General features: G+C 45.4%; 2 protein-coding genes and 1 long non-coding RNA gene across 7 annotated transcripts; 1 reads left to right on the top strand and 2 right to left on the bottom strand.

The window, feature by feature from the left end:
- Positions 1 to 22,152: 22,152 nt before the first annotated feature.
- On the bottom strand, positions 22,153 to 65,005 carry LOC111851177 (cyclin-dependent kinase 17-like). Of its 5 annotated transcripts, XM_072713103.1 has the most exons (18): positions 64,732 to 65,005; positions 64,631 to 64,679; positions 57,517 to 57,668; positions 38,065 to 38,198; positions 36,637 to 36,762; positions 31,566 to 31,622; positions 30,659 to 30,773; positions 30,431 to 30,525; positions 30,283 to 30,345; positions 29,998 to 30,121; positions 29,175 to 29,295; positions 27,463 to 27,560; positions 27,251 to 27,356; positions 26,286 to 26,328; positions 26,058 to 26,148; positions 25,453 to 25,530; positions 24,282 to 24,395; positions 22,153 to 23,638 (listed from the first exon to the last, which is right to left on the bottom strand). In XM_072713103.1, exons 3-17 carry the CDS (start codon positions 57,644 to 57,646, stop codon positions 24,301 to 24,303), a joined length of 1,476 nt encoding a protein of 491 aa, XP_072569204.1. In that variant the 5' UTR covers positions 57,647 to 57,668; positions 64,631 to 64,679; positions 64,732 to 65,005; the 3' UTR covers positions 22,153 to 23,638; positions 24,282 to 24,300. The 5 variants fall into 5 exon arrangements, with proteins under 5 accessions (XP_072569204.1, XP_023681622.1, XP_023681621.1 ...); XM_023825854.2 differs by having other exon boundaries at positions 64,407 to 65,005; XM_023825853.2 differs by having other exon boundaries at positions 64,631 to 65,004.
- On the top strand, positions 63,955 to 67,813 carry LOC140591704 (uncharacterized). Its single transcript, XR_011991997.1, has 2 exons — positions 63,955 to 64,023; positions 64,127 to 67,813. It is a non-coding gene; the product is annotated as an uncharacterized lncRNA (long non-coding RNA).
- On the bottom strand, positions 67,807 to 71,696 carry LOC111851178 (secreted frizzled-related protein 5). The gene is made up of 4 exons (XM_023825858.2): positions 71,110 to 71,696; positions 69,972 to 70,150; positions 69,336 to 69,425; positions 67,807 to 68,360 (listed from the first exon to the last, which is right to left on the bottom strand). Exons 1-4 carry the CDS (start codon positions 71,436 to 71,438, stop codon positions 68,041 to 68,043), a joined length of 918 nt encoding a protein of 305 aa, XP_023681626.1. The 5' UTR covers positions 71,439 to 71,696; the 3' UTR covers positions 67,807 to 68,040.
- Positions 71,697 to 72,089: the final 393 nt, after the last annotated feature.

Genomic DNA, 72,089 nt, shown 5'->3' with positions numbered 1-72,089 from the left:
AATACTAACCACTGGCAAAAATAACGCTCACAGCACAGCTTTCCTGCCCCAAGGGCAGCAGCATTACTGCATTACTAATACTAACCACTGGCAAAAATAATGCACACAGCACAGCTTTCCTGCCCCAAGGGCAGCAGCATTACTGCATTACTAATCCTAACCAGTAGGAATAATAATGCTGACAGTATAGCTTTCCTGCCCCAAGGGCAGCAGCATTGCTGCATTAATTATCCTAACCACTAGCAATAATAATGCTCACAGTAGAACTTTCCAGCCATGAAGAGCAGCAGCATTACTGTACTACTAATACTAACCACTAGCAATAATAATGCTCACAGCACAGCTTTCCTGCCCCAAGGGCAGCAGCATTACTGCATTACTAATCCTAACCAGTAGGTATAATAAGGCTGACAGCACTGCTTTCCTGCCCCAAGGGCAGCAGCATTACTGCATTACTAATCGTAACCATTAGGAATAATAATGTTGACACTACAGTTTTTCTGCCTCAAGGACAGCAACATTACTGCATTAAGAATCCTAACCAATAGCAATAATAATGCTCACAGCAGAACTTTCCTGCCTCAAGGGCAGCAGCATTACCGCACTACTAATACTAACCACTGGCAAAAATAATGCTCGTGTCGCAGCTTTCCTGCCCCAAGAGCAGCAGCATTACTGCATTACTAATCCTAACCAGTAGGAATAATAATGCTGACAGCACAGCTTTGCTGCCGCAAGGGTAGCACCATTACTGCATTATTAATCATAACCAGTATCAATAATAATGCTCACAGCAGAACTTTCCTGCCCCAAGGGCAGCAGCATTACTGCATTTCTAATGCGAAGCAGTATCAATAATAATGCTCATTGCACAGCTTTCCTGCCCCAAGGGCAGCAGCATTACTGCATTATTCAATTCAATTAAATTTTATTTATATAGCGCATTATCACAACATTACATTGTCTCAATGCGCTTTACATTTCTGCCTCGTAAGGACCCCCCATTGAGTAAGCCAAAGGCAACGGTGGCAAGGAAAAACTCCCTAAGAGGAAGAAACCTTGGGAGGAACCAGACCCAAAGGGGGAGCCCATGCTCCAGGGGCCGGCAGATGAGTCAAACAAACAAGATGATATGACTAAGCTAATACAGGGGTTGAAATATATGTCTCAATGCAGCGGCCGACCGGTGCAGGCACGGGGTGCTTGATGCACGATGGCAGGATTAATAGAGGCACAGCCACAGGGAAGGATGGTGAGGCATCGTGTTGAGCCAAGGGCAGGCAGGTTGGAGGGTAGTAGCCGGAGGTGGAGGTAGTTGTCTTGCAGGCAGCAGAGGCATAAATTCTTCAATGACATTGTGCTCCAGGGAGCACACCCCAGAAGGAATAATAATGCTGACACCACAGCTTTACTGCCCCAAGGGCAGCAGCATTATTGCATTTCTAATGTGAAGCAGTATCAATAATAATGCTCATTGCACAGCTTTCCTGCCCCAAGGGCAGCAGCATTACTGCATTACTAATACTAACCACTGGCAAAAATAACGCTCACAGCACAGCTTTCCTGCCCCAAGGGCAGCAGCATTACTGCATTACTAATACTAACCACTGGCAAAAATAATGCACACAGCACAGCTTTCCTGCCCCAAGGGCAGCAGCATTACTGCATTACTAATCCTAACCAGTAGGAATAATAATGCTGACAGTATAGCTTTCCTGCCCCAAGGGCAGCAGCATTGCTGCATTAATTATCCTAACCACTAGCAATAATAATGCTCACAGTAGAACTTTCCAGCCATGAAGAGCAGCAGCATTACTGTACTAATACTAACCACTAGCAATAATAATGCTCACAGCACAGCTTTCCTGCCCCAAGGGCAGCAGCATTACTGCATTACTAATACTAACCACTGGCAAAAATAATGCACACAGCACAGCTTTCCTGCCCCAAGGGCAGCAGCATTACTGCATTACTAATCCTAACCAGTAGGAATAATAATGCTGACAGTAGAGCTTTCCTGCCCCAAGGGCAGCAGCATTGCTGCATTAATTATCCTAACCACTAGCAATAATAATGCTCACAGTAGAACTTTCCAGCTATGAAAAGCAGCAGCATTACTGTACTACTAATACTAACCACTAGCAATAATAATGCTCACAGCACAGCTTTCCTACCCCAAGGGCAGCAGCATTACTGCATTACTAATCCTAACCAGTAGGTATAATAATGCTGACAGCACTGCTTTCCTGCCCCAAGGGCAGCAGCATTACTGCATTACTAATCGTAACCATTAGGAATAATAATGTTGAGACTACAGTTTTCCTGCCTCAAGGACAGCAACATTACTGCATTAAGAATCCTAACCAATAGCAATAATAATGCTCACAGCAGAACTTTCCTGCCTCAAGGGCAGCAGCATTACTGCATTTCTAATGCGAAGCAGTATCAATAATAATGCTCATTGTACAGCTTTCCTGCCCCAAGGGCAGCAGCATTACCGCACTACAAATACTAACCACTGGCAAAAATAATGCTCGTGTCGCAGCTTTCCTGCCCCAAGAGCAGCAGCATTACTGCATTACTAATCCTAACCAGTAGGTATAATAATGCTGACAGCACTGCTTTCCTGCCCCAAGGGCAGCAGCATTACTGCATTACTAATCGTAACCATTAGGAATAATAATGTTGAGACTACAGTTTTCCTGCCTCAAGGACAGCAACATTACTGCATTAAGAATCCTAACCAATAGCAATAATAATGCTCACAGCAGAACTTTCCTGCCTCAAGGGCAGCAGCATTACTGCATTTCTAATGCGAAGCAGTATCAATAATAATGCTCATTGCACAGCTTTCCTGCCCCAAGGGCAGCAGCATTACCGCACTACTAATACTAACCACTGGCAAAAATAATGCTCGTGTCGCAGCTTTCCTGCCCCAAGAGCAGCAGCATTACTGCATTACTAATCCTAACCAGTAGGAATAATAATGCTGACAGCACAGCTTTGCTGCCGCAAGGGTAGCACCATTACTGCATTACTAATCATAACCAGTAGGAATAATAATGCTGACACTATAGCTTTCCTGCCTCAAGGGCAGCAACATTACTGCATTATTAATCATAACCAGTAGCAATAATAATGCTCACAGCAGAACTTTCCTGCCCCAAGGGCAGCAGCATTACTGCATTACTAATACTAACCACTGGCAAAAATAACGCTCACAGCACAGCTTTCCTGCCCCAAGGGCAGCAGCATTACTGCATTACTAATACTAACCACTGGCAAAAATAATGCACACAGCACAGCTTTCCTGCCCCAAGGGCAGCAGCATTACTGCATTACTAATCCTAACCAGTAGGAATAATAATGCTGACAGTATAGCTTTCCTGCCCCAAGGGCAGCAGCATTGCTGCATTAATTATCCTAACCACTAGCAATAATAATGCTCACAGTAGAACTTTCCAGCCATGAAGAGCAGCAGCATTACTGTACTACTAATACTAACCACTAGCAATAATAATGCTCACAGCACAGCTTTCCTGCCCCAAGGGCAGCAGCATTACTGCATTACTAATCCTAACCAGTAGGTATAATAATGCTGACAGCACTGCTTTCCTGCCCCAAGGGCAGCAGCATTACTGCATTACTAATCGTAACCATTAGGAATAATAATGTTGACACTACAGTTTTTCTGCCTCAAGGACAGCAACATTACTGCATTAAGAATCCTAACCAATAGCAATAATAATGCTCACAGCAGAACTTTCCTGCCTCAAGGGCAGCAGCATTACCGCACTACTAATACTAACTTTCCAGCCATGAAGAGCAGCAGCATTACTGTACTACGAATACTAACCACTAGCAATAATAATGCTCACAGCACAGCTTTCCTGCCCCAAGGGCAGCAGCATTACTGCATTACTAATCCTAACCAGTAGGCATAATAATGCTGACAGCACTGCTTTCCTGCCCCAAGGGCAGCAGCATTACTGCATTACTAATCCTAACCAGTAGGAATAATAATGCTGACACTATAGCTTTCCTGCCTCAAGGGCAGCAACATTACTGCATTATTAATCATAACCAGTAGCAATAATAATGCTCACAGCAGAACTTTCCTGCCCCAAGGGCAGCAGCATTACTGCATTACTAATACTAACCACTGGCAAAAAATAATGCACACAGCTTTCCTGCCCCAAGGGCAGCAGCATTACTGCATTACTAATCCTAACCAGTAGGAATAATAATGCTGACAGTAGAGCTTTCCTGCCCCAAGGGCAGCAGCATTGCTGCATTAATTATCCTAACCACTAGCAATAATAATGCTCACAGTAGAACTTTCCAGCCATGAAGAGCAGCAGCATTACTGTACTACTAATACTAACCACTAGCAATAATAATGCTCACAGCACAGCTTTCCTGCCCCAAGGGCAGCAGCATTACTGCATTACTAATCCTAACCAGTAGGTATAATAATGCTGACAGCACTGCTTTCCTGCCCCAAGGGCAGCAGCATTACTGCATTACTAATCGTAACCATTAGGAATAATAATGTTGACACTACAGTTTTCCTGCCTCAAGGACAGCAACATTACTGCATTAAGAATCCTAACCAATAGCAATAATAATGCTCACAGCAGAACTTTCCTGCCTCAAGGGCAGCAGCATTACTGCATTTCTAATGCGAAGCAGTATCAATAATAATGCTCATTGCACAGCTTTCCTGCCCCAAGGGCAGCAGCATTACCGCACTACTAATACTAACCACTGGCAAAAATAATGCTCGTGTCGCAGCTTTCCTGCCCCAAGAGCAGCAGCATTACTGCATTACTAATCCTAACCAGTAGGAATAATAATGCTGACAGCACAGCTTTGCTGCCGCAAGGGTAGCACCATTACTGCATTACTAATCGTAACCAGTAGGAATAATAATGCTGACACTATAGCTTTCCTGCCTCAAGGGCAGCAACATTACTGCATTATTAATCATAACCAGTAGCAATAATAATGCTCACAGCAGAACTTTCCTGCCCCAAGGGCAGCAGCATTACTGCATTACTAATACTAACCACTGGCAAAAATAACGCTCACAGCACAGCTTTCCTGCCCCAAGGGCAGCAGCATTACTGCATTACTAATACTAACCACTGGCAAAAATAATGCACACAGCACAGCTTTCCTGCCCCAAGGGCAGCAGCATTACTGCATTACTAATCCTAACCAGTAGGAATAATAATGCTGACAGTATAGCTTTCCTGCCCCAAGGGCAGCAGCATTGCTGCATTAATTATCCTAACCACTAGCAATAATAATGCTCACAGTAGAACTTTCCAGCCATGAAGAGCAGCAGCATTACTGTACTACTAATACTAACCACTAGCAATAATAATGCTCACAGCACAGCTTTCCTGCCCCAAGGGCAGCAGCATTACTGCATTACTAATCCTAACCAGTAGGTATAATAATGCTGACAGCACTGCTTTCCTGCCCCAAGGGCAGCAGCATTACTGCATTACTAATCGTAACCATTAGGAATAATAATGTTGACACTACAGTTTTTCTGCCTCAAGGACAGCAACATTACTGCATTAAGAATCCTAACCAATAGCAATAATAATGCTCACAGCAGAACTTTCCTGCCTCAAGGGCAGCAGCATTACCGCACTACTAATACTAACCACTGGCAAAAATAATGCTCGTGTCGCAGCTTTCCTGCCCCAAGAGCAGCAGCATTACTGCATTACTAATCCTAACCAGTAGGAATAATAATGCTGACAGCACAGCTTTGCTGCCGCAAGGGTAGCACCATTACTGCATTATTAATCATAACCAGTATCAATAATAATGCTCACAGCAGAACTTTCCTGCCCCAAGGGCAGCAGCATTACTGCATTTCTAATGCGAAGCAGTATCAATAATAATGCTCATTGCACAGCTTTCCTGCCCCAAGGGCAGCAGCATTACTGCATTATTCAATTCAATTAAATTTTATTTATATAGCGCATTATCACAACATTACATTGTCTCAATGCGCTTTACATTTCTGCCTCGTAAGGACCCCCCATTGAGTAAGCCAAAGGCAACGGTGGCAAGGAAAAACTCCCTAAGAGGAAGAAACCTTGGGAGGAACCAGACCCAAAGGGGGAGCCCATGCTCCAGGGGCCGGCAGATGAGTCAAACAAACAAGATGATATGACTAAGCTAATACAGGGGTTGAAATATATGTCTCAATGCAGCGGCCGACCGGTGCAGGCACGGGGTGCTTGATGCACGATGGCAGGATTAATAGAGGCACAGCCACAGGGAAGGATGGTGAGGCATCGTGTTGAGCCAAGGGCAGGCAGGTTGGAGGGTAGTAGCCGGAGGTGGAGGTAGTTGTCTTGCAGGCAGCAGAGGCATAAATTCTTCAATGACATTGTGCTCCAGGGAGCACACCCCAGAAGGAATAATAATGCTGACACCACAGCTTTCCTGCCCCAAGGGCAGCAGCATTATTGCATTTCTAATGTGAAGCAGTATCAATAATAATGCTCATTGCACAGCTTTCCTGCCCCAAGGGCAGCAGCATTACTGCATTACTAATACTAACCACTGGCAAAAATAACGCTCACAGCACAGCTTTCCTGCCCCAAGGGCAGCAGCATTACTGCATTACTAATACTAACCACTGGCAAAAATAATGCACACAGCACAGCTTTCCTGCCCCAAGGGCAGCAGCATTACTGCATTACTAATCCTAACCAGTAGGAATAATAATGCTGACAGTATAGCTTTCCTGCCCCAAGGGCAGCAGCATTGCTGCATTAATTATCCTAACCACTAGCAATAATAATGCTCACAGTAGAACTTTCCAGCCATGAAGAGCAGCAGCATTACTGTACTAATACTAACCACTAGCAATAATAATGCTCACAGCACAGCTTTCCTGCCCCAAGGGCAGCAGCATTACTGCATTACTAATCGTAACCATTAGGAATAATAATGTTGACAGTACAGTTTTCCTGCCTCAAGGACAGCAACATTACTGCATTAAGAATCGTAACCAATAGCAATAATAATGCTCACAGCAGAACTTTCCTGCCTTAAGGGCAGCAGCATTACTGCATTTCTAATGCGAAGCAGTATCAATAATAATGCTCATTGCACAGCTTTCCTGCCCCAAGGGCAGCAGCATTACAGCATTACGAATCCTAACCACTAGCAATAATAATGCTCACAGCACAGCTTTCCTTCCCCAAGGGCAGCAGCATTACTGCATTACTAATCGTAACCATTAGGAATAATAATGTTGACAGTACAGTTTTCCTGCCTCAAGGACAGCAACATTACTGCATTAAGAATCGTAACCAATAGCAATAATAATGCTCACAGCAGAACTTTCCTGCCTTAAGGGCAGCAGCATTACTGCATTTCTAATGCGAAGCAGTATCAATAATAATGCTCATTGCACAGCTTTCCTGCCCCAAGGGCAGCAGCATTACAGCATTACGAATCCTAACCACTAGCAATAATAATGCTCACAGCACAGCTTTCCTTCCCCAAGGGCAGCAGCATTACTGCATTACTAATCGTAACCATTAGGAATAATAATGTTGACAGTACAGTTTTCCTGCCTCAAGGACAGCAACATTACTGCATTAAGAATCGTAACCAATAGCAATAATAATGCTCACAGCAGAACTTTCCTGCCTTAAGGGCAGCAGCATTACTGCATTTCTAATGCGAAGCAGTATCAATAATAATGCTCATTGCACAGCTTTCCTGCCCCAAGGGCAGCAGCATTACAGCATTACGAATCCTAACCACTAGCAATAATAATGCTCACAGCACAGCTTTCCTGCCCCTAGGGCAGCAGCATTACTGCATTACTAATAATAACCACTAGCAAAAATAACGCTCACAGCAGAGCTTTCCTGCCCCAAGGGCAGCAGCATTACTGCATTACTAATCTTAACCAGTAGGAATAATAATGCTGACAGTAGAGCTTTCCTGCCCCAAGGGCAGCAGCCTTACTGCATTAATTATCCTAACCACTAGCAATAATAATGCTCACAGTAGAACTTTCCAGCCACGAAGAGCAGCAGCATTACTGTACTACTAATACTAACCACTAGCAAAAATAACGCTCACAGCACAGCTTTCCTGCCCCAAGGGCAGCAGCATTACTGCATTACTAATCGTAACCATTAGGAATAATAATGTTGACAGTACAGTTTTCCTGCCTCAAGGACAGCAACATTACTGCATTAAGAATCGTAACCAATAGCAATAATAATGCTCACAGCAGAACTTTCCTGCCTCAAGGGCATCAGCATTACAGCATTACGAATCCTAACCACTAGCAATAATAATGCTCACAGCACAGCTTTCCTGCCCCTAGGGCAGCAGCATTACTGCATTACTAATACTAACCACTAGCATAAATAACGCTCACAGCACAGCTTTCCTGCCCCAAAGGCAGCAGCATTACTGCATAACTAATCACAACCAGTAGTAATAATAATGCTAACAATAGAGCTTTCCAACCATATGGGCAGCAGCATTACTGCATTACTAATCCTAACCAGTAGGAATAATAATGCTGACTGCACAGCTCTCCTGCCCCAAGGGTAGCAACATTACTGCATTACGAATCCTAACAACTAGCAATAATAATGCTCACAACAGAACTTTCCTGCCACAAGGGCAGCAGCATTACTGCATTACTAATACTAACCACTAGCAAAAATAACGCTCACAGCACAGCTTTCCTGCCCCAAGGGCAGCAGCATTACTGCATTACTAATCACAACCAGTAGTAATAATAATGCTGACAGCTCAGCTTTCCTGCCCCAAGGGCAGCAGCATTACTGCATTACTAATCCTAACCACTAGCAATAATAATGCTCACAGCACAGCTTTCCTGCCCCAAGGGCAGCAGTATTACTGCATTACTAATCGTAACCAGTAGGAAAAATAATGCTGACAGCACAGCTTTCATGCCCCAAGGGTAGCAGCATTACTGCATTACTAATCCTAACCAGTAGTAATAACAATGCTGACAGCACAGATTTGCTGCCCCAAGGGTAGCACCATTACTGCATTACTAATCATAACCAGTAGGAATAATAATGCTGACACTATAGCTTTCCTGCCTCAAGGGCAGCAACATTACTGCATTATGAATCCTAACCAGTAGCAATAATAATGCTCACAGCAGAACTTTCCTGCCCCAAGGGCAGCAGCATTACTGCATTACTAATACTAAACACTGGCAAAAATATCGCTCACAGCACAGCTTTCCTGCCCCAAGGGCAGCAGCATTACTGCATTACTAATACTAACCACTGGAAAAATAATGCAGAAAGCACAGCTTTCCTGCCCCAAGGGCAGCAGCATTACTGCATTACTAATCTTAACCAGTAGGAATAATAATGCTGACAATAAAGCTTTCCAGCCCTAAGGGCAGCAGCATTACGGCATTACTAACCATAAACAGTAGGAATAATAATGCTGACTGCACAGCTCTCCTGCCCCAATGGTAGCAGCATTACTGCATTGCTAAACATGACCAGTAGGAATAATAATGTTGACAGTATAGCTTTCCGGCCCCAAGGGCAGCAACATTACTGCATTACGAATCCTAACAATCCTAACTACAAAGATAACTAAAAGGTTAACTGATAACATTACAGACTATTATAACAGACACTCCGATGTGAGCAGAAAAAGTCCCAGATGTCGTGGGCGGCAGTCATGCTTCAGCGTTTCCAGCACGCAGTATTCACGGGCGGCACGGCCGGACTTCAGCTATGGGCAGGACCGCATCCAAGGTGTCCATGTTGCCATCCGTTTCTGTGTTGGTCCAGGAGGATGTCGCTCCAAACGGTCCTCCCACCACTCTAGACCTTGCAGCTATAGTCGCCTGCCGGGAGCGAACAAGAGGAACTACACAAGAAAAGATTAGTAGCAGAGCAAAAATGAGCACAGCACCCACACAGAGCGCTTTCATAAGGGCTTGCTGCCAATTACCCTACATATTATACCATCAGTCAAACAACCCGTCATGTTGTCCTGCATTGCTTGCCATCGAAACCTGTAACCCCTGCGATTTAACACTTTGAGGTGTTACTCTGTCTCCTGGGGAGATGACTGGTTTGTCCTCATCTGTCTTCTCTTGCCATCTTGCTTTCCCCTTTTCCTGCTTGAAAATAACTTTGCATATTTGAGTTAGACACCCCATGTACAACTTCAACTGATAAACCTTTTTTTTGTTTTGTTTTTTTTTTGTTTTGTTTTCCGTAGCACTCCCCCCTTGCGCAATGGTTAAGACCATGCGCATTCAGTATCAAGGTGTCAGACACCGACAAAGACACAACCAAAAATCCATCACGGTTGTGAAACAGACCATCAGAGACCTTAGCATCCCCCTTTGTTTCCACACAGAGGCCTCATAAGGGCCCCTCCCGTGGCTGAAATCACACCCCAAGTATGCAGCCTGCTCTTATCAGTATTGCAGCTTACTGTAGCTTTGGGCACCTCAAGCCCCCCTTTCGCTAAGACCTTCAGCGACGGCAGCTTCAGTGCCTGTGCATATAACACAGAGCAGATCATCCACATACTGTAGTGCTATGCTTTTTCAATCCAACCAAATTTGCCCTAAGCACGTATTCACATCCCTGCAGTATCCTCAGGTAGATGAACTGCTGACCCCTATAGGTGATCGCAAACAAAAACTGTGACTAGTATGTTAGGGACACACTGAAAAATGCCATCTACAAATCCACAACTGTGAACCACTTTGCACTGGGTGGCACATTTGTTGGCAGGGTGTGAGGACTGGGATCGTCCGCTTATTGATCCTCCACTAACTATTTCGCTGCACACAAATCATAAACTAACCTCCACATTTTGCCTCCTGCCTTTGCAACAGGCAGACGGGAGGTGTCACAGGTTCTGGTGATAAGCACCACCACCCTCTACCTGCAGTAACCCTTCCATCATCTTCCTTATACCCGGATTACCTGTCTTTACTAGGCCTACATCCATATCACGGTGGTCCACACCTCCTCAGGCACTTCCCTTTCCATCTCCTGTCGACATTCCCCTGTACTTTATTTCCCTTCACACTGCCCTCCTCTCATGCTCCACAGCAACAAACCTCTGAAATCTCCTACACTCTCTGCACTCCACTGACTCCACTCTCCTACTGCTGCCTGCACTCTATCGCACTGAAATCTCTCCATCGCAACAAACAAGTATGTTTGTCCTGTGTCCAATTAAGCTTATTGCTATATTAAGAACATAAGAACATAAGAACATAAGAAATTTACAAACGAGAGGAGGCCATTCGGCCCATCAAGCTCGTTTGGGGAGAACTTAGCTAATAGCTCAGAGTTGTTCAAATCTTATCTAGCTCTGATTTAAAGGAACCCATGGTTTTAGCTTCCACTACAATAGCAGGAAGACTATTCCATACTCTGACTACACGCTGTGTAAAGAAGTGCTTCCTCAAATTTGTTTTAAAATGTTCTCCCGCTAATTTCCACTTATGGCCACGAGTTCTAGTATTTAGACTAATATTGAAATAGTCATTTGGCTGAACAGCATCCAGACCCGTTAGAATCTTAAGCACGTATTCACATCCCTGCAGTATCCTCAGGTAGATGAACTGCTGACCCCTATAGGTGATCGCAAACAAAAACTGTGACTAGTATGTTAGGGACACACTGAAAAATGCCATCTACAAATCCACAACTGTGAACCACTTTGCACTGGGTGGCACATTTGTTGGCAGGGTGTGAGGACTGGGATCTTCCGCTTATTGATCCTCCACTAACTATATTGTTCCTGTATAAATGCCCCACTGTTCTAGAATTTCCCAAACTTTTCCAGTAACATCTTCAATCCCGTATAAACTATACTGCCCCCTATTGAACAACAAATTTTGTCGCAGAAGGCTGTACTGTCCACTGAGCACCTTTACACCCCCCTCTGTACATTTTATGTCTATCTGCATAATCTGACACAAAGCATCTCTGCCTAACAAATTTACTGGGATATGCTCTGATATTAGTATGGGCATATTTACATTTTTGTCCCCTATCTGGACTTCTATTAAACAAGATTTTGGAACATACAGGTTGGACAGGTGTGTTCAGGCTGATCACAGCTACAGCACCCCAGCTGAAACAGCCTGCTCCCCAGTCTCGCCAAATTTGTGGGTAAATGGGTGCCCTCTGAGGAAACCCCCATCCATTGTACCTACTCACTCTGTTCCAATTAGGGACCTGAGGCCAATTAGTGTCCTGGGGAGCTGCAGCGACAGGAGACTGTCGGCTGTCCACAGGCTGCCCCCGGGGGATTGGGTCCGGAGAGACCACTGGTGCCTGGACTTTTTTCTTTTTAGTGGTCAGCTCCTCCAGCAGCATCTGATTCAATTTCTTTGTCAGTTCCCTCTCACGTCCTCCTCCTCTCTGTACAAGTCAATAGCATGGATCAGCTGCTAACGGTACTGCTCCTCAGGCATAGTAATTAGCCCCACAACTTGCCTTAGCCTGCTTTTCACTGACTTAGGGAGCACATCTTGCAGTGCCCTCCGGTACAGACCCCTGACCACCGAATCCTGCAGGTCCTGCTTCGTCTCAGTGCGCCACCGCTTTTCTTGAGCTTGCAAGTCAAGTCAAGTCAAGAGATTTATTTGTCACATACATACAACATGCAGTGAAATGCAATATATAGGCAGCTGGGCTCTCCCCCTCCTTTATGGGCTCCTCCTTCATTTCAGCCACACTCAGTCGCAGCTGGTGCCAGAGCTTAGCACGGTAACCGTCAAAGTGACATGCATCATTCACAGGAGTCCCTGTTGCTGCTGCCAGGCCACTGCTTCGCAGCAGTCTCTCCATTCCATCTACCCCCAAAATGTGAGCCAGAACCGCCTTTATGTCCCCTATCGCCAGGAGCCGACCCATAGTTTCCTTCTCAAATGCTTTTATCCATTTTCCGGCCCCTTCTGCCAGAACTGGGAGTCTGAGAAGCAGGCCTTCCAGATCCTGTCCTGCCCCCGGCACATACTGTGTCTGTGCTCCTTTCACCATCAACGGAAGCATCTGAGTGTACCTGGTGGGGGGCCTTACAGCCCTCCTGCTTCTCACTATTCTATGGTCTAGCTTGTCTTCTTCTACTCCTTCCTCACTCTCCGTTTCTGTCTCCTTTTCCTGAAACTGACTCCATCCTTTAGATGGAAAGTTAGGGGTGTCCAGCAGATGCACCAGCCCTTCTGCATTACTACCACTTGCTCCGTACCCCACCTTTATCTCACTCCCTTTTTTCTCAGACCCACATACCTGCCGCAGCAATGCGCTCACTTCCCTGTATCCATCTAAACTTTCTGCTCCCTACTTACTTCATCCTTCTGTGTCACCTCACCTCTGAATTCTACCTTCCCCTCTATTACTGGAAACTGACCCATGTATGAAGGGGGAGGGGGGGGGGGGGCTTCCACTAACGGACACTGACTTTGATAAGACGGTGGCCATAATACTTCCTGCCTCATCTCTTCTTTCTCACCCCCCTTCTTCTCATTTAGTGCCTTTCTCATGGCTTTCTGCTCCCTTCTCCAGGCCTCTCCCTTTACTTTAAATAACCTCAGTACCTCCAGTTCCTCACTCCTTTTCTTTTTACGCCTTTCTGTGTTCTTATTAACCTTATGATACTTTATCAGAGTCTCCATCTCCTCACACACTGCCACATCCCATGTGCCCCCTTTAGGCCACTTAGTTACCAGGGCCTTTGTTCTGTTTTCCCACTTTTTAGACATCTTTTCTATCCTTGTTTTAAGCAGAGGGTGCTCTCTCCCCAACTGCTGTACTGGTGTTTCTGTTGCCTTTACTGGGGCCTGCATTTTAATGTTTTCCTGCACTCTACTGTCACTTGAACTGTTTTCCTGTCTGGTATAAAAATTAACAGAGTTCCTCAGTCAGCCCGTGCTCTATTCTTTTCTTTTTTTTTTTTTTAATAAGAATTCTCTCCCTGACTGTACCTACTTCACCTTGATGTGTCACTGCCTCTAAATTATTTTCTACTTACTCCCTCTCCTAAATAAAACCTCTAACACTGCACCCAATTATCTATGGGCACACATATACCAAAACCTCTGGTCTATGAACGGTTATTCTCTCACAAAAATGTACTTTAATACCCTTTATCTCTAAACTTAATCTCTATAATCTAGAAAATCTACTAATGACAACATTTCATTCAAAAACATTATTTTAAGATTTGTCAAAGTTCTAAATTCACCAACCCGCACTTCCACTACTGTCAATGACTTTTTATGGAAATGCATAAATGCTCTATCCAGTTCCCTTACTAGCTTGATCTCTTCTAATTTTAGTTTAGTTTCTTACCTTCTTACTTATTTCTGCTTTATACACCTCTACATGCAACTTATTCCGTTAAACATATATGTGGCCTTCCCCTGATTCAGCCCAAAACTAAATACATAATTTTTTTTTCCCCACTTCTGCATAATATTTTCCCATTCAACTAAAGGCTCTCCAGGCCCTTTTCTCTCAGCGTTCCTTTCTTAACACACCAGTCTGATCCAGCAGACCTCTAAAATCCCCACAACTTTTAATACTTAGGCTCTCACTGGCCTTATCACTTTACCAATATTTTGTTTGCAATCCAACAGTACCTTCACTTAAAACATTTACTTTGCAACTTAACAATAGTTTTGCATCACAACATAACAGCACTTTTCCCATAACGTAAAACACACGGGCCCCTTCCTTTGGGCAACCCAACTTTTACTTTACCAGAACAAGGAGACTCCCCTCTCTTAGGGCGATGTCCCCGAGTCACACTGATCCAAGAACCTGCAGCACAAAGAATGGCCCTCTCTCAGGGCAGAACTTCTGAATCACTTTTACTACACAGGCTCTCTCTGGCTTTTTTCTACCGCAACTATGTCTTTACTTCAAAAACACAATATTTCTGCTCCACAAAAATGAACGAACCCCTAATTGCGTAACAGCAAATAGACCCCCTGTCTCTAGGGGAATGCAACTTTTACTTCACAAAACAGACCCCCTGTCTCTAGGGGAATACAACTTTTACTTCACAATACAGACCACCTGTCTCTAGGGGAATACAACTTTTACTTCACAATACAGACCACCTGTTTCTAGGGTAGTGTCTCTAAACAACTTATTGACGCACGGCCTCCTAGGCCCCACAACAGTAACTAAAAAACATTTAGATTAGACCGTTCCCTCTCTCAGGGAGTTACCTTTAAATCACTATTAAACCTTCAAGGCCTCTTTGCCCTTCCAGATTGTGTGGACAAGCTTTTGGCCCCAGCTGGGGTGGATCCAGTTGTCGTGGTGCATGTTGGCACCAATGACATAGGCAAGGGTAGGAGGGCTGTTCTGCAGGATAAATTTATAGAAGTCGCCAATAAGCTTAGAAGCAGAACGTCCATGGTGGTATTCTCTGGAATACTCCCCGTGCCACGTGCAAGTCAGGCTAAGTTAGCTGTGATAAGGAGATTAAATGCATGGCTACAAGGATGGTGTAGGAAAGAGGGGTTTAGGTTTATGGGGCACTGGAGGACATTCTGGAACAGGTGGCACCTGTTCAAGCCGGATGGGTTGCATCTGAACCAGAGGGAAACCAGTGTACTGGGAAGGCGTATGTGTAGAGTAGTTGAGGAATGTTTAAACTAGGGACTGGGGGGGCAGGGAGGTTAGTTAAGTATGTAAGTGGGGGGAAACGGAAAGCTCCAAAAAAATCATATTATAAGTGGGCACTGTAATAGTCCTACCCTTTGTTGTTTGTATTTAAACGCCATGAGTATTAGGAATAAAATTCATGATTTAGAGGCTTTTATCTCATCGGACTCTTATGATATTGTAGGAATAACTGAAACGTGGTTGAGAGAAAAGGATGGACAAGAATATAATATGGATGGTTACACGTTGTTCCGTAAAGACCGTATAGGTAAGAAGGGAGGTGGTGTTGCAGTATATGTAAAGGAAAACTTGCAGGCAAGGGAGCTTACTGATATAAGTAAAACTACGGAAGCTATATGGGTAAAATTAGATGCTAAAAACTCAAATAGCCTAGTTGTCGGTATTTGTTACAGAGCACCTAATGTAGCTGCTGAGGAAAGCAGATTGTTATATGATGATATCAGAATTGTGAGCAATAAAAATGATGTGGTGGTTATGGGTGATTTTAATTTACCTGGGATACAGTGGGACACAGTCTATGGCTCTTCTGTAAATGAACTTGAGATGGTGGAATTAGTACAGGATTGTTTTTTTACTCAGTTTGTTAATACCCCTACCAGAGGAGAAGCCCTTCTTGATCTTGTTTTCTCTACCAGGATAGGATTGGAAAATTAGAGATTTTAGAACCATTGGACGGTAGTGATCATAACATGGTAAAATTCTAGGTTAATTTTAGTGTTCGAAGAGCAAAGTCGAAATTTAAAGTATACAGTGTTAGGAAGGCTAACTTTAATGGTATGAGATGGAAACTAGAAACTGTAAACTGGATGGAGTTAAATAGCAAAACAGTTGAAGAGGCATGGGAATTTCTTAAAAGCACATTGTTGCAAGTGCAAGAGGACTTCATACCTGTTTCCAGCAAAATTAAATCTAGGAAACGACAACCAAGGTGGTTTACTAAGGAAATTAAGAATAAAGTCAGGAGGAAAAGGGCTCTGTTCCACAATTGGAAAATAACTAATGATTTCAAAATTAAGCAGGGGTATCTAAGTCTACAGGTAGAGTTAAAAAATAGCATTAGACTATCCAAGAGGGATGTAGAAAGAAAAATTGCATTGGAGGCTAAGGATGACAATAAAAGTTTCTTCCAATATTTTAACTCCAAAAGAGCTCTAAAAGCTGAAATGACTAATTTTCAGGATAGTAAGGGCCTTATAATTGAAAATGAAATTGATACAGTAAATGAGTTTAATGATTGTTTTTCACGGGTGTTCACAGTAGAGAACATGAGTAACTTATCACCATTTACTACGAATACAGCATCGTCTATGACCAATATATGTATAACTGAGGCTGATGTGGTACTAAGCCTAGCTAAACTCAAATAAATCACAGGGTTCTGATGGCATCTTACCTATAGTTTAAAAAGAGATGAGGGATATTATTAGTCAACCTTTAACTTTAAACTCAAATAAATCACAGGGTTCTGATGGCATCTTACCTATAGTTTAAAAAGAGATGAGGGATATTATTAGTCAACCTTTAACTTTAATATTCCAGAAATCGTTATCTGTGAATGGGTGCGGTACCTTCAGATTGGAAGCATGCTAATATAACACCCATATTCAAAAAAGGGGATAGAAGTAATCCAGCAAAGTATAAGCCAATCAGTTTAACTAGCATTAATGGAAAAATAATGGAAGCTATAATCCAAGTGAAAATGGCAGATTACCTGGATGCAAATAACATTCTGAGGGATAGCCAACATGGATTTAGGAGAGGTAGATCTTGTTTAACGAATCTACTTAAGTTCTTTGAGGAAGCTACAAGTGAAATTGATCACAAAAAGGCCTATGATGTGATCTACTTAGATTTCCAGAAGGTCTTTGATGTTGTCCCCCACAAACGGCTCTTGCTAAAGCTCAAAGCTGCAGGGATTTTAGGAACTGTAGCGACCTGGACTGATAACTGGTTAAGCAGCGAGTAGTTATTAGTGGCACAATGTCACAGTGGGCCTGCGTTCATAATGGGGTACTGCAGGGTTCAATTTTAGGACCAGTATTGTTCCTAATTTACATTAATGATATTGATACCAGTACATACAATAAACTGATTAAATTTGCAGACGACACCAAGGTGGGTGGTGTAGCAGATACTGATCTAGCAGCAGAGAGGTTACAACGGGATCTAGATTTAATTAGCAACTGGGCTGATACTTGGCAGATGAAATTTAACATAGATAAATGTAAAGTAATCCATGCAGGGAGCAGAAATATAAAGTACAGATATTTAATGGGTTCCACTGAAATAAAGGTAGCTGATTATGAGAAAGATCCCGGCGTGTAGGTTGATGCTTCCATGTCCCACTCTCGCCAGTGTGGGGAAACAATAAAAAAGGCCAATAAAATGTTGGGTTATATCTCTAGGTGTGTGGAGTTGAAGTCAAGGGAGGTGATGTTATATTTATATAATTCCTTGGTAAGACCCCACCTAGAATATTGTGTGCAGGTTTGGTCACCATACCTTAAGAAGGACATTGCTGCCTTAGAAAAGGTACAACGGAGGGCTACGAGAATGATTCCTGGTCTTAAAGGAATGTCTTATGAGGAGAGGTTAGCTGAGCTGAATGTTTAGCCTTGAGCAAAGGAGACTAAGGTGGGACATGATCCAGGTCTATAAGATTCTAATGGGTCTAGATGCTGTTCAGCCAAATGGCTACTTCAATATTAGTTTAAATACTAGAACTCATGGCCATAAGTGGAAATTAGCGGGAGAACATTTTAAAACAAATTTGAGGAAGTACTTCTTTACACAGCATGTAGTTAGAGTATGGAATAGTCTTCCTGCTAGTGTAGCGGAAGCTAAAACCCTGGGTTCCTTTAAATCCGAGCTAGATAAGATTTTAACAACTCTGAGCTATTAGTTAAGTTCTATCCAAACGAGCTTGATGGGCCGAATGGCCTCCTCTCGTTTGTAAATTTCTTATGTTCTTATTTCTTAAGCAAAACCATCACTAGTGTTTCTGTCTGCAGGGAGAATGTTGACTTTGACCTTGTCAAGAGATTTACCTACCTTGACAGTGACATTCATGTCTCTAGTGACACTTCCTATGGAGTCAGCAGACGGATTGGAAGAGCATAGGGGGTCATGAGGTCGATGGAAAGGGGTGTGTGGTGCTCCCAATATCTTTGCAAGGTCCAAGTCTTTAGAGTCCTGGTGCTCCCCGTTTTGCTGTTTGGCTGTGAGACATGGACACTATCCAGTGAGCTGAGATGAAGACTGGACTCCTTTGGTACGGTGTCTCTTCGGAGAATCCTTGTATTGGTTTGACTTTGTGTTGAATGAGCGGTTGCTAGAGGAGTCCCAAATGCCATGTACATTACCTGCATTGTGAGGGAGCGGCAAGCATAGCACTATGGCCGTGCGGTGTGTTTCCCTGAGGGTGATCTGGCTCACAGGATCCTCATTGTTGAGGACCCAAGTGGCTGGACCAGGCCAAGGGGACGCCCACGTAACACCTGGCTGTGGCAGATGGATGGTCATTTCCAGAGGGTGGGACTGGACCGTGTGGGTGCGGCAACGTGCTGCACCAGCACACGCTCCCCGACCTGACCTGACCTTGGTTGTTAAATAGGCTCAGCAAATCAACTTCTGGTTCTTATATGCTTGTCAAAAAGCTGGACGACAAGACTGTCTTTTACGAGCGAGGGGGGAGGTCTCTGGGAACAGGGACCTGGCCCTGGGGGACACCACCCTTGCCTAAGCCCGTGCCACTTGGGTTCTGGACGCCTCGGCCACGCTGTGAGGAGTCTGCGCGCATGCCCCCGTTGCTTGTACATTCTTTAATTTTTTGGGCAATCTATCTATCTGTCAGAGTTAACTCAGTTAACCCAATACACCAAGTAACTGCATACTTTTATTTTCTCTGCCACCTTATTAATAGGTTTAAATGTGTTCTCATCTCAGAAATGCCTAATGTGTTAAATCTGGTTCCTGTTGATGTAATTACTTTTTTTCTCATCAGTAAGTGTTACTGTTTTGCCTTTTGTGTTTTTTTCTCACTTTAAATAGAAGCTGGATGAGAAAAACATGTGCAGCATATCTCAGTTTAAAACACCTTCAACTTCAATTATTTTAGAAACCTTTTAATATATTTTGTAATAGAGACCGTTAAATGATGTCAGTCACGAATAATCAAGCACACAAGCCAAAAAGACGCATCTTTGGCAATTATAGAGGACAGGTATCCATCAGCCTATTAAACCAATGTTACTCTAATCACTGCCCTGTTATTTAAACAGATCTAATAATGCTTATTAAACTGATAAAGGCTTTTTTGCTACTGAAAGCAAGTGTCATGGGTAAATTTAACGTCTGTGCTAATGAATAACTTTTTTAATCTAAGTCTGACACCAAGTTCACAGGCATAGGAAATATCCCACTTGAACTTAAGTCTCATCCCAGTAATTTACAGCTAATAGTTCTCAAACCTTTTGACACAACATGACAGATAGTGTAACACAGCTGATCAATGGCAGAAGTGATGAATTTCAAATAATTCTGGCATGATATTTTATTCATTGCCATGCAGTTATATGGGTAGAAAACCTATTTTGAAATACAGTGCCTGCCAATCAGCTTTGAATAAGTACATTCTTTCTGCATTGGTTCCCTTTTGACATCCTCCCAGCAAAACGGAACGTTCAGGAAACATTCCCTAAAGGTTCTGACCTTTAGAGGACGTTCTTGGAACGTTCTAAAAAGGTTCCACAAAATGTGACCTTTTAGAAACGTTCCAAGAACATTCTTTAAAGGTCACATTTTGAGGAACCTTGGGAAAACCTTTAGGGAACGTTCCCTGAAGTTTCTACTAAGGTTACATTTTTGTATCCTTTTACGAACGTTCTGTGAATGTTCTCTTGATGCTGTAATTTCAGTGCTTGCACTTCAATAAAATTAAACAATAGTTTGTTTTGGTTGACAGTTGAGGAAAGACTGCAAGCCTCATCTGAATAAATACCTATTCCTGTTCTGAATGAGAAACTCCATACACAAGTGTATGTTTTCATTGTAACTGCACACATACCAGAAAATTCACCGAAAACACTGTTTTCAAACCAAAAAGGTGGCGGCGTTCAGTAAACTTGCTGTTATACACAAGTACAATTAAAATGTTAAAAGTGGTCTGAAATTTTTCATAAGGCATAATATTCAGTATCGTTCAGTATCATTAACGTGTCAGAGTCTTCATGTGCCAGGGCCCAGTGGGGGGAGAGGGCCCAGGAGGGAGGGGCTGCATGTCATTGGTGCCTGGGATTTGTGTGTGGCAGGCCTGATCCCCAGGCACACACACCAGGCTTGTACAAATGAGAATTGGGGTGGAATTCACATCTCTTTTTTTATATTGCTACATTTTAATATTTACCTAAGTAAAGTACTTTAGTACTTTGAATATTTTTCTACTGGGCAACAAATGTTACAAATTCCCATGCACATAATTTGTGAATGCACAGAAAAACAAGCATAATTTAAGGAAAATCAGAAACCTGATTTAGGCATTTAGTTGATAAACTTCACATATACCAGGAAGTAATCATTTTACTTCTATTTCTTATAGTGATTTCAAAGAGTATTGCCTCATGTGAGTAAACATGAGGCAAAACATGTCAGTATCGGCAGTTAAGTATACGTGTGACACATTAACTCTATGAGACAATCTACAGCCTCATGAATAAATCCTGTTTATTAACATAAATATTCTCAGCAACAGAACAGCACCCAATTCAATTAATTGATCATACCAACATTAGTAAGGTATATTCAAAGACTGACTTGATTGTATGCAAAAAAAAACTCGTCATTAAATTTAGGATTAGATTTAAGAGCAAACTCTAGACTAGCAAACACCTTCTGATTACAGGCACAGTGGGTTTAGCCTTTGTGCCTGTGACCCAAAGGTTGCTGGTTTGAGCCCCAGCCTTGGCAAACCAATCACGTGTCCATGGACCCTTGAGCAAGGTCCTTATCCCCCAGCTCTAGCGGTGCTGTGACCCCCCCCAAGCTTGCTCTCACCTGTGTCTCTCTCTCATTGAGAAGATGATGGGGTAGGTGAAAAGAGAATTTTCTCACAGACATGAATAACGTATCTCTATTCTAAATGACAATTAATTTAATTAATCTAAAATATGTTGGCAATCACTTTCAAGAACAGTTCTAAATTTCTCTGACCTTGAATGACCATGTCTCTGTCACCTATAGACACTGAAAAAGTGAGGTGCTGTTTAAAGGCAAAAGATGATCGTTCCATACACAGGGAGACAGGATCACTGCACAGTCAGTCAAACCCCAATCTGACACATCAGTCTTGTTACTCCAGTCAAAGTGGCTAGAGATTGCCCTCTACCTGCCGCTTAAAGCAAACAAACAAATGTAAAAAAGATAATGATTTAAACTTTTAATCTGTTATCGGTCACTCGCAGAAACATTTCCCTGTATACAATATTTTCTGGTTCATGATTGGCTTATAAAGCCCATTGTGGACTAGTCCAGCTTCCAGCATCCACTGTTTTCACAGACAAATTAAGTAACTCAAAGGAGACAATGCTGGGATTTGAGCAAAAATATTACATTTTATGTAATGACTAAATTATAACAGCAATTATGTAGTACGTTTTAAAAACAACTAGTAAAACAACACTTTTGGAGTTTAATTGTTGTTTGAATTCCACAAGCCTGTCCAATGGTGACTGAGTCAGTGTTACTGTTCCTGGTACTGAAGCTCTGGTTCACAGGTCACTGAGGGAGCATGCAAAGGCCTTACGGACGGGTTTACTGTGTGTTTTTCAGACTCACGCTCCAAGTAGCGTGTCTCACAAGAGATATTAACTGCCACAGACAGCTGCATTTCCAGAACATAGGGGAAAGGGAATGAAATCCAGAAATACAATATTGTAGCAAAAAACGTCAAAAAGAAACAGTATAATTTTATAACAAATTATAAAAGTTTGTGTGCAATGACGTATAGACGAAGATGAACAGTCAGCAAACCTGAGTCAGAAGTAAAATATTCTCTGCTGCAGTAATTGCTTTAGGTTAATGAGAGAATTCATTAAGTCTGAGTGAAGGTATAATGTTCAAAGGTCTTTGAGGTTTGGGATAAATTTACTTTATAGGATGCTGGAGCCCTATCTGATGCAAAGGATGTAGCCTCTTAGGTTAGGCAAAGCTTTGCACTGCTGGGCCCTGTTACATGGCTGCTGTCAGGGAGCATGCAGAGATTATCTGCCCTGAGCTGTGCAGCTGCACTGCTTATATACTGACCTTGGTGGGTAGTGTGTGGTTTATATGCAAGACCAGCTGTCTGCCTGCAGTGCAAGACACTTCAGACGAGACAGAATTTGTACCCTTAAAGGTTAATATTGTATGTGATTAAACTGTTCACCCCGGCTGCATATTGCTAGTGACATGCTGAAACAAAACATCACTCTGCACTGTCTGCCTGTCGCCGTACGTCCCAGTGGTCGTTATCAGAGATGGCAGGATGTCAGGATGCAAAATGAAAAAGAAACTCTGCAGATCGCCCTAAGTGGAGGGTGGTATCTCAACCGAGAACTGCAGCCACCTTCCTTTGCTACTTTAAATTACTTGGACAGCCCCTTAAGACAAATGTACAAGGCTAGTCTTAGGAAAAAGGAAAAAGTTAAATTATTTGAAACTATAAAATATTCCCAGTTCCAGCACGGCAGCAGCATCATTTTTGCCTTATTCTTATTTTAGTTTCCATGTGCTTGATTTTCTTCACAATTTCACAATTCTTTTTTTTTTCTTCCTCTGTATGTTCTGGGGCAGCAAGTCGGAGATCCATTACGACAGTCCAGCCACAGGGGGCTAAAACAGCATGCTCTGCCTGCGATTCTTTGCCCGGCCTGAAAGAGGGATGGGGGGGGGGGGGGGGATAAGCGTGATATGACTGAACACAGACCAAGAAGGGCCAAAACTTGTCATGCACCTACAGCATGGGGCCATTGTCTGTGCTTGTAGTAGAGAGAGTCCCAGGGCTCAGTGTATGTATAGCCTCCATTCAGAGCTTGTGTTGTGTTGCTATGAGGGATGGACACCCCAACACAACACAGCGATGCGCATTGATGAACAAGTGACTGGTCTTGATACAGAGCCTGAAAACACTAAGAGGTGTTTCAACTGTATTTTACACATATATTGTATGTCATTAAAAACAAACCCATTTCATTCAGGTTCAAAATGTCACTTCTAGGGAGTCATTACAAGACAGACTAACTGCACATAGAAATGCATTCCAGCCTGTATCATTCTGTGGTCTACATAGTCAGCAGAAAGATGGCACACATTAACCAGAGTTACAAATTAAAAGCAGAATGCTGATCCCCTCTTGCTCAGAAGCCACTAAAAGGTTTTAACAATGAACCAAAGACCTTTGCTCTCTGCATTTAAAAACAGCCCGTGAACTAATAATATTAAACGACAGTAAGATCACATGAAAGCGCGGACACACAGAGGTCTGCATGCAAAGGAAGCGTAAGCAGCATTTACCGAAGTGGGGGAGGGTCACTCAGCCTGTAGAGGGGGATGTGAAGGTGAGAGTCTCAGTTTTGGCATCGTCAGTCTGGAAAAAGTCTGAGGGTGCTGAGCTCAGCTTAAGGGATGCTAAGAGGTATTGGGGAGGGAACACAAAGGAGGAACAAAGGAAGGGTGGGGTGAGAAAAAAGAGGAAGTAGAAAGAAGAGACAGAACCACTGAACACCAGAAAGTATGTTACCAGGAAAGAGAATCGACAGAGAAATAGTAACTGGTGGAGGCACCTCCACCAAGGGCAGAGGTCAAACATGTTTTCTAAAGTGCGGACATACAGAAACCTGCTCCCCAGGGTTGCCAGGTTCATGGTTTTCCTGCTAAATTGGGCTAGTTCATTAAAAGGATTGTGAAGAATAATAAATAAAGAAGCAGGTAATATTTTTGAGCTCGTTAAACAAGTTACCAGTCATAAAAATGTGGTCAGTTCCTGCATAAACAAGGCCTAGCAAAGTGGCAGTATCTGCTAGTGATGAAGCTTCATGAACTGTTTTGCTGTATATTCTGACCCCACTACATAGTGCTCTCTATTCAGAAAAGGGCTCAAAGCATGACGCAAACCAAACCAAGAGTACTAGCTAAGGGGGTCTAAAAAATACAGCAAGTGGTTCATGAAGCATCATTTGGCCATCACTCGTATCTGCAGCAGGCCCATACACAAACATGGAGACATGCACATAGGAAGAAAACAGGAAGCATCATTTTCAGTTTGGAAACAAGCATCAACCTTACATTCCTACTAGATGCAGATTCTGTATTTAGAGAGACAGAGACTGATAGTCATAGAATATCTTGAAATTCAGTTCAGATAGTATCAGCTGCCTTGTAGCAGCAGCACACACTGTGCAGGTTTCAGGCCACACCATGTGGCATTAGGGACATGGCTGGATATTTTGCCAGAATGTGGCACCCCAGGCTGTCCAAGAGCCCACAAGGCACAGAATGAGTGGGGGACTCAGTCTGGACAGAGGGTATCTGAGGAGGAGACGCGAGACAGAGAGGGAGGCGGCGGGCAAGCAAGCGCACGGGGGTGCAGGCCTACAGGAAAGACTGTCAGGCTGTTCCATAATATCTTCATCCTCCTCTTGTTTTAGAGCACTCTTCTCCCTCCCCATCATTTACAGATGTTTACCTGTGTCAGAGAATGCTGTGGACCGCTTCCCTGGATCCTTCTGGAGCTGAATCCCCTTCACTGAAAATATGGACGCAGCTGAAAGAGTAAGCGGTTTGGTCACGTCAACATCTCCCCCTCAGGGACAAAACGGCCGGACCGAGAGCTGACAGACATTAGTTCTGGGAGTGTGTGTGTTTTCAAGCTGTATGTATAAAGTTACAAAAGGAAAGAAAGGGGAATAAAGGGAAGCTGGCAGCAGTTTTCATTGGGAAACCAGAGCCTTGGCCTTAGCTGAACCTCTTGAATGTTGGCGTGAGCGTAATGGTGAAATGTGCAGATGAGGAGTGGGACAACATTGGCTCAACACAGACTTTACTATCCACCCTGAATTACAAAAATTACACCCACAAATGGGGAACAGAAAAAAATTCAAGCCAGACCCCAAAATTGATTTTTCTAGTTTTGACAAAGACTGTAAACGATAGCACCAAAATGACCTAAGTTTGATTACATCTTTTATTGGCAGAAATGTACTTGTGTAATGAGCTAGAATGGGATGAACCGCAGCTGAGCATTATGGGAAGAAAGGGAAATAGTCGGTGCTGGTCTGCTAGGACACTCACTGTCAGGCAGCGTCTGCACCTGCTCCCCTAGACTGTGAAAGTAGGGGTGCCGGATTGCCTCCTCAGCCGAGATGCGCTTTTTTGCCTCAAACTAAAGAAAAAAGGGAGAACAGGGTAGAGCTAAAGGCTAAAAGGATATGCCATAATTTGCATGTAAACTGCATAACTATTCCAGTAGTTTAGGCCTCATGCAGCAGAGGGCGCAAAAGAGCAATTACAGCAGCCAACCTGAAGTAGCTGTGATAGCAAGTTGTGTCCATCGCTGTCTATCCTGTAAAACAAGGGTAATTTAAGTAGGATTCTACTTTTCAATATTGTCATACTGTCTGTATAAACAGTAACAATGGCATATTCTGACAGATATATATATATATTTATCCCATTGGACAATGTCCAGTGTTTTCTCTGACTTGTCAAAATGCATACTGGAACCTTTTCTGGGGACTTTTTATCCATCGTTAAATACATTTTTTAAAAGAAGCTATTTAGGATATTGACATTTACTGTATACTTAAGTGTTTTTAGGTGAAAGTGCTATTTTGCAAACACTCGGTAGTTTGTTACTGCTCTCGAAGACACTGGGCAAGAATTTTTTAGCATACTGGTACATTTCATTTTCCAAAAAAACCACAGCATACAGAGAACATTCACCTTCATTGTAATTCACAAAAAAGGAGTGGTACCACACTTTATGAAAACAAATGAAAATGTAATTATTGCTTTCAATGAGAATAAAAATAGAACAGAATAGAATAGTATTACTTTTATAATCTTCATGGGGAAATTCTCTTCCTGCCTATCCTATCTTGCTCTCCATGAGACAAACAGACAAATATACAATTAAGAGCAAGCTTGGGGGTCACAGCACAAGGTCAGCCAGCGTGCAGCACCCCTGCGAATTAGGGAATAAGCACCTTGCTACTGGGCCCACAGACATGTGACTATTCTGCTGAGGCTGGGCCTCGAACCGGAGACCATCTGATCACAGGCACAGAGACCTATTCTGCTGAGCCACACTCTACTACCATGAAAAGTAAAGGAAAAATACTACACACTGCAAATAAACTGTAACAGCAAACAGTGCCAGAAAAGGGTAGAAGTAGGGCAACTATAGCAGCAGGACAGAAGTGATAAAAGGCAGGGACACGTGGAATGAAAGCAGCAAACCAGAAGCTGAGGGACAGGAGGCAGACCTGGGTGCGTGTTTCACCAAGGATTCGGCATAGTAGCGCGGGAGCTTGTATGTTTTGAATTCTTCAATGTTGCTGATTCCTGGCCAGGTCTTCTCTGTGGGAGTACCTGCAGAGCAGAAAGGGGGCAGGGGATGAAATAGCAGCTCAGGGAATATTTCCCCACCCTCCCTGACACAGACACACACACACACAGCTGGAGGTGGGGCCCTCACCTAAGACTCTGAATATCAGGTGCAACTCATCTTCTACTGTGGATCCGGGAAAGAGAGGCCTCCCTGTCACCATCTCATAGAATATACAACCTACACCCCTGGGGAAGGATGGATAAGTGGAACAAATTTAAAATAGATAAAAATGAAAGAGGATGAGATCATAATAGTATCACGTTGTACTTCACGCGGTAAGACACACACGGTGACAGCGAAGTCGTGTTAGGCACCATCTCCATGACAGTGAACACACAAGCAATGCAAATGTACACCTGTATCAGGGCGTCGCCAGCACATCTGCAGGTCACTTAACAGGACAGAAAGCATTTAGCACACTCATTCTGTGACCATTGCTCATTTGAAATAATACATTAGTAGGATGCACCAAACCAAAACTTCTTTTGTTGCTGCATGCAGATGGGCTTCAAAAGAAACACTAGAGTGTCTTACTAGGGCACTGGGACAGCACGAACTACCAGGTGCACCATACAATTAATTTTGAAAGAATCTGGAACTCTACAGAGACGTGACATTCTTCTGCAAGAAATCCCATCTGGTGTTTTGTCACTGGTGGAAAATGCGCTGCTCCACAATCTCCTGCAAGTGGTCAGTTATGCTGAGATCAGGTGATTGGGATGTGCATGGTTCACATAATCACACCGTTCAAACCATTCAGGGGTCACTTTATGCCTTGTAAATAGGGGCATTCATTCTACTCCCACTGGGATTGAAATGCATCATAAGATGAATGTGATTATTCAAAATGGCTTTGTTACGGCTTTACCTAAACTACTAAGGGGTTGAGTGGATCTAAACCATGCCAAGAAAACACTCATGACACCATAACCCTAGATACCTTCATTGTGGGTAAAGAAGACACTTTAGCTGTCCTTGGTCTATGTCACATGACTCTTCCCCCGTTTAGTAGAGTGCTCTCTGTGTCCTGTATACTACTTGAATTACAGAAGTTTATTTTTCTCTGGTAATAAGGACTTGTTTCAACAGGACCCCTATATTCCCTCTGAATGAGCTGATTGTCAACATTCACTTCAGAATCAATTGTCATCCATCATGTATACATCAATGTATGGAACATAGCACTCAAGATATATGCCTGTTTGTCCATAATTGCTCAGAGAAATACTTTGCTGAGAATTCCATGTCAAAATCACCCTAACCATCATCCATAAGCTGATGGGAATTTTAATTGTACAAAAATGTTCTGAGGGCAGAAGGAAAAATGATTGGTTCAGAGAGAGGAGGTGGGGCAAAGCAAACAGAGGACGCAGGATCAACCAATCAGATGTCTTGGTCCCACCTCCACTGGTTGCTTGGACCCACCTCTACTACAATCTGATTGGTTCTCTCTTGGAACCAATCCTTCTGCCCTCAGAACATTTTTGTGCAAGTAAAACTCCCACGAGCCATCCCTAATGAAATATCAGCACATTGAGCAGTCCTCATCATTGAAGCTCTTGCTATATGTGGCATTTAATGATGGCAGAAAAAAATAAAGTTATTTTATAGTCTATACAAGTCCTTAAGCATAGTGGGATATTAACTACAAAACTCAGGTAGCAAATCTATGTGGAAACTCCTGCATACTTTGCATCTCTCAGGTGCTCTGCACGAGTGTGGATGTTTCACAACTCATTCATGTTGGGTGGATGAAAGGTTGTGGCCATGTGGTGTGTTTTTGCGCATTGCATCCTCACCACATATCGATGGGGGTAGAGTACTCCGTAGACCCTAACAGAACGTCAGGTGGCCGGTACCACAGCGTGACCACCTCATTAGAGTAGGTCTTGGTGGGAACAGACTTGGCTCGGGCCAGACCTAGAAAGGGCACAAAATAAAAAATGTAAAAAAATCAAAAGAGTAACTTACCATATTACAGAATTAGGTGACTGTAATTACTACTAAAAAAAAACCTTTGTTACTGTAATACAGGGGAGAACAGCAGCAACATACACTGCCTGTACAAAAAAAAAATTAAGTCACACACTAATATTTTGTTGGACCACCTTTAGCTTAGATTATGGTGCACATTTATCAATGCATTGTTTCCACCTGCTTAGGTAATGGCTCAACATTTTTTCCACGTAGATTTTTATTAATTTCTTATCAAGTTCTTTAAATTGTAGATGATCTGATCCACTCTGTAAAGTCTTCTTCAGCACATCTCAAAGACTTTCAATGGAGTTAAGGTCAAGACTCTGTGGTGGCCAATTCACGTGTGAAAATGATTCCTCGTGCTCCCTGAATCACTCTTTGACAATTCAAGCACAATGAATCTTGGCATTATCGTCCTGGAATATGCCCATGCTGTTAGGAAAGAAAAAATTCTTTGATGGGATAATCTGGCAATTCAGTAGATTCAGGTACTCAGCTGACTTCACTTTATTGCTGCATAACTCTGCTGAGCTGTAATAGTGATCCAATTGCTGCCTCTTAAGTACTTGCTGATTGATATTTAAATAGTGACTTTTTTTTGGACAGGCAGTGTAACTCACTGGTGTATGTTCACCATTGTCTCACCAAAGTCCGCCAGCTTCAGCTCGCCCTTGTCATTGATGAGCAGATTCTGGGGTTTGAGGTCTCTGTGCAGCACTTTCCGCCGGTGGCAGTAGGCCAGGCCCCGAAGCAGCTGGAAGAGAAATATCTGCAGGACAAGGAGCAGCCAGGACACCGGGGGAAAGAGGGAACCCGGGGACCGGGGAGGGGGACAGGAACAGAGAAAATGTCAATCAGATGTAAGGTGCCCATGACTCTATGTGCTGTATGGGGTACCACTCCAAAAACGTGCCCAGTGCCCGCACTCACCTTGACATTGTGCACGCTCATGATGCTTCCGCAGTCGTCCATGTACTGTTTCAGGTCCTTCTCCTGCAGCAAAAGAAGATGCAGCGTTCCTCAGGGTCCGAGAGAGGCTGAAGGCAGGCTGAGTGCTCAGGGAGGCCCGTCCACTTACCAGGTACTCAAACACCAGCGTCAGGCACTTGTCAGTGTGGATGATGTCGTGAAGGGTGACGATGTTGGCGTGCTTGAGGTCTTTCAGCAATGACACTGAAGGAGAAAATAACGTCAGGGAGACTGACAGCAGACCAAACCTTTTTAACAATCTCATTCCCAAACACTAAGACTGGGAAACATGGGGACATTAAGCTATAGGTATTTAAGTTGGCAAAGCAGCAGTTACCTTCACGGATGGCAGTACAGGGAGCCCCCTCCTCGTGTTCCAGCCTGATCTCCTTCAGGGCCACTAGGTTGTCTGTTAACTTGCTTCGGCCTTTGTAAACTGTGGCATAGGTACCCTGGAGCAAGACATGGGGACAGGGGATTGAGGATTGGGAAATTAGAGACTAAGAGGTATTTAAGACGCCTTCCTGAAATTTTTACACTCCCTATTGTTGTAATTCTTGGATTTTAGTTTGAAGAAAAAGGTGATGATTAGTACTTTCTGGTAAAATCCATCCATCGTAACTACTTGTCCTATTCAGGGTCGCAGGGTTCCAGAGCCTATCCTGGAAGCTATGGGCACAAAGCAGGGAACAACCCAGGATGGGGTGCAAACCTATCGCAGCTCTGGTATAATTAGATTTATTTTGTACTGTGATCAAGGTGAGAATCAAACTGAACATGCAAATCCATGAAATCAATTAAAATGACAAATGTATTAAATTAAAATGCAGATTCCCAGCTTTAATCTTTTAAAGAGACACTAATGACACTGTAGAGCAGGGGTCTCAAACTCCAGTCCTGGTGGGCCGGAGCCCTACACAGTTTTTGGTTCTCCCTCATTTAGCACACCTGATTCAACTCCTTGTGCTAATTACCACACAGCTCTTGAGCTGAATCATTTGTGGTGGTACAGGGAAAGAACTAAGCTACACAGGGCTCCGGCCCCCCAGGACTGGAGATTGAGATCCCTGCTGTAGAGTAACAGACAGCCTTCCTGCGGAGATGCTGTCCGTGGACCTGAAAGAATCACATCCTGCAAGGTGGGGCTCTTCCCTGGGTGGCCCAGACTGAAAGATCCCAGCTTTATTTTAACGAGCGCCCTGTCTGTCAGGATGGCTGACACCTCAGAGCTGGTGCCTTCTTACCTCCCCTAGCTTATCCAGCTTGATGTATGTCTCCAGCTTCCCAAAGCCGATTTCAGACTAGAACAGAAGAGGAAGACAGGAGGTTCAGGAAAAACTATTCGTCGATCTCAGCACCCAGCCCACAGGTTTCACAGTCAGTTCTATTCTAGTACAGTCCCTGGGGTGCATATTCAGTGCATTCCCTTTAACACATTCAAATCAGCTTTGTCACAAGACACAGTTTTAGCACAAATCCACAGTTTCTCATTTGAAATGCAGGGGAGTCAACTGACACCTTTCTACCAATGCAATGCAGGAGAGACGAAGATACTCCGTGGAAATAATGTCACCTCCATTCCTTGCCCACACACCATACGAACGCACAAAGAGTGGGGTAAGGGGGGGGATTAGTGATGCATCGTAAGGAGAGGTGGCACGACTGGAGCGGCACGGCAATGCGGTGTCAGTCAGGGCAGGAATGCCAGTTCCATGTAAATGATGTGTCCAAGTTGTTATGGCTCACAAGTACCACCTTGACCCTCATGTCTCATGCTGAGCCTTCCTATAATAGCAAGCCACAAGGCATCTTCCCTCTGAGCACCCACTGCCCTTCTGTCAGCCCCCTCAGGCCAAAAGAGGAACTGCACAGTCATCCAACGGCCTCCATCAACCAGGATATTTGGCTTTCAAATTCTGAACCAACACCCCACCCCACCGCTGTGCATTATAACCAGGAAGATTCTGTCAATCCCTGGCAACAGCCGAAGATTTAAACACGACCTTCACACATCTCACAGCATGCTCTCACATACTTTTCCAGTTTTACATTTAATGCCGTAATTCAGATTCCCAGAATAACATATCGCATCTGACAATTCATTACGCATTGATGCCTAAACAGGCACTGTAAATGATCATCAGAAGATGGCCGTGAAACTCCGCCATGCACTTCAGTCCCCCCGGTTACCCTGTAACTGTGACTTCCTGTAAAACCATAATGTAGTTTCCCAATCCAGTCCTCTAGGGCCTATAGCCAGTCCATGTTTTTGCTCCCTCCCAGCTCCCGGGAGCTGGCTTTAGGAGCTGGGAGGGAGTTAAAACATGGACTGGCTATAGGCCCTAGAGGACCAGATTGGGAACCACTGCAGTGTATTCTCTACAGAAATGCCATTCCCACAATCCCCAAACCAGCACGAGCCTGTTCCACATGAGAAAATGACACCGACTTCAGCTCCACAGCTGCCTGTTCAGTGATCCAAGCAAATAAACACCAGCCCCCAGCTGCAGGCTCTCCAGTGTCAGGGGAACTGCCACACCCTCTCACTGGCCTTTTCCACTATGCTTCCCTTCCTGAAGATCCTGCGGGTTTTTCAGTTATGATTCTCATAAGAAAAAAAATATTTACTTTATTCATTAAACTTTATAGCGAAAAACGAATTAGCAATGTTCCTGCTCTGCAAACTTCAGCTTGTGCATTTCCCCAGGCCCGGTAGGCAAATTGCATCCTTTTTCAGTCTGTTTTGTCCTGAGGCTGGGGGGGTGGGGGGGGGGGGGGTAGAGGACTGAAGCATTTATAAGCTATTAACCCACACAATATCAGTGACCTGCTTAAAGGCACAGCTACACACACAATGGCATCAAAGAAAAAATGCAAGTGATTGACAAATGCATAGAAATATCAGGGTGATCAATATTCATTGGCCAATCACAGCACGGCGCAAAAGTTTTTTTGTGGTTCAGCTGCATCCTTCACCAGCTCAGCCAACAAGGAACCCTCTGTTAGTTACACAAATATCCCCCTTCTCTGAGCATCTCCCTAACCCTGCACACACTGCAAGGCATGCAAAGCCTCCCCTAATTTTCTATCAGTCCCACCTCGTGGAACCGCAAGCACATGACAGCATCCCGCTGCTCTCTCACCCCTGAAGAGGCGCCCATCCAGAATGGAGGATATACAGCTGAGAGCGTAGAGCAGCCTACGTGCGGAGCGGGCTGCCGCCGACACGGCGCCGACTGCCACCGGGGGCGCTCAGCCACGGCCACATCGCCAGGCAAAAGAACATAACAAATGGTGGATCTGAGCTGGAGGACAATGCGAGAGTGCACAGCCAATCTGCATCCACCTCCAACCTGCCGTCAAAAACGGCACGCAAGCCACACTGGCCCGTATTCCTGTGGCTTTGCCCAGAAGCTTTCTGCTTCACACCCACCAGCGGCACCCAGAGTGCAAAAGAGAAAGAAGGCCCTCCAGTCCCTGGAGCAGCTGTCTGGAAATGGGATTGGAACAGGCAACCTACCGATCACAGGCATGTCGTCTTAACCGAAAGGCATACATTTCCCCAAAGCAGGGTCAGGCAGTAACTATGGTGACTGGAGTTAAGGACCTTGCTCACTCTGTCAACAACGGGATTCGAACCCATGACACTCTGATGCAGAGCACAAAGTCCTAACCGAGTCACATGGCACCACCACTTAAACTACTCCTAAGATAAACATTATGCCAATTTGTCAAGAAATATTTACAAGCTCACAGATGCACAGACTTAAGCATTGTCAGTTCTTTCTGCAGGCTAAATAACACCAGAGGCTGGCTTGCAGATTAGCAGATGGGTAGCCGCAAACCCAGACCTCATTGTCGCCGTGAAAAGCTGCGATTCTGACGAGAGCGCCGCATACATTTACAAACCTGGTGACAGACAGATCCTACTTGGGCACACCATGCTGAATAATTAAATTATGATTTACATATAGGAAAGACAGCACAGCACCAAAGGAGGGGACCCAGCGGGTAACACCAGCAGAGGTCCAACAATAGGGGTTAGGGGTTAACTTCATTTCACTTTGTTTAAACATGTGTTGTGCCATCTTGTGTCATGGTCTGGTATGGAAAGCTATTGAGACATGAGTCACCTGACTGGCAAAGACAAAGTTTATAGCAGAATTTGATTAACCTGCACCCCCAGTTCTAGCTTCCCCACCCTCTGCCCCATCCTTTCTGATCCCTCACTTTGCCACAACCCGCACTGAACCTAAACGCAACCAAGCAAGTTTTACATATATTTATCTAAATGTGCAATACGTAATATTTGGTTTGAGACTGTGCTAGCATCTCCATCCACCTATGCTCATTTCTCAGTCTCTCACTGCAAACACCACCCATCTATCTGGGTCCCAACCTGCCCTGGCCCCCCATCCCATCTACATTAGCGTCAGGCTTAGTGGCCGTGTTATGAGCGAATATGGCATGGAGCACACACAGGAGTACACTGAAACCATACATCATCTCAATCAAAAATCAGTATTAAACAGTAAATACTGTATGTCAGTGTTTCCCAGCCCGGTCCTCAGGGACCCACAGGCAGTCCACGTTTTTGCTCCCTCCCAGGCAGTCTACATTTTTGCTCCCTCCCACCTCTCAGTAGGTAGCAAAAATGTGGACTGTCTGTAGGTCCCCGAAGACTGGATTGGAAAACACTGCTGTATGTCAATAATATAAAGGCTGAGCCTCCTCATCTCTGAGAGTCTCTGCCCGGTCTCTCCAGACGCCATCGCTCCATCAGCCCTCGTCCTGAGCACATTACATCGAGCGCCCTCTCGGAGGCGTCAGTTCTGACATGCCGGCCCAGTGGCACCCACGCAGCCTGCCGAAAGGCATGCTGAATTATAGATGTCTGTTACATCACCACTGCGCCTGACTCACACCCCACAAAAACAGTCATCTCCCTTCAGAGGCTCTGCCTTTAATCTTCTGCAGCTGACTCCCAGAGAAGAGAAATAGCCCTATCGCTAAACCGCTTCAAAGATGGGGAAGCCAGCCAGTCCACCTGGGGGCCGCTGGGAAAGAGCTATTAGACGAGAGGGCTGGATTAGACACGTGGCGCTTTGATCATTTATATCTACACCCCAACACTGAGAACTTTATCTTTTTTTAACCAGCTCATAGAATGAGGGCTTCAGTTGAACAAGCCTCAAAACCATAGTATGGCCACCCCTGCACCAGCAAGGCACTGTTTTGGATGATTGTGAACCCTGAAGAGTGCACCACAGCAGGAAACTGCACCACAAAGCTGAGCTGACTGCTTTAGCCCGTGTGGAGACCCCAGAGGATTCTGGGAGGAGCAGCATTCCTACACTGCCGTCAGACCGGGACGTGCTGGGGAGGCTTGGCACCCGACTCGCATCGTAACACGCGGCCAGTGCCAATGGCAGACGGAGGGCCGGCGGGGGAGGGCACAAGAGCTGGTCAAACACGACCGGAAGAACGCAGGAGTCAACGGTCAGCTGACCAGGGCTCCGTGCACACGACTCGCTCCAAGCCGCATTGCTGCAGGACTCAGAGACCCGGCGGTGGGCGCACTGGCAGGTCTACGTTTCCCAGGTTTCCCTTCCACAAAGCAGAAGAAATGCATTGCTGTTTGCACCACGTTAGACGCACTGGTGGATAGACGCCACACACGAATTCGGATAGTGGTGCCACTTGTGGGAAAATGGAAGAATCTGCTGCCTCTCGCAAAGTCAAGCATTACATAGTGATGGACCAAACCAACCATGTCTGCTCAGAGCTCCTCGCCACAACACACATTATGCTCTTTCCTGTATTTGTACTTGTATTTTTTTGTTTTAATTCCAGGAATGTTCCAAAGCTCAGATCGGGGGGGGGGGTGAAAATGAATGTGCTTAACACCCCATCAGCAGCAGAGCGTAAACGGCACAGCCTTCCTCCACGGCTCCGACACATCGCGTTCCCGGCCCTCCCGCCGAGTCCCCTCTGCTTCCTGGGAACAGTGATGACCACGTCAGAGCCTGTCCTCCGCAACGCTGTAGACATCTGTCATGGTCCGGGGCCACTCCGCCTGCACCCTGCCCAGCCTCGCCCATTCGGACAGAAACCATGTGTCACAACGAACTTACTGGGTAAACAGGTGATGAGATAAGGAACGAGAGGCCGGCTTGGGTGTCCAAGTGTAACGTGACCATTCGCACAAACACTGGTGAATTTACACAGGAGATCGGACTGATGTCAAGCTCCTGAGCACCTCTCCTGTGGCCTGGCATGACTTGCTGTCCTGCTACCTTTGGGATAGTCACTCACCAGGGAAGCGCGGCGGAGCCGGCGGCTCAGCGGCTTATCAAAGGGGGGGCTGTTCATGGCGAATTTCTCCAGGTACCCCTCTGGGAGGCGGATGTCGGCTGGCAGGGACAGCCGTTTGTTGATGTCCTGTGTGGAGGAGGAGGAGGAGGAGAAGAAGGAGGCAGAGAGGAGGCGGCGTACACTAAGGCTGGGGAGTGGAATCGCTGCTGCTCTGTCAGCGTGTGGGACAGGGGGACTTGGTGTATTTGTTTGTGTGGGTGTTCGGGTGTGTGTGTGTGTGTGTAACAGGGCTATAACGGTACACAAAAATCATGGTTTGATATGTACCTCAGTTTTGAAGTCACTGTTTGAACCATTTGAACCTGATAGGAGGCAGCGGGAGGGAGGGGGAGTTCACAGAGGAGGCTCACGTCCTCATAAAACAGGACAGCATCCAGCATGTCCCTTCCATCATCCACTGTGGGATTCTTGGCTTAAGAAAATACAACTAATTGCCTCATTTTAGATTTTTCCAGATCAAACTCTTATGTGACAAGGGGCCAGAATAAAAGACCCAGGCTAGATGAAGCCAATCATTTCCACATTTTTTGGGACTGCCCGGTCTTAACGGCATATTGGAGGGAGATTCACAGAAACTTAGAGAATGTCTTTAAAATTTACATTCCGTTTAAATGCGACATCCTGTATTTGGGAAATATTTTTTTTGAGAAGTGGAGTGATCACGACAGGTCGTTGATTTTGATTCTTTTATTAGCAAGCAAAAAGGCTATAACAAGAAAGTGGTTGAGACAAGACCCACCAACAGTGGAGGACTGGATAGAAATAACCCAAGAAATATATGCTATGGAAAAACTTTCTTTCTCTCAAACTTCAGAAAGGGAAATTCCTTAAGATATGGAAGAAATGGACTGATTATGTTTCGTCTATGTAGTCTAATTTGTCTGCCTGAGATTGTGATAAAATTCCCCTTTTACACATATAGATATATTGTAATTTTTTCTTATTTTGTTTGTTTTTTTTTTTGTCTGGTACATTCTTAAAAAGGAAAAACTGGTCTTGGTAAAGTTTAATTAATTTCATTAGCGAGTCTATTAGTTACAGTGTGTGGGTAAAAACATGTAACTGCAATGTTTCTAAGATTTAAGATTGAACCTCTGTAAAACCAAATGACCAAAATAAAAATGTAAATGAAGAGAAAAAAAAAAAAGACTCAGGCTGTGTTTGGGGACCAGGTCAATGTGAGTCACGTCTGATAATATCCAAAGGACTGATTTCCCCTTAACCAGGGTAGCTCAGAAAAATGTAGAGCTGCAGTTTCACTGCACAGCACTGTACACTGAATGAGGTTGGAGGGCTTTGCATGTGAGGTCTAATCCACAGCATGTAGTGCATTATGGGATACATGATTGGCACAGCCCACCCAGGTACCTCATTGGAGATGCGCCGATGGCTGTTGTTCCGCATGCGGACTCTGACCGGACTCTGAACCTCGTCGGAGGACGTGCCAGACGCCTGGTCGCTCTCGCCATCTGAGCCCATCTTCACGTTCTCATGCACAATGCCTGTGTGCACAAAAGACCCAGACACACACACAGAGAAAACAGTGCTATTACTTTCTTTGCACATTTATCCCATACATAAAATCCATTCCGGAAAGGAGTATTTCCTCAGGACGAGTGTCTGGATGAGAATCTCGCAGTCAGACCCAAACTCTTGGTCAGTGCAGCACTTTACCTATCGAATGACATTCCTCTGGAGAAACGCTGATACTCAGTGTCGAATTACGAAAATTAAGTTGTGCTGCATCCATAAAGCAAGGTTATTTCAGATAAACACTATCATTTCATAACAAAGTTGGCTTTATTTACTATTTATTCTGAATTTTTGATTAATTTACTATTTATTCACAGAAGAACCCAGCTTAAATTTCCTCAGCACTCTATTGGCACTAGATGTTAGCAAATGAAAATGACACTTCACTTCCTAAATAAATCACCCCCCCCCCCCCCGATACCTCCTAACTCACAATCTGCTCACAGAATTTACTGCAGGGGTGATGGACCGTACCACCACGCTTGTGCTTATAGGGCTGTATCACTCCATTTACAGGGCCATACCACTGCACTTACAGGGCTGTACCACTGCACTTACAGGGCCGTACCAGTTCAGGATCCCTGACACCACAAGTGAAGAGGGCTGACTGATGGAAATTACCCAGCATGCAGCGGGTGCCTCATGGCACATGGGGTGGGGTGGGGTGGGAAGCAGTGGCGCTAGGGTGAGTGAGACTCCCATTTCCTCATTGGCTTCTTCTGTTACATTGAGGGGGATCTACTTCTTATAATTCCTTATAATTCTGCTGGATTCCTAGTGAATGTTCATTACAAGACAAACATTTCAGCTGTACTAGGAGCCCAGAACTGTGGGGGGAGGGGCACATCTTATGCCCGAGGCTGAATTATGACCTGCGGTTACATTTCCAAATCACTAGTCATCACCCGGTCACATGCCAAACAGGCCTTGCAAAGCACTGTTATAAACAGCATAAAGTCACGGGTCAGAACACAAACCCTACGCAGTCATCTGTCAGGGCTCAGTTCCATTCAGAGGGTCCCCTACCTGGGAGGGCAGGGTACTAAGTGCAGCAAACACCAGCCCAAACACCAACCTAAGACTAGATATCAGAACCCAAGTGCAGGGGCTGGCAGCTAGAAACAGGCTCCCGGCTCCTCATGCTGCCGCTGAGGTCACAGCAGAGGGCACAGCTAATCTAACAGCCAGTTAACACACCTCCCACAGACATGCCGACAGCACAGGCGCATCACGCCCCATGCACTGCGTCCTCAGCCAGAGCCAGTTTCAGCAGAGGTACCCAGCAAGCTCAACTAAGAACGCCGCATGGCCATCGCCCCCAATGGCGCCCACTTCTGTATGAACATCTACAGCTAGAGGCAGAACCCAGCTCTGAATTTAGGCTGTTGACTCTGCCAAGACAAGCGGCACACACACACACACACACACACACACACACACACACACACACACACACACACGAGCCTAGATCCTATCACCCTCTTGCAGGTACAACATACTCACACACATGCCTGGGCCACACCAATATTAAGTTAAATAGAACACAGACACTCCCACACAGTGCAAACACACAGGACACTCCTTGAGCATGTATATCGGCTGTACTAAAACCAAGTAAGCTATCAGCTATTGCCCATTTCCATTTCCATTTTATAGCACTCACTATAGAAAAATAGGAGTGACGTCAGCCACGTTACACAGCAGTAACTCGCCACGCTAAGCAGGTCCGACTTCCTAGGATCACAGTAAATGAGTTTGCAGTGACCCGGCAGCTTGACTGTAGCGACCCGCATGCTGCCCCTCCAGCAACACTGTCCCCCCCCTTCCCAATCCCAGAACAGACTCCTCTGTCCTCCTCTGCCTGGACGGCGTGAACCCGACTCACCGATGCGATTGCCCACGGGCCGGCACGTCTCCAGCAACTTGAGCATGCGGAAGGGCGAGAGCCGCTGGGGCTCACGGCCACCGTCCCCCATCCCGGGGCGCCACCCGGAGGGGGAGTGAAGAGAGAAGAGAAAAAAAAAAAAACTGGACCGAGATAAAAACACTCACACCACAGCGACAGTACAAGACCACCGGCAGCTCCCCCCCTAAAGGCAGTATCCAGCCCTCGCTCACACTGCTGCCTCCACGCGGTGCTGCCAAATGGGGACAGCAGCCCCCCCCAGTAACTTTAGGCTACGGGTATTAATCTGGCAGGATGCAGAGAGAAGCTCTACAGACAGCAGGGGGTGTGTTCCCACACCCAAGCCCCCAAAGCCCCTGCCACTGAAGCCTGCTGAAGTCGGGGGGGCGAGGTGTCAACCGGTCAGGGCGCACTGACCCCCCCCCTACTGCGGAAGTCACAAGCAGGGCAGGATCCGGGATCCGGGAAGAGCCTGAACTAGAAAAATTAGGATGGTGATGGCAGGACGTGCGCTCAGGACCTGGGGTCAGACCGCGAATGCAGAAGAAAATCCATGTGGCCAGCCCCCCCCGATCCCTCTCTGGCGGCTTGCGCTGTCCCCACCGCGATGTCAGTGCTGGGTGAGCGACACCACCCCCTTTGTGTCTGCCTGCCTGCTAACTGCTATGCGGCTCTATTCACGCGCTCACAGCCTCCGCCTCCTGCTCTCGTTCCCCTGCCCGCCCGCTCCCTCTCTCCTGCTCTCGTTTCCCTGCCCCTGCCCGCTCCCCCTCTCTCTCTCTCTCTCTCTCTCTCTCTCTCATTCCCTCCTATTGTCTGTGCTGCCCGGTCAGGTGCATGCACAGGCCCTGAGAGGAGGAGGGGTAAACACGCCCCCCTCTCCCTTTCCATGTCCCTCTCCACGTATCATAAACAAGTCGCCGCTCACACCTCCCCCCGCCCCCTCCCGCTCCTCTGCCATCGGCAATCTCTGTGGATGCGTTGAGGAGGAGCGGCCAGCAGCTCTGGCGTAACCAGTCACTCCTCGGCAGCGCCTCCCCCTGCTCCTCCTCCTGAGCTCACTCGTGTTATATGCCTCCCGATCACCCGAGGGGACAGTCAGAGATGGCTGCCCATTATTTACGCCAGAATGAGAATGGTGGAAGGCAGAGAACACTGCCTATTTCGGATCCATCGGGAACAACAGTGCCACACAAAGAGCCCAGCTGCGGAGCCCCTGTGCTCTGGCCCCCCGACTCTGGCTTTGTTTTCCCACTGAGGACGACGGCACGTGCCTCCTATTTTGGGTCCCGTCCATCAGCATTTTGCGATGACGCCTGATGTCCCTGCCAGCTCCTCTCGGCCCTTTCACGGGGGGAGGGGGTTTAGCAAAGGAACAAAAGGGGCCCCCTGACAATGCGCCGTATGAGGACAACCGGGTGGAAGATGGGATCACTGCGACCTGCCCACTGCTGTAACGGATCCCTCAATTACACATCCCCATCCCCCTGGGCATGACGCAGACACACCAGCATCCCGCAGACACCCCAGGACTATCTATAGAGACCTGGAGACACAGTGTTGTGGTCATGAAGGTGCACAATCAAAAATGTAGGTATAATTTCAAATGAAAGACACATTCAAGCAGCTGTTCAATACAGCTTGTCTGGATCACAAGTATAATCACAGACTTAAATGGAAAAATAAACTGAAATGACCCCCCCCCCCCAATCACAGAGGTCACTGAATGGGATGTTAATGAAGTCATGCTTCCCCATGAGATGCTAGGCATAATGAGCAGGTCTGACTGAACACAAACCCATGGAAGAAGGGAAGAGGAATAGGAACCGGAAATATCCCACATGATTTTTTATTTATTTTTTTTTTAATACGAGTTTAAAACACAATGGATAAAACACTAACATTCAAATAGCATCCACCAGACTGGCTCTTTGCATGTGAACAAACATGAATGCCAGCGCTTGTTTTCCGGACACTTCTGTGTAATGACTAAATGCACAGCCTTTGGGTCAATGGTCCAGAGGACATCAGGCCTGGAGTCGAGGCAGATCGCGAATCCCTCACACGTGCGGTACGATTACCCCAGCGATGGCGATGCTCTCAGCCCGAGAGAAATGCATGATGCCCCGGCCCGCCTGCCTGCTAATGGGCAGCTGCCAAACAGCCCAGCTGGTGGCCCCGGGATCGAGGAGCCGTTTGCTTGGAGCGATCAGTCACCCCACCGCCTGAACAATAGCGTGCATTTGCGCCGCTGACGGGTCCTGCTGTGCTGCCCATGCGGTACCTCCTCTCATTTTCCATGGGAATGACACACCACTTCCTAATTCTCACAACCTGTTTGCGAAACACAGTGCGTCATCCATAAATATTGACCGTTCATATAATAAACTGTATTTGAGCAAAACAAGCACTTGAGGAGGAACAGTAAAGGAAACATCCGGACAGAAACTGAAGTGAAAGGGCTTCATTAAAAAATAAGGGCAGTCAAAACAGAACCACAGATGAACAATCAATGCATTTCCTTCATTCCAGTTGCCGTATGAAGTGTCTCACCTGGGGAGGGAAGCTGAAGTTGATTCCTACGGCACCGGGCTGTCAGATTTCATGGAGGATGGAGGGGGGGCGACAGGTCAGATCTGGTTAGGTTAGGTTGGGGAGCATGCACTGCCACTGACACATCCACCACGCGACAAAACACCTCGGGATCCTGGTTGGCAACCCCCCCACAGACTGACACATGGTCCAATCCGACCCTCCAGAAATGGCCATCTATCTGCCGCAGCCCAGTGTCACCTAGGCGTCCCCTTGGCCTGGTCCAGCCACTAGTGAACCGGACCATACTAAGGAAATTGCGCCACATGGCATAGTGCCATAACTGACACTCCCTCACAATGCAGGTAACGCGTCTCATTCGGAACTGCTTGAGCAACTGCTCGTTCGACACAAAGTCAACACAAGGATTCGCCGAAGAGACATAGTACCGAAAGAGTCCAGACTTTGTCTCAGGTCATTGGATAGTGTCCATGTCTCACAGCCCTACAGCACCAGGGAGCACCAGGACTCTAAAGATGTGGATCTTCATCTTTATAAAGACATCGGGAGCGCCACACACCCCTTTCCAGCGACCTCATGACCCCCCTATGCTCTGCGAATCCATCTACTGACTTTATAAGAAGAGTCACCAGAGACATGAATATTGCTGCCAAGGTAAGTGAACCTCCTGATGTGGTGGACATCCTCTCCACAGACACACTGCTGACAGCTCAGGAGGTCATTAAAAGCCCAGATCTTGGTGTTTATCCAGGACACTCGCAAACCTAGACACGCAGTCTTCTCGTGGGGGAGGGGGGGGTGACCCTCTGCTCCATTGTCACCCCCCCCCCACTAAATATGCTGCATAGGATGCAATATTTACTACTTATAATATTTACATTGTGCACTTCTATCCAAAGTAACATAGTCAGAAGTAAGGAATTTTACCCCTACTTTATGTATCAGCCAAATATGGTCCTACAGAGGCTTACTGTTCTTACTGTACTGTGATTTTGGACTGTACTGTCCAAAATCTCCATCCTCATTGCTACTCTCACTGAAGCAGCTGCACCTTCTCCCTCCTCCTCATATCTCATCACTCCCCTATGGGATACGCGCCCGAGATGAACAGCCAATACACCCAGCTCAGGTTTCTGGTGTCATTCCAACACTGGCCAGAAGGGTGTCACCATAAAGACAGGACAAAAAACCTAAACTAACCACATTTCCCAAAGGTGGGTAAAAAAGAAATCCTTCGAAAATAAAGTAGAAGAAGAAAAAAACTGCCAGGAGTATGTCGCCTGTAGTCTGTACGGTCGTGTGTGTTTGTGTGTGTGTGTGAGCGCCTGTATGAGTCAGTCAATCTGGCCTATGTAATCGTATTAACCAATCAGAGAATGTCAGGAGGGTGCCAGCAGCCAGGCTGCTCCCACACGCACACTGGGCATGAGACACTGGTTATCCGTCAGTTCCATTCAGTTCACGGGTGACTCACCAGCAGCCCCACAGCCAGGCTTCGCCAGCATGGGTCTATGTAACTAAGGTGTAAACGAGCTAACAGGAGAACTTACTCTGCTATTAAGAGGGTATGCAGAACTTTTATACTCAGAGGAAATTATTCAAAACTAAAACGTCAGGGGGCTGGTAAAATGGCACCGAAGCGGAAGAACACTCATTCTCACAGCTTTATAAAACAAAGAAAGCATGACTTTAGTCCTGTCTACTGCACCACCCACAAAATCACTCATATTTCCATTCAATAAAAAGACAATATACCCCATCAAAGCACTGCAGTGTAAACAGCCACTGAAAAACACAAGATCAACAAGCTCTAAAACCCACAGGCTACACACCACTCCAAAAATACCTAATGATGGTGTTTTTGATCCGTATTCTTATGGAAAAGTGCAGGATCACAAAACCTGACTTCAAAAGCCAAACCACTTCAAAAGATGACAACATGGTAACCTCAGTAGCGAAAGGGTAGCACACAAGCTCCTCAAAATGTTGGGCCATGATGGGGTCACGTGATGAAGCCTGAGTGGAGTAGCAAGGAGGCGTTTTGTCTGAGATAAATTAAAAAAAAAAAAAACACGAGTGGTAATTATATTACATCACAGTATCCACCAACCTTCCGTAAGCACTGTGCAGGGAGCCTGTCCCAAAAAAAGGCAAGGTGGCAACAAACACATGTTCTGATGTCAACTGTGGAAGGAGTACCCAGCAGAAACATGCCAACATGGAGGACACAGGCAAACTCTGTATGCAAGGAGAACAGAAGTCACATCCATGAAAGTATGAGGTCACAGTGCTACCCACTCAGCCACCACACCCTACTATAATACCAGCATTTAATATCTCAGTGTGCTCTCAGCAGCCTGGGATTGGCTCCAGGCCCCGCCATGACGCAGATCAGCAGAAGTGGTTGTAAGATTGATGGACAGATGAATAAAGAACAATAATGATTTCTCACAGGAGCCATACCGCCATTCCTCCGTAGGGGGCAACACAAAGAAGCCCTCAGTGCCCCTCTTAAATCACAACTCCGCCCCAAAGATAAATCACATCCTAGAGTGAGCCACCAGAAACTCCACAGGCTTCACCGAATAGCCGACCCCCTGTAACCGCTGCTAAACATCTTGCCTAGCAGAGCAGTCACAGCATGACTGATAACCTCACTGCGATTTTCAGCTCCACTTGAAAGGTGAGCTCAGCCTGAATGGAAGCCACGCAAATAAAATTAAGTTCATAAATTCAAAAACAGAATTTTTACATTTAAAAGTTCAACACGACAGATGTTAACCAGGAGACCTGCATGAGCGTGTGTTAGACCACCAAGCAAACGGCTCGCTGATGCCGTTTCGGGTGTTTAGTATGGATAGGAGCGATGGGCTTCTGCTCCCTGAGCAATGCAGCCTGTTTGATGGGACCGGAGACAGAGGGGCATTTCAATGGCAGAGCTATGCCACACTGGCCTGAGAGACTCCCCCCTCCAGTGTGCCGTGGAGAAACTGCACTATCATACCGATCCATTAGAGGGGGGGGGGGTGTGCGGACTGTAAAGTGAGGCAGTCGTGAGTCAGCATTCCTGTGGGAGCGGGTGGTTTCCTGGTCCTGCACCCACCCCAGCCCAGACTTCTCAGTAACAAGTACACCTAACACTTTCGTTATCACGAACAGACCCACACGAACAGTGGGGGTACTGCGGGAGGCGGGGGGGGTAAGCTCTGAGAGGAGAATCCCCCACACCCCCCAGCTCGATGGGCGGGATGGGAAAATCAAGAAGGCAGCACGCCTGAGGATGAGTCACCAGCGGACAAGACAAGTCAGCCAATTTCCACGTCAGAGAGGATATTAAAATTCATTTGCAGCCCCAGATCCATTATTTATTGAAGCTAAACATGCAAGCGCAAGTGCGGATATTACGTAAGTGGATTAAAGCAGAACAAGAGCGTGCCAGCGCTTCACTGGTCTTGATTCTGTAACCAAGAGGCTTCCTTTAAAAAAAAAAAATTAAAAAGAAAAGTCAGGAACAAGACACCTCCAGGGGGCACCATATACTGAAGTGCACTGTTCAGGAGCAAATGATTCACAGGTATGGCATGCAAGTGGAGCACCCTAGAGACATTCAGCATGTCATCCACCCAAGATTCAGATGCAAAAACCAGTCAAGTTAATGTGATTCATACTCCACTCCAGTCCTGCTACAGGTTAAAAAAATATTCGAATATTTTTTTGTAATACACTTACAGCAAAGACTGACTGAGTACCTGGGTGGTAAAATGAAATTGCACTAAGAAAATCAGAGATGCAGCCTTTTGTAAGTAAAACATGAAATTCAAGGGATGAGAGAGAGAGGAGAAGCATTTAGGAGGTAGGAGGAGGATAATGAAGAGAGAACAGATAAAACAGTGTAGGAAAAGGGATTTAAAATGAAGACGAAAAGACAGAACCTCAGACACACTGACAGAGTACGTACCTGACAGATCACATTAATCTACATCCCCGCATTACGAAAATGAAGGAATATGTGAGCAAGACAGGGCACAGTCATTTATGGCCCATTGCCCAGGCAGACAGGGCATTACCAGTGTGAGGAAGCGAGCCTTCAGATGATAAAAGGTTCAGGAGGAGAGAGTAGTAATGCAATATGAAACCTTTCAAATCCAGCAGTCAACTGAACCCAGATCAATCCATGAGCAGGAAAGAAACAGAATGCAGTGGGGTCTCTCTGGCACAGCCATGGGGCCCTGGGACGGAGTCGGCCAGCGCAGGTGCCAGACATGCTCATGTGGGAAAGAGGGAGCACTCTGGGAGAGGTGGAGGTGTGGGGAAGCAGGGTGCATTGTGGGCTTTGAGGAAGAAGAGAGGGGTGATGCAATGGGATGAAAAGGCACAAAAAATTAAACACAGTGAGCAGAAGATGGGAAAATCATATGACATTCCTCTAAGACCAGGAATCATTCTTGTGGCCCTACGCTGCACCTTTTCTAAGGCCGCTATGTCCTTTTTAAGATATGGTGACCAAACCTGTACACAATATTCTAGGTGAGGTCTCACCAAGGAATTGTATAATCTTAGCATTACCTCCCTTGACTTAAACTCCACACACCTGGAGATGTACCCCAACATCCTATTGGCCTTTTTTATTGCTTCCCCACACTGGCGAGAATGAGACATGGAAGCATCAACATATACACCAAGGTCTTTCTCATAATCAGCTACCTTTATTTCAGTAGGTCCCATAAAATACCTGTACTTTATATTTCTGCTCCCTACATGGAGTACCTTACATTTGTCTATGTTAAATTTCATCTGCCAGGTGTCAGCCCAGTCACTAATTAAATTAAGATCCCGCTGTAGCTGCTGAGCCGCTAGTTCAGTATCTGCTACACCACCCACCTTGGTGTCATCTGCAAATTTCACCAGTTTACTGTATATATTGGTGTCTATATCATTTATGTAAATTAGGAACAAAAGTGGTCCTAAAATTGAACCCTGCGGTACCCCACTATGAACGCAGGCCCACTGTGACATCGAGCCTCTTATAACTACTCGCTGCTTCCTATCCGTTAACCAGTTATCAATCCAAGTCGCTACAGTTCCTAAAATACCTGTCGCTTTGAGTTTAAGTGAGAGCCTCTTGTGGGGAACAACATCAAAAGCCTTTTGGAAATCTAAATAGATGACATCATAGGCCTTCTTATCATCAACTTCCTGAGTAGCTTCCTCAAAAAACTCCAACAGATTTGTTAAACAGGATCTACCTCTCCTAAATCCATGCTGGCTATCCCTCAAAATGTTATTTGAGTCCAGGTAATCTACCATTTTCTCTTTGATTATAGCCATAACTTTACCAGTTATACAAGTTAGACTGATTGGCCTATAGTTTGACAAATTACTTCTATCCCCTTTTTTGAAAATGGGCGTTATGTTGGCATGCTTCCAATCAGAAGGTACCACACCTTCAGATAAGGATTTTTGAAACAGTAATGTTAAGGGTCGGCAAATAATATCCCTCATCTCTTTTAACACTATAGGTAAGATGCCATCAGGGCCCTGTGATTTATTTATTTTGAGCTTAGCTAGGCTTTGCAAAACATCAGCTTCAGTTATATATATATTAGTTATAGACGATGTTGAATTAGTAATAAGAACTGGTAAGTTACTAGTGTCCTCGACAGTGAATACCCGTGCAAAACTATCATTGAACTCATTTACTATGTCAATGTCGTTTTCAATTATAAGACCCTTACTATCCTGCAGATTAGTAATTTCAGCTTTTAGAGCTCTTTTAGAGTTAAAATACTGGAAGAAACTTTTAACGTCATCCTTAGCCTCCAATGCGATCTTCCTTTCGACATTCCTTTTAGCTCGTCTAATGTCATTTTTTAATTCAGCCTGTAGATTTAGATACTCTTGCTTTATTATGTCATCATCAGTTATTTTCCATCTCTGGAACAAAGCCCTTTTCCTCCTTACTTTATACTTTATGTCCCTATTAAACCACCTAGGTTGCAATTTCCTAGATTTATTCTTGCTAGAAACAGGTATGAAGTCCTCTTGTACTTGCAATAATGTGCTTTTAAAAAATTCCCATGCCTCTTCAACAGTTTTGTTATTTAACTCCATCCAGTTCACGGTTTCTAGTTTTAATCTCATACAATTGAAGTTAGCCTTCCTAACATTATATATTTTTGATTTGGACTTTGCTCTTCGGGCACTAAACTTAACCTCAAATTTAACCATGTTATGATCGCTACTGTCAAGTGGTTCTAAAACATCTAATTTACCAATCCTGTCCTGGTTATTAGACAAAACAAGATCAAGAATGGCATCTCCCCTGGTAGGGGTGTTAACAAACTGAGTAAAAAAACAATCCTGTACTAATTCCACCATCTCAAGTTCATTTTCAGAAGAGCCAGCAACAATGTCCCACTGTATCCCCGGTAGATTAAAATCACCCATAACTACCACATCATTTTTATTGCTCATAATCCTAATATCACTGTATAACAATCTGCTTTCCTCAGCAGCTACATTGGGTGCTCTGTAACAAACACCGACAATTAGGCTATTTGAGTTTGTAGCATCTAATTTTACCCATATAGCTTCCGTACTTTTACTTATATCAGTAAGCTCCCTTGCCTGCAAGATTTCCTTTACATATACTGCAACACCACCTCCCTTCTTACCTATACGGTCTTTACGGAACAATGTGTAACCATCCATATTATATTCTTGTCCATCCTTATCACTCAACCACGTTTCAGTTATTGCTATAATATCATAAGAGTCCGATGAGATAAGAGCCTCTAAATCATGAATTTTATTCCTAATACTCCTGGCGTTTAAATACAGACAACAAAGGGTAGGCTTATTACAGTGCCTACTTATAATATGATTTTTTTGGGCTTTCCGTTTCCCCCCAGTTACATACTTAACTAACCTCCCTGCCCCCCCAGTCCCTAGTTTAAACATTCCTCAACTACTCTACAAATACGCCTTCCCAGTACACTGGTTCCCCTCCGGTTCAGATGCAACCCATCCGGCTTGAACAGGTCCCACCTGTTCCAGAAGGTCCTCCAGTGCCCCATAAACCTAAACCCCTCTTTCCTACACCATCCTTTTAGCCACGCATTTAATCTCCTTATCTCAGCTAACTTAGCCTCACTTGCGCGTGGCACGGGGAGTATTTCGGAAAATACCACCATGGACGTTCTGCTTCTAAGCTTATTGGCGACTTCTATAAATTTATCCTGCAGAACAGCCCTTCTACCCTTGCCTATGTCGTTGGTGCCAACATGCACCACGACAACTGGATCCACCCCAGCTGGGGCCAAAAGCTTGTCCACACGATCTGGAAGGTCTCCTACCTGGGCACCAGGCAGGCAAGACACCGTACGGGACCCTCTATCACGCGTGCACACATAACTGTCTACTCCCCTAATAATTGAATCCCCCACTACCACAACCTCCCTCTTTCTGGGGGGAGGGGGCTCCTCAGTGCCCAAGGGCCCACCTGCTTCCCCAGTCCCTTCCGGCTCTAAAGCTGGAAGCACCTGAAACCTGTTAGACACAGACACCTCAGGTGATGCCGCCTCTGTAACGTGTGTACGCCTTTTCCTGCGTCTACGACCTACGGTCACCCAGCTCTCTCGACCTCTCTGCTCTTCATTCTCCCTCCCCCCCGTTAGTGGCGTACACACCGTCTCCCTAAACGGCGTATCAACTAGCTCATCTAACTCACTGTTGCATTGGATGCGAGCCAGTTGCTCCTCAAGGTCGCGAACCTTGACCATGAGTGAGTCCACTAGCTTACATCGCTCGCAGATGAAGTCCGACTGGACACTAACGTCCAGAAGGGCAAACATCTTGCAAACGCAACACTGAGCTGGCCCCATAATTAACTAACTCACTATGACCCCGTACTCCCAGCCCAGTAAATTTATATAGTGTATTTAACTATAAAGATTAATTTGCGTAACAATAAATGCAGTAACGTGCGGAGTACACTAAAATAAGTTATTACTTGTGTTAAAACGGAACTTTATTATTATTTTATTAAAAATTTTAAACCTGATAAACTTACTACTACTTACCAGAAGAACTTCTGCCTGAACCAAGTATGAACTAAAAACAAGGCGAAATCGAAGTTGCTCTTGGGAGGTCGAAAAACCACAAAAACCCCCTCACAGCAGGCTACTGCCGGAGCGGGAAAAAAGTGGAAAATGTCCTCCCGGCCCCGACTGGCGACCGAGCAAAGCTCAGGAGCAACTGTCCTTTTCCGACGCTTGGTAGCGATACCGACGTTAGATGTTATTAGTTATAATCGCCCCGCGGGTGTTTGTTACGGAGTTTAAACGCGGACAGAAAAACGCCGCGCACGCGACACCCGCAGCTCTCTGTCGGTAATAATCGCGCTGTTGATTAACAGACAGGACAGACAAGCACTCACGCTGACCGAAATAAGAACAATAAATAGAAATAAACAGCCACCCACGTAAACAGGTAAAGCACACAAACACTCAAAACACTCCAAAAAAACAATCCCAAACAATCGCTGCAGCTCAACACCACTCTCTCGCAGCAATCCCAGCAATCCTCGCAGCAATCCCAGCAATTGACATGCTCATTTTGAAACAGTCTGTACCACCCTTGAAATCATTCACTCGACCCCGAATGTCTACACAGCGTGTAGTCAGAGTATGGAATAGTCTTCCTGATAACGTAGTGCAAGCTGAATCCTTGGGTTCCTTTAAATCAGAGCTAGATAAGATTTTAACAACTCTGAGCTATTAGTTAAGTTCTCCCCAAGCGAGCTCGATGGGCCGAATGGCCTCCTCTCGTTTGTATAGTTCTTATGTTCTTATGTTCTTAAGATGAGAAACAGAAAAAGGGGAAAGAAAGAGGTGGATTGAGACAGATGAGTTAGAAAATATCCTCGTGATGTACGCTGTGGATGGGTTGTTGTAATGCATTATGTAATAAAGCAACATTATGTAATAACTTGACAAAGTGTCAATCTTGGTTGTTTATTACATAATGCACAGTATTACACTTTCATCATTAAAAAGTGCAAATGCCATATTTTGCAATAACCACTGCAATATGTAATTCTCTATTACAAAACATAGGGAAATGTATTACATAAATACAAAATGTGTCAGATTATTAAAAATGTGGTATTATTACATAATCCATTGTAACATGGATTGGCTATGAGCAGGTTTTTAACCAGGGGCGGGGAACCTGTTCCATGGAGGGCCGGTGTGGGTGCGGGTTTTTGGGATGGCCTCCCAGTCAGCCAATAATAAAACAGTGGTTCTCAACTCCAGTCCCAGAGAACTACAGTTACTGGCTGATTGAGATGTATGCTGGCTGACCCTGCACTGAGACCCCCAACCTTGCTCACAGCTGTGTATGTGTCTCATGGAGAGCAAGACTGGGTAGACAAAAAGGGAATTTAGAATAAATAATAATACAAATGCAGGCTGCTCATTTCAGACAGGTGGGCTTTGTCCGGGAACAGTACCAGTCAAGACCCCCTCCCTTGCCTGCTGTCTGTAAAGGAAGCGACGACGGACAGAGTCAGCAGAATGTGGCTAGACTGGGCTCACCAAATCAGAAACCATCATGAGGCCCAGCGAGGCCTGGTGCCCCTGAAGAAGCAGCCGGAGGAAGAACGACTACTTGCACAGCTCAAGGCGGACAAAACAAACCCATTAACAGCCAGTCACCAGCGGGCTTTCCTAGTGACCACCTAATGGCTTAAACAATGCGAGGTGGGTTCAACAGACCCATTATTTCAGCGACTCTCTCCAAGCCTTTTGTTCAAAGACAACGGTAGAAAATCTGCTTAACTAGTTAACGGTGACCACAATTAGCTTTTGTTTGTTTTTCAAAGGATATCAATTTTAAATAAGCTAAGAACCTGGAGTAAAGATGCAGGCTTACCTTGCTGGGTCATTCCTCAGGCATGATGGGATCTAAAACTAGTTAGCAAAATTACACCAAAGGTGGTGGGGGGTGCAAATCCTCAGAAACAAAAAGCACAGGTAAGAAAACATGCCCCAAGCATAAAGAAATTGCCAAAGGGCTTAATGCTTATTTGGGCTGCGGCCAGGGGTCTGAAGTGGTGACTTGGGACATTAATACACTTGAGCCACCCATGATGCAAAGTAAGCAGCAGGCAGCCGCCTTGCATGTGCACGTACCAGGTGGTACGAGGCTTTCCAGCTACACAGCTGGCTGATGGAGGGAAATGACGGTTGACTTTGGCAGAAAGGATGCTAACGTTGGGCTAGATTACCGGGTGATGTTTCACTTTAATGGATAAGGCCATCATATTGGTATCAGGGGAACTTCAAAAATAAAAAAACACACATTTAAAATGCGGAGAATATCTGGAGAAACCTGGACAGTTTAACAGTAACTATTGGATCAAGAGCCATAAAACATGAAGTAAATAATTCACTTATTTTTTTGGACCAACAGAGAGTACATCTCAAAGATCTTAACACTTCAGGTGACTACAGTGATATGAAGAGGAGCCCTGGACATCTGCTCCCAAGGTGCACACAGACAAGAGCAGAGAATGTGAGAGCAGGACTTCCTGCCTGATCCTGACCTGCATCCCCAAACTGGGTCTAATTAGGAAACTCACACTGTGTCAAAGATTGAGAACAAACTGACAAGCAAGATGTGCACAGTACCTCCTATGACCACCAGAGGACACTGGCATTCCCAAATATGCAACGGCAGAGCACAGCAGTGTCCATATCAGGGGCCACCATATAAAGGGGCATGGCCATAAAACATGACAACAGCTCACTGCTGCTTCCTGAAACTGCAGTAGTACCAGAAATGGAGTGATTATCCTGCTGTGATAATGGATTAATTATTAGTGTGGCTCCAAGTCCCTGGATGAGAGAAGCTGCCCACACAACTAAAGGACACAATTATGACACCCACTAAGCAATCAGGCTGCGCAAACAACCCACAAAACAGCCGTCCTTGAAGTCAGCCATGTTTCCACAGCCTATAGATGGACACAGGAGTGCATGAAGGTATGAAACGGAATGGTCATGATGGCAGGCTTGGGACAAAAATAATGATGATATTGATGACTACTACAACCATACTGGCATCATACTGGCATCAGCAAATGCTTACATATCCCAGCATTTATGCCCCTGGTAGGGTCACCCAAGGCAAACAGGTCCGGGGTGAGGAACCAGACGAAGAGTGGCTCATAGGACCCCAAATGATGCACAAAATAATGGAACCACGGTTTCCCTTGCCCGGACGCGGGTCATCAGGGCCCCCCCCTGGAGCCAGGCCTGGGGGTGGGGCTCGAGGGCTAGCACCTGGTGGGCAGACCTATACCCATGGGGCCTGGTCGGGCACAGCCCGAACAAGGCATGTGGGTCCCCCCTCCAATGGGCTCACCACCTATAGGAGGGGCCATAGGGGTCGGGTGCGAAGTGAGCTGGGCAGTGGTCGAAGGTGGGGACCTTGGCGGTCCGATCCTCGGCTGCAGAAGCTAGCTCTTGGGACATGGAATGTCACCTCTCTGATAGGGAAGGAGCCAGAGCTGGTGTGCGAGGTTGTAAAGTTCCGGCTAGACATAGTCGGGCTCACCTCGACGCATGGCCTGGGCTCTGGAACCAGTCTCCTTGAGGGGGGTTGGACCCTCTTCCACTCTGGAGTTGCTCACGGGGAGAGGCGCCGAGCAGGGGTGGGCATACTTATTGCCCCCTGGCTGGGCACCTGTACATTGGGGTTTACCGCAGTGGACGAGAGGGTAGCCTCCCTTCGCCTTCGGGTGGGGGGACGGGTCCTGACTGTTGTTTGCACTTATGCGCCAAGCAGCAGTTCAGAATACCCACCCTTTTTAGAGTCCCTGGAAGGGGTTTTGGAGAGCACTCCTCCTGGGGACTCTTGTTCTACTGGGGGACTTCAATGCTCACGTGGGCAATGACAGTGAACCCTGGAGTGGCGTGATTGGGAGGAACGGCCCCCCCAATCTGAACCCGAGTGGTGTTTTGTTGTTGGACTTCTGTGCTCATCACGGATTGTCCATAACGAACACCATGTACACCTGGCACCAGGACACCCTAGGCCGCAGTTCAATGATCGACTTTGTGGTCATGTCATCGGACTTGCGGCCGTATGTCTTGGACATTCGAGTGAAGAGAGGGGCGGAGCTGTCAACTGATCACTACCTGGTGGTGGGTTGGCTCCGCTGGTGAGGGAGGAAGCCGGCCAGGCCTGGCAGGCCCAAGCGTATAGTGAGGGTCTGCTGGGAACGTCTGGCGGAATCTCCTATCAGGGGGAGTTTCAACTCCTACCTCTGGCAGAACTTCTCCCATGTCCCGGGGGAGGCGGGGGACATTGAGTCCGAATGGGCCATGTTCCACGCGTCCATTGTTGAGGCGGCTGACCGGAGCTGTGGCCATAAGGTGGTCGGTGCCTGTTGTGGCGGCAATCCCCAAACCCGCTGGTGGACACCAGTGGTGAGGGATGCCGTCAAGCTGAAGAAGGAGTCCTATCGGGCTTTTTTAGCCTGTGGATTTCCAGAGGCAGCTGACAGGTACCGGCAGGCTAAGCGGGGTGCGGCTTTGGCGGTCGCTGAGGAAAAAACTCGGGTATGGGAGGACTTTGGCGAGGCCATGGAAAACTACTTCCGGATGGCTTCAAGGCGATTCTGGTCCACCATCCGGCGGCTCCGGGCGGGAAAGCAGCGCAACATCAACACTGTTTATGGTGGGGATGGGATGCTGCTGACCTCAACTCGGGATGTTTTGGGTCAGTGGAGGGAGTACTTCGAAGACCTCCGCAATCCCACCGATACACCTTCCAATGTGGAAGCAGAGTATGGGGACTTTGGTGTGGACTCCCCTATCTCTGGGGTGGAGGTCGCTGAGGTGGTTAAAAAGCTCCTCAGTGGCCGGGCCCCGGGGGTAGATGAGATCCACCCGGAGTACCTTAAGGCTCTGGATGCTGTGGGGCTGTCCTGGTTGACAAGCATCTGCAGCATCGCGTGGACATCGGGGGCAGTGCCTCTGGGCTGGCAGACCGGGGTGGTGGTCCCCCTCATTAAGAAGGGGTACCAGAGGGTGTGCTCCAACTATAGGAGGATCACACTCCTCAGCCTTCCTGGTAAGGTCTATTCGGGGGTTCTGGAGAGGAGGGTCCGCCGGATTATCGAACCTCGGATTCAGGAGGAGCAGTGTGGTTTTCGCCCCAGCCGTGGAACAGTGGACCAGCTCTATACTCTCCGCAGGGTTTTGTAGGGTTCATGGGAGTTTGCCCAACCAGTCTACATGTGTTTTGTGGACTTGAAGAAGGCATTCGACCATGTCCCTCGGGGAGTCCTGTGGGGGGTGCTCCGGGAGTATGGGGTGCCAGGCTTCCTTTTAAGGGCTGTTCGGTCCCTGTATGACCGGTGCTAGAGCCTGGTCTGCATGGGCGGCAATAAGTCGGACTTGTTTCCAGTGAGGGTTGGACTCCGTCAGGGCTGCTCTTTGTCACCGATTCTTTTCATAGTTTTTATGGACAAAATTTCTAGGCGCAGCCAGGGCGTTGAGGGTATCCGGTTTGGTGACCTCAGGATTAGGTCTTTGCTTTTTGCAGATGATGTGGTTCTGTTGGCCTCATCAGACCGTGACCTTCAGCTCTCACTGGGACAGTTCGCAGCCGACTGCGACGGCTGGGATGAGAATCAGCACCTCCAAATCCGAGACCATGGTCCTCAGCCGGAAAAGGGTAGAATGCTCTCTCCGGGATGGGGATGGGGTCCTCCCCCAAGTGGAGGAGTTTAAGTGTCTCGGGGTCTTGTTCACGAGTGGGGGGACGGTGGAACGGGAGATCGACAGGCAGATCGGTGCGGCGTCCACAGTGATGCGGGCGCTGCATTGGTCTGCCATGATAAAGAAGGAGCTATGCCAAAAGGCAAAGCTCTCGATTTACCAGTCGATCTACGTTCCTACCCCCACCTATGGTCAGGAGCTGTGGGTAGTGACCGAAAGAACAAGATCGCGAGTGCAAGCGGCCGAAATGAGATTCCTCCGCAGGGTGGCTGGGCTCTCCCTTAGAGATAGGGTAAGGAGCTCGGTCATTCAGGAGGGACTCAGAGTAGAGCCGCTGCTCCTCCGCATCGATAGGAGCCAGATGAGGTGGCTCCGGCATCTGATTAGGATGCCTCCTGGACGCCTCCCTGGTGAGGTGTTCCGGGCATGTCCCACTGGGAGGAGGCCCCGGGGAAGATCCAGGACACGCTAGAGGGACTATGTCTCTCGGCTGGCCTGGGAATGCCTCGGGATTCCCCCAGAGGAGCTGAATGAAGTGGCCAGGGAGAGGGAAGTCTGGGGTTCCCTGCTGAGACTGCTGCCCCCGCGACCCGACCTCGGATAAGCGGGAGGTGATGGATGGATGGATGGATGGCATATGGAATAGGAAGAGCTGGTGAGCTTTTCCTGAATGTATCCACAGCACAGCATAAAGGGAAAACTATGGAAATGTTCAAAAGGGCCAACCTGGGGTTAGGAAACATCAAACTATGCTAAACTATGCTAAATGACATTACACCCAGTTTTTGCGATTTGCAACAAAAAAAATACACCTTGACACCCTGGGCTGAAGCAGCTGAATCGGTACACATGGAAAATGACTTCAGCATCATTTCATCATTTGTGTTTTTCCCCATTCCACTATTTTCACCCATATCAAATACTACAAGCTTCAGATTAGCAGCCAAACTAAGCGATACGCCCTTGACTAAGATGACTGAGCACACCCCCCCCCCACCCCCCCACACACCGCCCCACCAGCAGCCCCCACCTCACCGTTGTCTCTGGGGACGGCCGACTCGTCCAGCACCACCTGCTCAGCCAGCTCCGACAGAGAGTCGCCCACCAGCCTGGAGCCGCGCAGAGATGTGGACAAACGGCGCCTGAACATCTTCATGCGATCCATCTGGAGCGCGCCCTAGTGGGGCCTGGGGAGCATGAGAGGGAGCAGTCTTCATCATCATCATCATGACTGACACTGACCAACATCTTTCTAAGACTGCAGTCACTCATTACACAAAAAAAAAATACACATTTCTGCTCATTAAACATACAAATTTCAAATACTCCGCAACAGCTGTTACAAGCACGTATTGACAAAAAGAAAACTGCCTCAATTGCCTCAACCACAATCCAATTACTATTAAAAACAAAAATAACATCACAATAAAATAATAATAATAATAATAATAATAATAATAATGCTTTGGCAGTGTAGTTAAAAAAAAAAAACATCAATATGCTCAAGAATGGATTTTGGTTTGTTGATCTGCCGATTCATACTGACACAAAGCAAACATTGTTTGTAAAAGCTCAGGCTGAAAATCCATCTTAGAACCTTGAGCTGACAGCAGAGTGTACTGAGCCTCACCATCGCATCACCAGAATGATCCTGAAGGACAGGGGCCCAAAACAGAGCTGAAGCCATTTAGACCGCGGCCTCAGAAGGCCGGGTGTGCAGTACACTCCCCCGTTATAAACAGTCTTTCTGTAAAGGTGGACCTGCGGGCGAGGAGGGGTTAATTCCATTAGAGGGCATCTCACTGTATCCATTTCAGGGGTACTTATCCAATCAGCTGGGGCTCCCAAAGAAGCAGAGATGTGTGGGATCATGAGAGATGGCAAAAAGACCCTCCCCCCACCCCCCAAAGTGGGATACAGCATTGATGAGCCAGTCTGTTACATGTGATATAGGGGCTACGCCTCTCGTCATGCCTGGAGAGACGCACTATTAAGTAGGAGGAGTCTGTGTTTGTGCACAATCACAGTGTAACATCAACATCCCTACCAAGAGCAGACACAGCACAGCAGAGAGGAGAGCAGAGAGCGTGAAGAGGAAGAGGTACGAACATGATGAAAGGAGATGCAAGATAAATCCACCATCTGCCAAACGGTTATTAACATTATAAAAGTGAAGCAGAGCAGCGTCATGGTGAACGGTAAGCTGGGTAGTGATATTAGCCTGGGGACAGCGAGCGGCTCTGTGGCCGTGATCAGATGGGTGCCGCTTCGAATACCGTGGCCGGGAGACTGATGCTGTCACTGGGCCCCTGAGTGAGGCTCTTAACCCCCAGCTCCAGGGACAATGGACATTGGCTGAACCTGTGTTGTGACCCCGAAACTTGCACTCACCCGTATGCATGTTTGTGTTTCTCATGGAGACCAAGTAGGGGTAGGTAAAGAGAATCATTCCATTGTAACTGTACTTGTACTTGAGCAAACGGCAAATAAAGGATCATTTCATTTAAGACCCCCGCAAACACCTGGCTCAGTGACACAGGAAGATCCAGCTGTCTGGCGGATACATGCTGACAACCACAATGTATTTAAAACCCCTGGTTTACAAAGCTGTAAAATCAAAGTATTCACAAAGTTGCCTATATGACAAATCCTTCAAATATAATATAGTATAATTCAATGTCGATTCTTCCCCACGTTAAACTCAATCTTTAAATCTGCTATTGATCTCAAAGTTGAAAGACAGTTGGCCATGAGAGGATAACCCCTACAGGAGATGGAGATACCCAGAGGCGTGTGACTGGGAGGAATGGTGACCTGGATCCAAACTCATGCCAGCAATCACGGCTTGATGAGAAATATGCTGAATGAGCCAGGAAGACACAGAAGTGTCTACCTGAATTCATCTCACAATCTCTCCCACACGCAAGACCAGGACACTGGGACTCAAAGAGCCATATTCAAGGTAATAAAACAGATATTGAGCCCCCAGGGGGAATATTTTTGTTTTCCAGCTGCAATACAAAAACAACACGCAAAACAGTAGCCTTCCATAAATAAGTGCAGAGTGCACAAAGCATGCGAGACGTTTCACTGCATGTTATTCTCATGTGTGGTTTTCCAAACATGGAATGAGCTAATAAAACATGGGTAGTGTATGTAATACATATGTACTAAATTATTTGAAAAACAATACTTGTAACTCCAAGACCTTCACTATTTTTTAATAATCAAAAGGTACTAAAAAAGCAGATGAACTTTTACCTTGGAAAGCGAACTTAGACTTGTGCAAAAGTTGAGCTGGACCATACCATGAATTCAAAAGAACTCTTTGGCCTTTCCGTTGAGTGGCAGCTGAGCCATACAGCGGCAACAGTAACGGTAAACATCATAAGACAATACTTTAAGGTTCATCAATCAGTTGCAATTACTTTGAGTGTTTATAGAGAAAATGGCATTTGAGAATAAAGTAGTGAGCAGTTTTATATATTAAACTGAAATCCAGCAGAAAAATACCATTTTCAAAAACAATAATGTTTAATAGAGAAAAAAGTTAAAAGAAAAATTAAATGACATTTGTTCATAACCATCACTATGCTGGTTATTCCTAACCTGTCTTTACCCCATATAATTTTGTCCATTACTGCAGTTTGTCTTTTTCTTTACCCTGATTAAATGTAAGATGCTAGTGTTATACATAAGCAGTGAGCATTTAAGTTTATAGAAACTTACCCACATTCAGTAGATTATTTTAAGCACCCTCTCTTTTTAAATTAGTAATACTTTAGACAAGAGTCCATTTAGTCATTTATTAACCAGAGGCCGTGTCTAAGAGCACTCTCTGTTTTAGCGGAAAAAACATACTGTGATTCCTCTACGTTCTTGGTTTTCTGTAGCAAAAAAAAAGCCTACAATTTGGAAACTAGCCTCTGAGAGCCATTAAAGAAAAGAAACGGAGGCCTAAAGCCTCCCATCAGCCATAGGGCTGTACGGGACCCTCCACAGAGCGGTGGAAGTAGCTACACCAAGCACAACAGTGCACACAGCAATGATGCATGCGACAATGTCCATTTGATCCTCAGTTTCAGTAACACAACAGTACAACATATCGCTCAGGTTAGTAGGATCCCCCCCCCCCAAGACCATCTAAAACATCGGCTCTGACTATGCATGCTAACCAGATTATCCCCCCCCCAAGGCTCAAATGCCACTCTGGAGTTAAGGTGAACAAAAGTTAGCTAAATGAAAAACACCTGGAGTCACAACACCGCTGCAGAGCTACCAGGTGCCACGGCAACAAGGCCATCAAAAGCACCACGAGCATGTCCTAATCAGAGCGTTGCATGGGGTTGGTAGTTTTTTCCAGAGGATGTTTTGAGAGACTTTCCGAACGAGAACGGAGGAACCAGACAGCATTAATTACCCCTTTGACCTTAGAGAGGAGAGTCAGGCTGCCGCTACACTTTTAACTAAACAAAACATAGGCCATGGAAATTTATCAGCTTATTGTTCTGGGAAATATCTTCGAACCAGGGGACAGTTCAGAAAGCCCGTCTATCTCTGCTCCTGGGTTGAGCTCCAGGATCATGCAGGATCACCCAGGATCTCCCAGGATACCTCAATCCCACAGCTGGCAGTTTCCAAGAACTTCCTCTACTTGCTTCTCTTGCTCACCAGGAGGCTGCCTTCAGGACATTTCCATTTCTATGCAACTTCCAAGTCTGTAGTTTAGCATTGAATGGGCACATGCATTTTTACCTTCATTACATTGCACACACCAGGCACGAGGCACTCAACCTTTCTGGCAAATTCATTAGTTCAGCCCATAGCAAATCCATTAAAAATGGCCTTTAGGGAGCACCAGCCAAGCAAGCAGGCAACACAAAAGATGCACAGGAGGGGAGGTTTCAGATTTCACCCGAATGTAACGTGACCGGCAGACACTACACTGTCATTCTCCTGCAGCCCATTTTCTTTTAGACACACAGCTTTTAAAAAGTATGGCATTACATAAATCACCCACAGTTTATCCACCAAGACTGGACTCTGGACACTACGGCAGAAAAACCTCGCTGCTGTTAATCCCTCACATGCTTGAATGTGGCCACGCAGGCCACAGACCCCCTCAGCAGCCCCCAGAAGAGGGTGAGACATCCAGCTGGGCAGCACTGCCAGTGCTCTGGGAGGGGCAACAGGCAGAGACACGGATGGTCACTTAGCACCTGCCACACACTGAATTTACCTCCATCTTCCACTCTGTCAGGTTCTGCTTTACCAACCCCCTCCCACTGCACTGATGGGAAGAGAGGGCTGCAAATCGAATATATCAGGGATAATACAGGCTGGGTCGTCTGGGGAACAGGGGTCCTACAGGATTCTCTGATGACTCATTCTGCCCCCCCCCCCCCTTCCCCTGCAGTACTGATGCCCATCTAAGCAGAAGGCATTATCCATCACACAAAACCTTTTCTATTCTTATGTATTTTTAACCTCCTCTTTCAGACTCCCTCCCAAAGGTCTCCCAAAACTAATTCTGCTTATGCCCTTAACCTAAATTAGCTACTTAAAGTTAGAATGGTTTTACGCAGACGTATTATAGATCTTCCCTCCAACACACGGGACAGACTTTGCTCTCTCGGACACAAGTACCTTCCAGTCAGCCGTCAGCGCGGCACGTGTCTGTGACACACCACAGTCTGTGCAGGGCAACATGACATCAGCCTAGGATTTACAGGCCTTCATAAAAGGCGCTTACACTGTGAACACAAAGGCTATGCAAACAAGTACGTTTGTCAAAAATAATAATAATAATAATAAAATAAAAGATTACAATGGAAACAAAGAGCAAGCATGCTGTTCATAAAACAGAACCATCCCTGGGAATAGCATAAATATTAGCTAAAAAGCAACATAGAACAAATGGGATTTAAAAAGGAGTACAGTCCATCTTTTATTTGAGTTACATATGCCCAAAGACATAAATCCTTGTCAGCTTCCTAATTAAAAGTGGAATTCAGAGCCGTCACCGGACACTCCCACGTAAAAGATCCGTATCCAGGCTGATTCACCAGACAGCCCCCCTCATTCACAGCACGTTTCTTTAGACTTCATTAAAGGCAACACACTTTTTTAAAAAACAAAAAAAAACGTTTGCCCTTACTAGGTTATTAGGACTTGCGGTCTCTGCAGGAACTTCTGCATTCACGGCCCCCAGCAGATAGGCGGGGCAGCTTCCCACAGCAGCAGCCCTACAGAAGCCAGGTCCCCCAGTTTCCCAATCACACCATCCCATTTAGCTCAAGTGAGTAAAGGGACTGGAAGGAGCAAGCAGCCATAGAGGAGGGTTTAGAGGTCTGGATTAGAGCCCCCAATTCCAAACAAGGCTTAATTATTTTTTTATTAGCTATATGGGGGGTATAAAAGAGCACAGAACCCCCTCACTGCCATCTGTATGCATCCGTCCTCCGTCATTAGTGGTGCTTAGACCAAACCGCCATTTCCGTTCTGCTAATTTATCGGGAATTCAGGCAGCCAAAGGGCAACTGCGCGTTCTTTCCTCCGCTCATTGTCTCTGTGACAGTTGCTCGTACCCGACGCCACCTCCCTTTCTGACAGCTGCTTGCCATCAGCTGCACTAATGAGCACCGCCAGGAAGATCCCCAGCGACGGCGCAGGCCTCTCGTAATGTGACCCAGAAGCCAGAGCAAGCAGCTGGGACCGTAGGTGACAGAAACAATGTCAGAAAGAGGCAAACGCTACCCCCCCCCCCCCCCTCCCTTTTTGGTGGGGTTTCACTGTTAGTCCAATAAATCTGCCTGAATGGGACTGGACTACCTGAATGGAGTAATGGAGAAGGTGGCAGTCCAATAGAGTGGTACAGTATAGTATAATATGATATCGTATCAGGGTTGCCAACTCTCACGCATCTGGCGTGACATTCAGGCTTACAGACTCCCACGCTGGAAATCTTACAGCAAATCTATATTATTCCATTATAAACCTAATATTACCTACATCAAATATGTTGGGGTAGTTTGCAAACCATACAGGTTATTTACAAGGTCGTTAAACTGTTCAATACGTGTGCATATGTATGCAGACTTGTCTCGGACCAAAGTTGGCAACCCTGTAGTATATAATATAGTTATATCATATAGTATAGTGTAGTATTAAAGTAGGAGAAAAACAGTACGAATGTAAAAAAATATATATTAAAGTATGAGGACAAATGAAAGCAAAGGGGCAAAATATATGGGAAAATAACACAATGGTTTGGCAAAACAAGACAGAAAAAAAGCTTGTTTGGTGGACCGACAGGTTAAAGACCAGTTAGGTATAAGGTCATGTCAGATCTTAACGTGGAGAATTTTTAAAATAAACTGTTTTAAAAAAATAAAACCAGAACTGACCTACAGGCTTCTAATTTTCTATGCCCATGTAGACTTGGGCGATGTAAACACGCGCAATACACTGAAAGTGCTGAACTCTGCAACAAACACAACAGCGCAAACTTCCCGATGTGGGCAATACCACTGCGATCTTCAAGTAAGTTTGTTCAGTTGCCAGATCGGGGATTGTTAACATGTAACTGAGGGATGTACTGAAACTGCGCCGTGCCTCTGAGGCAGTCTAATGTTTGCTTATTCAGGGCAGCAGATCGACAAAAAAGCAGCAGCAGTAGCCCGGGGTCCGGGCCCTTTCCCCATGCTTTAAGATCGTCTCGCCGCGGTTTCCTATCTCCGCGGCCGCACAAAGGGCCGCGCGGCGAGGCGCACAAAGGTAGTCTGCTGCGCCTCCACCAATCCCGGAAACCACACCGACAAGGAGGGAGCGATCGGCGGTCCACAGTCCGCAGAAAAGCTCCCGACGGTGCCGTTTGGGGATACATGCCATTTGGACGTGATCTGTATACCGGACGGCTCGCTTACCGATCCGACAAGAAGGCGATCAGACAGCCAGGGAATCGTTATTTAAAAACTCGGCATGTCCAAATCATCGAAACGCTACGTTAGGAAAGCATAGTAAAACACTACAAAAATCGCTGAGACACTGGGTAAAGTTTTCGGGGCTAGTTTAAAACTCGACTTTCTGAGCGTGCCCAGTGGAGCAGCGGGACAGCGCGCCTTGGCTGGTGGAGTAATGGCGCTCTCACCTCGGGCTGCGGGCAACTGTGGGACGCGGAGCTCCTCCGGGACGGGACGGGACGGCTCGGCTCGGATGTGATCCTCTAACGCAGCCGAGGCGGATACGCCGCAAGGTGCAGCACATCCACTGTACCGGGTCCCAAACTCATCCGACGCCTCTGTCCCTTTTGTTTAAACCACCAGCTGCATGTTTCACGCTAACCTCTGCTGGGTATCTATTGCATTATTATTTAAACCATATCTCATATTAAAGTGTAAATGTCAAAAACATCGTTCATGTAATGCGATCCATGGCTGAGATCAGTGCCAGAAACGAAGGCAAGCAGGAGCGCTCCACGGATCCCGGAAAACCTTGAACCCGGGGGAGTGTCCCGTTTAGCTTCATTTGAATAATTGTATTGATTTTTGTCTAAGCTTTACTTAGGAAATGCTGGGAGGGAAATGAAAGCGCCGTGTGGAGATGTATTGCAGTAAAGCTTCTAACGATAAGGCGTTTTAACAAATAAGTGAGGTATATTTATACATGTAAAACTCCTTATTATAACTACATTTTTAGGAATGTGAATTTATAATGTCTCTACAGCGTTTTGATGATGGCGGAACAGAAGAAAATTATGTAGAAAAACGCTTGTATCAATCTATCCATTCTTACATTACGGCAAAGTGAATTTGAGTGAATTTTTTGATTCACTGCGTGAATTTATTTTTGCTGTTACTGAAGCCAGATGTGCCAACATTTTTCGTTAAAAACGTATATATCTGACTGATAAAATAAAATAAACAAAAGCTCAATGGAGGCACTAATCATCTAGCTCTAATGAGCTGTTGCTTATTTATATTTTAAATTTGTTAAAAGTGCATTTAAAACCCCTTTCACGAGAATTTTAAGCCTATGCACATAAAGAGCTATTGGATCAATTGCACAGAAACATGTGAAATTATAATGGTTTCTTTTAAAGTGTATTTGCGGTTCGATGGCGCAATGAAACACCCTTTGCAGTTGTAGAATCTTCTAGTGCCATCCCGTGGAGTGTCTGGACAGTCCAACACCTGATAATTGATTGTCCAGATAAACCTTTACTTTCAGTTGATTTCAGTTTATGACATTATTCATCAATTGAAAAAAATCGATCATTAAGGAAAGCTTCATAAACAGACATATTCATTCGTATCCTGGACTCTGAGAATTTGTATAGGATATTTTCTGATATTTACACAAGGGGGAGCCATGTTTCAAGCTTTGTAAGAACTTGTAAGCCTTCGAAACTTTAAGGTGTTTTGTCATGCAGGTATTGTTAGTAATATAATTAACAGATAACGATTTAATTGCATTGAAGTTTTACTTCCAACATTCCTATTTACCTTTATGTGTAAAGAAATGTAAAGTGTCAATTGAAATGATTAATTCTCTTTGTTGTGTGTAGGTGGAAGGTAGATATGTGATTTTGGAAGTGTCGAATAGTTTTAGTATAATGTAATCCATGTTAATAACACCATGAATGATGAACAAATGTTTCACTTCCTCTAAATATTTCCAGTATTTTAATATTAGTGTGCATGGAAAATGTAGTTTAGCGGTTGTTTCTGTCAAATAATTCCTGTTGGTTCTAACATTTTGCGAAAGTGGAAAAAAAGATGTACCATTTATCAGGAAAAAGTCATACTTAGCATACACAAAGAACTCCTTCAGATTCACTTTATTTCTTACATATATAGGCTAGAATAATTGTTTTTAAAATATAGACATTAAACAAATTATATTTTCTTTTCTGGTAACTAAAAACACATTAAAAGAAACCTTGTAAGATTACTAACATAATACATTAATGTGGAGCAAGGTCACTAAGTAAATTCTGTATATAATTTAAGTAATTTACACATGTATATCTGCTATGTGTTGAGAGAACAAAAAAGCTTTTGTTATTAATGATGCTGGGATAACTCTCAAGAATTGACCCTTATTGTTTGGCCCTCAAGAAAAGCCAGAAACTGAAACTCCTCTGGTGGTTAGAGGACACTTAAGAACCCTTGAGCCATTCTCTGCCCACATACAACAATACAACCTTTGGCAAGGAGGATTTCGGGAACCCTTTCGCACATAATGGGGGCTAATGGGTTCTCTCTGGAATTCATCCTCTGTTTAGTCAATCATGACATTCTGACCTCTCGTCTCAGTCATGAGATTGGCATCCAAGGGGTTGCTTTAGACTGGTTTAAGACATTTCTTACAGGTACCTGTAGAAGGTTCTCAGTAAGACTAGGTGATTGTACCTCTTCTTCAGCTGCTCTTACATGTGGAGTTCCACAAGGTTCAACCCCTAGGCCCTTAATATTCCTGTATATTTTGCTATTAGGCTCCATATTCAGGAGACATTGCTTTTCAACATTGTTTTTTATTGTTACACAGATGATACACAAATTTACTTACCAATTGACAGAGTGATTCAAAATCTCTTCCTATTCTATTTGAAGGCCTTCCTTGACCTTGGTGCTCTGTCTATCTGCTGTAAATCTTCTGTACAGAACCTTGGAGTGGTTTTAGATAGCTAATTTAAATTTGACATTCACATTTCTTCCGTTCTTTAAGGCTGACCTTAGAAGTCTATCCAAAGTTAAGCCTTTTCTTTCCACGATACGAGGTACAATTTTAGATAATAATCCATTTTGCCCCGATAGCTGCAGTTCTCTTTACACTGGAGTAAGTCACTCATTGATTACCTGACTTCAATTATAAATTTGAGCATATTTTAGCCACTTTACGCTGGCTTCCTGTTACTGTTGATTGTAAAGTTTTGTTTTTTGTTTTCAGATGTTTACACGGCTTGGCCCCAAGCTACTGATATACTTCCTGCTGACTCCCCTCATCGTGCCCTTAGATCCTCACACAATTACTGCTAGATGTGCGCAGATCTAGGCTAAAGCTGAGAAGTGATCGTACCTTTTCTGTAGCTGCACCCAAATTTTGGAATAGCCTACTTTTACATGTTATGTAACAATTTAAGTGTTTAAAGTCAAGTTAAAACATTTATTTTCTTTGGCCTTTGACTAATGAGAGTTGTCTCCTTTTTGTCTTTTTGAATGGATGTTGATTGCTGTATGTATGTAACTTTTTTCTTGGCTATGTGCAGCACTTTGTCTCCACTTGAGATGTTTGAAATGTGCTCTGTAATAAAGATGACTAGACTTGACAAGCTTGTCCTCTCAGGCCATGATATGACCCATCACTCCAAGCATTCACAGCATTGTAACATAGCTGCTACAGATTATGTCTGGTAGTGCACTTTCCTTTTTTGCGGACAGAATGTTCACACAACGTACGTTGTCTAAGATAGGAAACGTCTTGGTCGGTTACCCAAAGCCCATCCAAGTGCAGGTCAAACACCAGTGCCTTTCACTCATACCCTCGCACCAAATCCCTCTATCCTCGGCACCGGTGTTTCTTCCACTTGCGCGCTGCAGTCATAAGGTTGCGATCACGCTTGTGCCAGCTGTAAGCCTTGTTGACAACCAGACGCTCGCCCTGCACCGTGCCCATCACCAGGAAGGTGCCGCCCGCATGCTGCCGTCGTGTCATGTTGCGCACACAAGTGGCGTCCCGCTCCAGCCAGAGCTGGAGTCGCGCGCGAATCTGGCCGCCGAGTAGTGGACCATGTTTGAGGACCTCCAGCCTGGAGGCCAGTGTGAACTGGGCCAGATTGACGCTGCTGGAGTTCAGGCGTGAGAGACGTAGCTTGACCACTGGGGGGACAGAGAGGCATACATCAGGAGACAGATGTGATACGGCATCAGAGAGAGCTACAAGGATGAGCTTTGTGCAGTAATTTGTACCTGGGCTTGCAATTTTGAGATCACAGTGGATAGAAAAATGAATAGAGGGTCACTGCAGTCACACTCACTGAGTGGCAGCGTTAGCAATCAGCTTGAATGCCAATAAGACACATCTAAAATGGGAAAGAGCTGCTGTGCGATTGATTCTACCAATTTCACAAGAAGTCATCTTTTTACAGAAATCCACAGAAATGACTGGAATCCAGCTTCCAAAACGTGGATTTGCGGTTGTCATTTTGTGTCAGTTATGTTGGATTTTTGGGTAAAATCAATACCTCAAGTTATATACTGTACTGACTGCTCATCAATGAAATATTTCACATCATTCATTTATATTCTGTGTAACTGTAAAGTTTTTGTCAGCATTTAAAAACATCCATGACGATGAGCCTTGTTTTCTACAAACAAAATGGGTGCTGGTTAGACAGCGTTAGTTAGCCAAGACAAACCCAGCTTTCCTTATAAGGGGCTACTCCACAAAGCAAGTACCAGATCAGTTTAAAAGTTTCTTCAAAACATGTTGAGCCCAGCTACCTTTAGCAGATAATTCTTTGTTTTGCAGTTTACACAACTAAAATCAGCCAGCATGTTTTGCCACTCAGTTCATCTGAGGGGGGTTTTCTGTACAGAAAGTGATGTCATTGCATACCCCCTACAGAGGATGGATAATGAGTCAAGGGACAGTGTTCAGTTTTCCAAAGGCTGGTTTTTGGGTGTTCCCATCAAGATATGAAATACAAAGCATAGTAAAGGTGTGGTGTATAAAAAATGGCTTGAGGACGTTAAAAGAATGAATTGCCGATGAAGGGTAGGGGCATCAAGGGTAAGAACAGAAAACTGAGAGGAAGACAAAAGGATGGAGAAAATAAGACTAGGACTCCTCACCAAAGTCGTTCCTACAGAAAGTATCCAGGGCATCTCTGATGGACTCCGCCTCCTCCAGCTCACAGTCCCTACAACTGGCCCGAGGTACGGCTGAAACACAGAGGAACTCTGATCAACAATCCAGCACAGATGCCTATGATGTCCCACTACACATGCATAGAACATATTGACAACACATTTCTCTGTAGCAATAATCTACAGTTTATGATTAATTTCTGAATAGCACATTACACTGCGGAGATACAGCTATTCCAGCCCAGCCTGAAAGATCAAAAATGATGCATTCATGAGGTTTAAAGAAATTATCTCATCGTTTCACCACATTGACAATTTTAACATTAACATTATTAATGAGAATGTCTTAATGATTTGGCCTCAGGCATTTGTTGAGGAAAAACGTGTGTTGTTTACTGTTATTGCTGTGAAAGCTCTAATAATAAGCCCAATTTCTTTCAAAGTAACCCCATTTTTGAGTTGTCAGGTACATCAGAAATGCAAACAGCTTATGTGCAAAGTGGGAGACATATGGCTTAGTTTTACACAATTACAGGCTGTAACAGGTATATGCAAATAAGATTAGCTGTAGCTTGACAACCAAACTGCATGGGCCGACTTCTGCGTAACATGCAAACTTACCTTTTCGGCTGTTGGGGTGGGAGGAGGTGCTGTTATGGATTGATGAGACGCACATGAGGTTGTCAGCAGGGAACTGGTCACAGTTAAGAATGGCAGGCCAGGGATAGCCATAGCAGGCCATGATGGGAGCGCAGCTGTCCCTCACCAGCTCGCAGAGGCTGCGGCATGGTGAGATGAACCTGTGGGGAGGGAGAGCCCACAGGTTTGAGATGGGTGGGGGGTGCTGGCAGGAAGGAAGTCGACAATGAATGGATTAAAGGAACAAATTGTGGGGAGTCCATTTAGAGGAGAAAATTACAACACTCATTCTGATAACGTATATTTTGAAAGAGGCGTGAAGTCAAAATGCAACTCAAAAGAAATGCCTTTGCTTTGATGACTCAGTGAGTCAGGAGATTGTGACCCAATGCAGATCAGCAGGGCTGGATTTGCATAGCGGTCAGTAGGCCCCAACCTCCCCCCAAGGTCCATTCAGATACCAGCTTCAGGGTTTTGCGAAGATCAGAGAGAGACTCAGCAGAGAGATCTGGGATTAGACTGAGAAAAGGCTGATTCCTCTGCAAGCCAATGAATAACAAAAATCATTTCAGATATGTGGCCTGAGATGCAGATGAATTCCTGGCAGGAGAGAATTTAACAGTCTATTCTAATGTACATTATTCCTGAGTATCGGTATGGTCTTCACAGTTATATGGTTGTGTGTGATTGCTTTTATTATAAAACCAACAAACAGCACCTATGATTAGTTATTGTCTCCCATTGCTGCATTGAAAGTAACCAGCCAGTGACTGGAAATGTTTCTGGGGTAATGCATCAGAATTAAACACCCAGACTTTTGACCATACATGTAGTTTTTGTCTACTACAGTTAAATATTCCTAAGTATATATCCGTAAGAGAACAACCCTCCATCTAAATGCTTGTCTTTCTTTTGAAAATTACTCTACTTTGATTCCTGATATTTCATTTGGGGTCAAATGCCAAACAACTCCTTGTTTAGCTTTTGCTTATATAAATCCAGTCGTGTAATGCACTGAAAAGTGCATCAGTTTTCATTTCCTCAGTTTTCCCTGATGATTCCTCAGTATTGAGTCGATAAGCTGGTGCTGTCCTCCCTGTAAGTATGGAATCAGCCTTACCTGTCCAAACAGATGGGTGCGAAGAGGGAGCAGAGGAAGATTCGGGCATCAGGGTGGCATTCGCGAGCTAGGAGGGGCAGCCAGCTGACTGACTGCTGGATAGCCTCCCCCAGCGACTCATGTCCCAGTAAATTTGGCATCCTCATGTTCCTGTAGCCGATGTTGTGGCACAGGGCCATGTTGGCGGGGATGGGGATGCAGCGAGAGGAGCTATGGAGGTCCCACTGGCCATCTCCCAACTGCAGCCCCAGTCCGAGCGCTGGCTCCAAGTCAAGCAGGAGCAGGAAGGTGAGAACAGGGAAGAATCTTGATGACAAAGAAATAACCATTACGGCACGAGCTGCAGTGCTGGATCCACAGGATTCTGTATGTATTTTCCTTTGAGGGAGAGTACCTCTGTATGGGACAGGGTACAGTGAGGCTCGATGCCTTTATACAGGGATGGGATGTGTTCCCTCTTCGTAGGTTGGGCTCACATTTGCATGCTTGAGGAGTGAACAATAGGCGAGGAGGTGGGAGGGGGGTTGGGTGTGGCTTTGGGGTGCCATGGATGTCAGGAAAGAGACTTTCTTGGCATAGTGTTTTGGATAATGCGAGTGTGGCAGTGTTAGGGCATGTGTGTGCGTGCGTGTGTATGTGCGTGTGCATGCCGTGTTCTTGCCTAAGTGCTGTTCGTCCTCTTGATTTACTATGTGAGGTGAGTAGTTATAGACTTTAATCTCCCTTCCCTCGGCCAACCTGACATCCTGATTCCTCCACCTCTCTGCTGGAGACCATGAGGGCAAATTATCACCAAGCCCCCCCCCCCTGCATTCTCTCTATTCCCTTCCTTCAAGGAGAGTTTGTTACTGAACACAAAGTACAGCCAATATTTTAGCATACCAATATTTTTGGAGAAACCAAACCATTAATGTTGTCTAATGCTTGCAACAGTTTCCAATTAACTTGTTGCATGTGCAATTCCTTGATATAAAACATAC

Source organism: Paramormyrops kingsleyae, chromosome 6 (genome assembly GCF_048594095.1).
Source record: "Paramormyrops kingsleyae isolate MSU_618 chromosome 6, PKINGS_0.4, whole genome shotgun sequence".
Classification (NCBI taxonomy): Eukaryota; Metazoa; Chordata; class Actinopteri; order Osteoglossiformes; family Mormyridae; genus Paramormyrops; species Paramormyrops kingsleyae.
The sequence above is the reverse complement of the archived record's forward strand: the minus strand, read 5'-3'. Positions and strand labels throughout refer to the sequence as shown.

Excerpts from the sequence above, each read along its gene's own strand:
- LOC111851177 (XM_023825854.2), bottom strand. The coding sequence starts at position 57,646 with ATGGATCGCATGAAGATGTTCAGGCGCCGTTTGTCCACATCTCTGCGC. Across the intron at positions 31,623-36,636 it reads GGCTCCGCCGCGCTTCCCTG|TCTGAAATCGGCTTTGGGAA; the intron begins GTGAGTGACTAT and ends CTTCTGTTCTAG. Across the intron at positions 27,561-29,174 it reads TCTACCCCCATCGATATGTG|GGGTGTAGGTTGTATATTCT; the intron begins GTGAGGATGCAA and ends ATCCTTCCCCAG.
- LOC111851178 (XM_023825858.2), bottom strand. The coding sequence starts at position 71,438 with ATGGTTATTTCTTTGTCATCAAGATTCTTCCCTGTTCTCACCTTCCTG. Across the intron at positions 70,151-71,109 it reads GCACCCATCTGTTTGGACAG|GTTCATCTCACCATGCCGCA; the intron begins GTAAGGCTGATT and ends CCCTCCCCACAG. Across the intron at positions 69,426-69,971 it reads CCACCCCAACAGCCGAAAAG|CCGTACCTCGGGCCAGTTGT; the intron begins GTAAGTTTGCAT and ends TCTGTGTTTCAG.